The sequence below is a fragment of the Solanum verrucosum genome, unplaced genomic scaffold (genome assembly GCF_900185275.1).
Source record: "Solanum verrucosum unplaced genomic scaffold, falcon-dt-bn FXZP01000051.1, whole genome shotgun sequence".
NCBI lineage: Eukaryota > Viridiplantae > Streptophyta > Magnoliopsida > Solanales > Solanaceae > Solanum > Solanum verrucosum.
The window spans coordinates 3,418,659-3,490,747 of NW_026020110.1; the positions used below are offsets into that span (position 1 = coordinate 3,418,659).

The 72,089-nt window shown below is 34.8% G+C and overlaps 5 protein-coding genes across 6 annotated transcripts in view; 3 read left to right on the plus strand and 2 right to left on the minus strand.

Annotated features, from left to right (window-relative positions):
- LOC125825302 (uncharacterized) overlaps positions 1 to 3,266 on the plus strand; it is a 6,074-nt gene extending 2,808 nt beyond the window's left edge. The window contains exons 3-10 of the mRNA XM_049504645.1: positions 195 to 383; positions 1,209 to 1,346; positions 1,441 to 1,562; positions 1,657 to 1,789; positions 1,884 to 2,013; positions 2,101 to 2,180; positions 2,308 to 2,442; positions 2,672 to 3,266. Of these exons, the coding sequence (XP_049360602.1) occupies positions 195 to 383; positions 1,209 to 1,346; positions 1,441 to 1,562; positions 1,657 to 1,789; positions 1,884 to 2,013; positions 2,101 to 2,180; positions 2,308 to 2,442; positions 2,672 to 2,902 (1,158 nt within the window). The 3' untranslated portion in view covers positions 2,903 to 3,266. The remainder of the gene's footprint in view (positions 1 to 194; positions 384 to 1,208; positions 1,347 to 1,440; positions 1,563 to 1,656; positions 1,790 to 1,883; positions 2,014 to 2,100; positions 2,181 to 2,307; positions 2,443 to 2,671) is intronic.
- A 4,138-nt stretch (positions 3,267 to 7,404) lies between these two features.
- LOC125825304 (NAD(P)H-quinone oxidoreductase subunit L, chloroplastic) lies at positions 7,405 to 14,805 on the minus strand. The gene is given in 5 exon segments (XM_049504647.1): positions 7,405 to 7,713; positions 13,417 to 13,511; positions 14,374 to 14,487; positions 14,576 to 14,784; positions 14,787 to 14,805. Coding segments are annotated over 5 exon segments (591 nt in total). The 3' UTR covers positions 7,405 to 7,559.
- A 2,918-nt stretch (positions 14,806 to 17,723) lies between these two features.
- On the plus strand, positions 17,724 to 36,178 carry LOC125825300 (uncharacterized). Of its 2 annotated transcripts, none has more exons than XM_049504643.1 (9): positions 17,724 to 18,010; positions 18,098 to 18,433; positions 18,520 to 18,735; positions 22,770 to 23,416; positions 24,360 to 24,456; positions 24,541 to 24,594; positions 24,685 to 24,785; positions 27,135 to 27,343; positions 35,381 to 36,178. In XM_049504643.1, the coding sequence occupies exons 1-9, from the start codon at positions 17,795 to 17,797 to the stop codon at positions 36,010 to 36,012; spliced, it is 2,508 nt and encodes an 835-aa protein (XP_049360600.1). In that variant the 5' UTR covers positions 17,724 to 17,794; the 3' UTR covers positions 36,013 to 36,178. The 2 variants fall into 2 exon arrangements, with proteins under 2 accessions (XP_049360600.1, XP_049360599.1); XM_049504642.1 differs by having other exon boundaries at positions 17,725 to 18,010; positions 35,375 to 36,178.
- Positions 36,179 to 40,629: 4,451 nt separating this feature from the next.
- On the minus strand, positions 40,630 to 41,774 carry LOC125825306 (probable NAD(P)H dehydrogenase subunit CRR3, chloroplastic). Its single transcript, XM_049504648.1, has 3 exons — positions 41,548 to 41,774; positions 40,886 to 41,025; positions 40,630 to 40,794 (listed from the first exon to the last, which is right to left on the minus strand). Exons 1-3 carry the CDS (start codon positions 41,733 to 41,735, stop codon positions 40,682 to 40,684), a joined length of 441 nt encoding a protein of 146 aa, XP_049360605.1. The 5' UTR covers positions 41,736 to 41,774; the 3' UTR covers positions 40,630 to 40,681.
- Positions 41,775 to 48,725: 6,951 nt separating this feature from the next.
- LOC125825307 (pollen receptor-like kinase 3) lies at positions 48,726 to 51,038 on the plus strand. The gene is made up of 2 exons (XM_049504649.1): positions 48,726 to 50,039; positions 50,393 to 51,038. Exons 1-2 carry the CDS (start codon positions 48,767 to 48,769, stop codon positions 50,965 to 50,967), a joined length of 1,848 nt encoding a protein of 615 aa, XP_049360606.1. The 5' UTR covers positions 48,726 to 48,766; the 3' UTR covers positions 50,968 to 51,038.
- The last annotated feature ends 21,051 nt before the right edge of the window (positions 51,039 to 72,089 follow it).

The following is a 72,089-nucleotide window of genomic DNA, read 5'->3' on the forward strand; positions in this document are numbered from 1 at the left end:
TGTGTATGGTGTACATATGTGATGAATGGTTAACTATGTGTATCTTATTGTGTTTAGGTATGAAGTTTTAAGTTCTTGTGTACAGAGTGATAATTGCTTTCCATTCTAAAAAAAAGAGAGTGATAATTGCTTTCAAATATTTGGTTGGCACCATATGTGACTGAAAGAGTAATAACTTGATTTACAACAAACAGGTTCCTGTTTCACATCTTCCTGAACCAGTTTATAAAACATCAGTGGATTGGATCAACCAACGTTCTTTCGAGGCTCTTGGATCGTTTGTGCTGTGGGGACTAGACAGTATTCTTGTGGACTTAACAGCCCAACTCGCAGGTTCTAAGGGCTCCAAGAAAGGTGGCCAACAAACATCGTCAAAATCTCAGGTATCCCCAGAGATTTTCTTTCAATTATTTGGAATAACTTTGCAATTACGTATAGAGTCTTTAAGTGGATTGGTCCCTTGTATGTATATGTGTCCCTGTATAAAAGCAGAAGGCTTCAGGCATTTGGAAGGGATACATCTATTTTTATTTGCTTTCCTCTTCTGGGATTAGGTAGCAAAAGGTAAATCCTGAGAAGAAAGGGAAGAGAAAATGATTTAAATCAGTTTGGTGAGAGTAGTAGGAATGCCAAATCTAGTCTCCATTCACTATAAGTTGTAGTCTTGTAGAGTTAGGCAGAGCCAAACGGGGTAAAACAAAGAGGGAAGAGGGTTAAATTACTTTACCTTAGAAGGTGGATATGGCTCTCAAGGTCATACAAATTTAGTGTCACAATGAAGTCCTTTGCACTGTTATCTGATTATTATCTTTTTTGATCAAGTTAATTAATTTTTCCCTAGTAAATTTTCGAGCCGCCCACTTATGTGACATGATCACTTGTGTATAGTCTTTCTCAGTCGAGATTTTGTCTTATAAGGATGAAATTGATCAAACCAAGCACTCGGGCGGTAGATGAAAGAATCACTGCAGCTAGTTTTATATTGATCGCAGATGAATTATGTAGTGATGTCAAACCAAAAGAAGATTCCTGAATTAGTTGAACTTAAATAAGTTGTAGGTAAGATTAGCAACACCATCCACTTACAAAATAGAGTACAATTTCTTTGGCATGGTTGTCGTAATCAACTCAATTGTCATAACATTCTTGTTAGCAAAATATCTTGACATCCTGGGCTGATACTTGTGCAACAAATTACTAAATTGCAGGTTGCCATGTTTTTAGTTTTGGCAATGGTACTACGACGAAAGCCTGATGTTTTAATCACCATACTCCCGACGCTTCGGGAAAGTCCAAAGTATCAAGGGCAAGACAAACTTATAGTTATTGCATGGATGATAGTCCAGGTGATGTAGAGCTCTACTGTTTATTAGAACTACCCTTTATTTCTTCTCCACCTTATATTGGCTTCTTAACATCAAAACGGATACTCTGGTACAGGCCTGTCAGGGCGATCTCTGCGTTGGATTGTACTTGTGGGCACATCATACCTTGCCTTTAGTTGGAGGAAAATCAGGTTCCAATCCGCAGACGAGGGACTTGATTTTGCAGGTGGTAGAAAGGTCTGTAACTTTTGATTGCACCTCTTGGTTACATTTTTGTCTGCTTTGCCCCACTGTAAGAGCTAATTTTTATTTTTTTAAAATGTAATTTCAGGATCCTCTCTGCACCAAAAGCTCGTACAATTTTAGTAAATGGGGCTGTTAGGAAGGGAGAGCGTCTGATGCCGCCTTCATCCCTTGACCTGCTTCTACGAGTGACTTTCCCCGCTCCTTCTGCGCGAGTCAAGGTGTGATTGGGCGTTTGTCTGTCTTCTTCTCCTATTCGTAGTGGATCAGGTGAATTTTCATTGTATTCTAATTTCTTAATTATTTCAATTTCAGGCAACTGAAAGGTTTGAGGCAGTATATCCCACTCTTAAGGAGGTTGCGCTTGCTGGTCCCCCTGGAAGCAAAGCAATGAAGCAAGTTTCACAACAGATACTTCTACTAGCTGTAAAGGCCGTTGGAGGAGGTATATCTTTTACTTGAACTGATTTCCCTGAGATTTTTAGATTGTAGAGTGGCTGGTAAGCAAGAATTAACATTGGCTCTTCTGCAGGCAATCCAGAACTATCTCGAGAGGCAGCAAACATATTCAATTGGTGTTTGACCCAGAGTGCTGACTGTTACAAGCAGTGGGTATGAATTATACGCCCACTTGGCTTTTTGTCGAGTCTTATGCATTGCTTTTTTGCAAAATATATAGGAGTAAAGTTCTTCAGATTTTCATAATCCATTTTTCTTGTCTTCATTTTTTTCTGAACAGGACAAGATTTACCTGGATAACATAGAAGCAAGTGTTGCAGTGTTGAGAAAGCTCACTGAGGGGTGGAAGGAGTTATCGAGGAGACAGTCTTCTCCCGAGGCTTTGAAGGAGACTCTCAAGAGCTTCAGACAGAAGGTAGTTTTTGTATTTGGTTGTTTGATTTTTCGGTTTCTTTTCTTGGGCTTGGGGGTCTGAATCCTGACTTGGGGATTTTCTGTCCTACTTAGTCCCAGCACTAGCAGAACCATGGGCCATTTCGGGTTGGTGGTTAGGGGGGTTATATCTGCTTGCCACAGTAGTTACTTTACATTTGCTCCAAACTCATACAAGTCAAATGACTATTTTGTTTAATTTTTGCTTGTAGAATGAGAAATCATTAACTGGTGGAGTGGATGCTCACCAGTCACACTTCAGAGATGCAGACAAGTACTGTAAAATGTTGTTAGCAAAGCTGTCTCGTGGACATGGGTGTCTGAAAGGATTTGTTGTTGTTCTTTTGGCTATGGCGGTGGGAGGTGCTATTGTGTCACAGAACTTGGAGGATTGGGATTGGAATAAGTTTTCAGCTTTGCTTAATGTCCCACAGTCATCCTAAGTAATCTGCACCAGATGAGCAATGTTCTTTTTTAACAGTTGATGGTCTCAGCAGCGGTTCAGAAAACTTAAAATAACTTTTTGGAGAAACAGGTAGCTACTGAAAGCGGAACTTGGAGATATAGGGATACTTATATTTTCATGAAAGAATGAGTCATGTTTAATTTATCAAAGTCTTGTTTTGATCCGTCTGTTAGTTTAAGTGGTAGTAGGCATGTTAGATGTTACTCAGTTTTCAACATCTTTTTTCAGTTCAAGTAAATTGACCATTACCAGAATACAGATGTAATTTCAACGGGTATGAAAGAATCCAAAAAGGATTTAATAATTGGTAGGTTGAGTATTTCAATTTATTTGCAAGTCAATGTTTATTCTATTCTGCCTTTTCTAGATTAAAGTGCTTAATCGTGATTTCTTTGTATGCTCCTTTTATCTGTTTAGGCTGTTAAGCCATGATATCAATTTTTAATATCGACATTTATGTCTTTTAGAAATACAACATAAAATTAACTTATATAAAACATGTTATAGTAGATACAACCCATATTGAGGATTGTTTGCCTAACTGTGTTTTTTTAGTAAAAACAATAATGGATGTATATATCTCAAGTGCAATAATAGAAAAATCAAACGGACATGTAACAGAAGAGGAAAAGTAAGCAACTTTTAGGGTGTGTTTGGTATGAATTGTTTTCTAATTTTCTCATATTTGGGTGGTTTAAATGTTTTTATTACACTTAAATTTAAGGAAAATGACTTCCCTTCAAAAATTAAGAAAAACATTTTTCAAAATTCTCCTCCAACCTCAAATTACAATTTTTTTTCTTACCCCACCCTGTACCTCGACCCTCCTGATTAAAAAAAAAAATTAAATTTAAATTTTTTTGTTTCTTTTTTTTAAAAATAATAATTTATTTTGTCTCTATCCCCCCCCCCCCTACCCCCAACCAAAAAAAAAGATTAACAACTTAAACTTTTATTTTTAATTATTTTTTTAAATCTCGTCTAACCCCTGACTACCCCTACCCCAGCCCCCACAAAAAATATAAAAGTTTATTTTTGAAAAAAAATAATTCAAATTTTCATTTTCTTTAATCCACACCTACTTCAATCCCCCCCCCCTCCCCCAAAACCCACCCACCCACCTAAAAAAAATTTAAAAGTTTTTTCTTAAGAAAATATTTTCAATTTTTATTTTTTTTTACCCCTACCCCAGCCAGCCCCCTACAACCCCCACCCCCACCCCCACCCCCAAATAATAATTTAAAGTTTGGTTTTAAAATTTATTTTCAATGTCAATTTTTTATTTTTTAACCCCATCCCACCCCTACCCTGACCCCCCCAATCACCCCCCCCCCCAATAAATAAATAAATTTAAAATTTTGTTTTTTTTTTAAAAATAAAAATTTAAGTTTGAAAGTTAGGTCCCGAGTCGGGTGAGATTGGATCCGAATTTGAAAGTTGGGGTTGAAATTTTGATTTAAAAGTCGAATCTTGGGTCTCACATCGATTATTGGTTGTCGTAGTCAGATCCTGGTTCGAAAGTCGGATCCCGATTCAGGTGTCGAAGTTAAAATTGGAATTGATAGATCGTGTTCAAGTTCAGGTATTGGGGTCATGTTCTAGATCGTATATCGGGTCTCAATTCATGTCAGGTCTTGTGTCAATAGTTGGGGTCAAGTCCTGGTCAGATCTTAGGATCGTATTTCAAATCTATCGCAGAGTTGTGTTCTAGTTCATGTGTCGGAGGTCATGTCCTAGATCGATTATTGAGGTTGGTTTCCGGTCAAAAATTATTTTCTACTCTCTAGTAAAAAAAATTAAAGATATTTTCTTAAAAAATATTTTTCATTCATAAACCAAACACTAAAAAATACAAAAAAAAAAAAAAGGAACACTAAAAAATATATTCCAGAAAATATTTTTTAAAATATGAGAAATAAGTCAGAAATCCACTTGTTTTCGAGAAGAACATTTTTCATTCAAAACATTTTCATTCATACCAAACACACCCATGAATGAACAACAATTTCTTTGATATAATTCTCTTTATTTTCAGAATGTGTAGCTAAATCCTTTTATTCTAGGAGTGTGCAATGTAGTTTGATTATATATTGAATTTGGGTTTTTCTAATTGTTCAATTTTATGTTAATCTGAAATTTAATTAGTTGGTCATATTTTCATTTATGAATTCGGGTTGCAAACTCAGTTCTAGTCTATATATATATATGCTTGCTTGAGAGAGTTGCATTGAGTGGGTGAGCTAATTAATAAATGTTGATTAATTTCAATTGCTAGTCTTTCTTAAAAAGGGAAACTATGTTAAGGTTTTAGATTGGTCATGTGTAGTCCGCATGTTGAGGTTCGAGGAAATCACTTGAAAGTCGAGTGATGATTGAGAAAGGCTTATTGGGCTATTTGATGACCTAACCTACCCATTGATGATTAATTACATTGAACAATGCGATTATTCATGTTTGAAATTGACATTCAACTATGCACATTTCTAAGATTCATCTCTTGCTTGTTAAAATTCTTTGATCCTAATTGTGTTAATAATTTGTCAATCAAACTCTAAATTGGTATTTTGAAACGCCTCCAATTTGAATTTATGTTATCAATTAATTTTACAAACTTACAAGAAATTAGTGCATAATATTACCTCATAGTCTAGCCTATATTACTCCCTGTGAGATTCGACTTAACCTTTTGTTGGGTTTTTATTACTAGCGATCACGTGTATGTTGATTCGTAAAAAACACATTTGAGCGTTATCAAGCACATCTCTTAAAAAGCGGAAGACTATCTTTTCCTAATTCACTTGCCTTCAACTCAATTTCATAATTTTTAACTTAATTTGCGCACCCACACAATTATTTTAGTAAACATTGCAAAACTAGAATATTTTAAGGGAAAATGCATAAGTACCCCCCCAGCCTATGTCCGAAATCCCAGAGACACACATAACCTTTACTAAGGTCCTATTACCCCCACCTCACCCCCCCCCCACCCCCGAACTTATTTTATATGTAATATTCTATCCCTTTTTGGCCTACATGGCACTATCTTGTGGGCCCACCGCATGTTGATAAAATTTTCAAGGATAGTGCCACGTAGGCCGAAAAGGGTAGAATATTATAGATAAATTAAGTTCGGGGGGGGGGGGGGTAATAGGACCTTAGTAAAGATTAGGTGTGTCTCTGGGATTTCGGGTATAGGCTGGGGGAGTACTTATGCATTTTCCCATATTTTAAAACAAAGCTAGAGAGTTTGGAATCAAAAGGGGGAATAAAATTCAACTAAGAACCAAATGGTAACATTTTAACGCCGTCGAAATCAGGTCAAATTGGACAAGGCTCAAATTTTTATGCGCCTTGTAAGGCGCCAAGATGCACGGCGGCTGCGCCTTTTACAAGGCGCATACAATTTGAGCTTTCCCTTGTAATTAAAAAAAAGGTTGTTTTAATTGCTTTTTTTTTTTGGAAGTTAAGATTAAAAAAAAAGTTTTTTCATTGTTTTTTCTTTTTGGAAGTTAATTTTTTTAAAAAAAAAAGTTTTTTCATTGCTTTTTTTTTTGGAAGTTAAAATATTTTTTAAAAAAAAGTTTTTTCATTGCTTTTTTTTTTTGGAAGTTGCAATTGAAAAAAAACACGTTTTTTATTGCTTTTTTTTTATGGAAGTTAAGATTAATAAAAACGTGTTGAGAGCGTCATCTTTAAATAGGCTATGCACTATGTAATCTAAATTTAATTGGAACTCCAATACGAATTCTAAACAGCGAATGAGAAGTTTAAAAATAAAATTAAATGGAAGAACCTGACTTATAGTAAATAAAGTATATTTTACTATTGTTGTTCGTTTAATTTACTTTGTTAAAAGAACAATAACAATATTTTTTTTTAAAAAAAGAACAAACTCAGTTTTATTCAATGATTTGACATTTGAAGGTACATTCATCTATATATAAACACTTCTTATTTATTTCTGTAAATATTAGTTTTAGTATGATAAAAACAATGAAAAAAATGTATTTTTTTTTTAAAAAAAAAATTAACTTCCAAAAAAAAAGCAATGAAAAAACTTGTTTTTTTTTTTTTTAACTTCCAAAAAAAAAAGCAATGAAAAAAACCTTTTTTTTAATCTTAACTTCCAAAAAAAAAAAGAGCAATGAAAATAACTTTTTTTTCATTACGAGGGAAAGCTCAAATTGTATGCGCCTTGTAAGGCGCAACCACCGTGCGTCTTACAAGACGCTGATCGAGGTGCGCCTTACAAGGCGCATAGAAATTTGAGTCTTATTCAGTTTGACCTAATTTTAACGGCGTTAATTTAAGCATTAAAATGTTTCCCTTTTGATTCTTAATTAAATTTTGTTGCCCTTTTGGCTCCGGACTCCAAAGCTAGAGGTCATGTCATGTCCCTACTATGGAGATATAGAAGTGGGTTTTTTGACATTTAAATTGTTTATCCAATCATCTTATGCATGTATAATGCATGGAATATAGACAAGCTAACGAAAGTTAAATTAATCATTTCTTGTTGGATCACATCATCTTTTACATAAATATCTTTTTTCTTGAAAACTTGTTGCATGGATAGTACAATGAATTACAATGCAATAATAAATAAGCATATATCATACAAAGTAACTTGATATTTACAGTACTTCATAATCTTCTTCAGTAGCCCATGGATATCTTTTGTAGTTATTCTTAATCTGAGAAGGATTTTGTGGCGTAGACCATGGGTACTTCATTGATGGATCTCTTGGCAACTTTCTGAAGTTCAAAAATGGTGCCCATAGAAGAATCCTAGTTTTTCAAAACAATTGTCTTGCTCAATATATATGTCAATAAACTAATTATCAAATTCCAAATATGATTTATAACCACACAAATTTCTATAATTCATTTTATACTACAAGTTTTAAAAGTCTTCTTTTCTTCTTGAAACTTCGTGTCAAGTCAAACTACCTCACATAAAATGAGACGGAGGAAGTAGTATTTTTTTTCAAATAAGCTAACTTTGATTTATCATAGTCCAAGTATTACCAACAAGAAAGAATGAAAGATACAAATTCAATAATAATAAATGCATAGATGTTACAAAATACCTTTTGATCCTTCCTTTTGGTCATATAACTATGAGTTTGATTCAACAAATTTAACTACATTTTCTAACATAATTATTACAAAACACTATCCTTATTAACACAAAATTACATATCATGTTTGTATCGCGTAATTTAATAAAATATATACAAAAAGAGCATGCATATTATTATTCATGTACCCCGTATTATCGAATACACCAACTTAAAAAATTATATCAATATTATTGAGTTGTATATTGGAGGGTTATATATATATATATATATATATATATATATATATAAACTTTTAGTTTCTGGAAATAATCAATATTGATCTGATTTAGTTAACATAATTGATGACAAATACATGTAAACATCTTTTAACAATTATTTGTTCATGTTTATACGTTATTCTAAAAATATGCTAACTACTCTTGATCATTACTCGTTTTGATAATTTATTGCTAATAAAATGTGTTATAAGTGAAATGCTTAAAATTTGATGAAGTGTTGAACGACCAGAACAACCTCGCCACACGAGGCTCAGGGAGAGAGAGGATATGTGTGGCACGTGGTGTGGAACCAAAGAAAGCTAAAAAGCAAACAAGTGTGAAGAAAAGAGTCTTAGTGGAACCTCTTAGTTAATTTTTCTACTATAAAATTTGTTCTAATACGTTTATGAGTCAAAATCAACCTAGTGAAGAATGGAAAAGCTGCAAGAAGGATTTTTTTTCTTAGAGTTATCTTTTTAGGGTTGTTCTATGGTTGGGGTCAAAGTATGAATGTTTATGTCATAATCTAATTATTCTTGCATTGTTATTTAAGGAGTGTTTGATCCATTTACTTGCTTTTATGTGCATTTTTTTGTTTTGCCCCTTTATGTAGTTTCTGCGTAGTGTTTATGGTGTGTTGGAATGGAAAGCATGCTTTCTTTCTGAGGTTGTCATGAGAGTTTTGCAGAGTGAGTTTTTCTATATTGGAAGCTTTTAAGTTGAAAAAGTTTATTTTGATCAACATTCGAAAAATCTGATGTCATATGAGTTTTCCATCAGTTCTATCAGCTCTAGAAGGCCCATTTTGGGCTAGTGGAATAGTTGGTTTGGGTCCCAAGACCTTTGCTGTTAGGCGAGAAGTTTTTGAAAGTTTGGCAAATATTTGACTTCGGTCAAAATTCTTGGTAAATGTTCTCGAATGAGAATTCTGTTAGTGCGATTAGCTCCGAAATGTCAAATTTGGTGGAGAACAACCTTTGATTCAGATTCCAAGGTGATTGGGATAATTTTGTGGTGTTTTGTTGATTTTTGTGCAAGTGTAGACTTGGGCCAACATGTTATTGAGACGACCTATGGTGATTGTTTCATCAATTCCATTGTGTCTAGAATGCCATTTTTGGTAGGGTAGCATGACTCATTTGGATTCGCTGGGTTTCAAATAAATTCCGAGAATTCATTCGGAGAAGATTCCACCTTATCTTTTAACTGATGCCAAGGCTGCTAGTGCAACTGTTTTAGCAGCCTCCAGATCGCTTTAGCGGTGGTAGGACATCTAGTGTCTAACCAGCGACATCTGGACCGCTTTAGCGGTAGGCACTTAAGCGTCCCTGGACCGCTTTAGCGATAGAGGCAACATAAGGCCTACTGATCACTTTAAAGGCTAGTCGATCACTTTTGCGAGGTCTATTAAGTGGGCACTTGATTACTTTTGAAACCATGAGTGTTATAATATCTCTTATGTTCTTCTTCAATTCTTCAAAGAAGACATAAGTAAAATGAGCTCAGGATCAATTCTCGTCCTTTCAAGCTAATTTAAAGGTAAAATTCTTCCTCTTCACTTTTAAATCCTAATTATAGCCTCTTTTATGTATATCATCCACACATTATATTTCTTAGGGAACTCAAACTCACAACCTTAAGATTGGAAGTGAGGGATGCTTACCATCTGATCAACTATGTCTTGTCTCTCATTTTTACTTTATTTTTAACTTTATTCACTTTTTTCAAATTTAACTTCTATAAAAATACCCTTAAACTATCCGAAATAACTCAATGAGGGAGAAGGGGTGAAATCGTTTCTGGAAAATAATGAAATGAGGGGAAAAAAAGAGTAATTAGAATTTAGGGATTTAGTCTATGTGGCAGTGGAAAAAAAGAGTAATTAGTATTGGCATGCAATGTGGCATCCACATGGCATTTAACAACTTCCGTTAATAAGAAGGGTACTTTTGACCCAATAGTTTGACGGGAAGGGTAGTTTTGAGCCGAAATATAGTTTAAGGGTAAATATGAGCTATTTCGGATAGTTTAAGGGTATTTTTGACCCTTTTCCGTATATTATATGATCATTTATACACATACACAAATGTATGAAACTTATGCCCCACAATTCATTCAAATGTAGATTATATTTGATGTCTGCCAATATTTGGCAAGAGTATGCACGATAATTTTTTTCAATATAAACTCCATATTGTATTTATCCATATCCAAATAGCTGAAAATAAATCTCTCTTTTTATTCTACATTCACTGAATCAGAGATATACATATGTGTCTGGTATGAGGAAAAATATTTATATATATTTTTTTATTTTGATGGGTTTATAGTTTATATGTTCATGTATGTATATATTTAAGTTTAAACATTTAGTACAAATAATGGACCAAACACATTGGTAATAAAACTTTGAACTTATATCCAAAATCTTTATAAAAACATCAGAATTAGTGGAGACTACCAAGTTGCCACCAAATCCTCTTTATTGGTGATGAAGTCGCCGTCAAAAGACCTTTTATATATAGCGACAATTTCTTCATATATCTCAGCCAATTAATTTTCTAGGCATTTAGTAGGATTATTTGTGGCGACTGCGATTAAGTCACCACTAATATGTTATCTTTCGTGGCGATTTCAAGGATCGCCGCTAAAACTATACATTTTGGGGAAACATTTATTTGTCGCCACTGATTCATCTTATTTTGTGACGATAAGATAAGTTGCTACATAAAGTCGTCTCAAAAGCTCTGATTTCTTGTTGTGTAAATATGTGTTTTTTTACGATAAGATAAGTTGCTACAGAAAGTCGTCACAAAATCTCTGATTTCTTGTTGTGTAAATATGTGATTTTTTACGATAAGATAAGTTGCTACAGAAAATCGCACAAAAGCTCTAATTTCTTGTTGTGTAAATATGTGATTATTTAAATCTAAGTAAATTCATATTAATTTTTTCTGAACAATAAGAGTGTTAATTCAGTATTACATAGGAGTTCACAAAACTATTCTACCGTCCCAAATTATTATTTCTTAGTCTCTTAAAAATAAAAATGTTATATATTTAGAATGTAATACAGTACATTTATTTATAATAAATTTATTGTAATTTAATCTACACATTGGAAATGATCAAATTCATTATAGAACATAAAAAAAAATAGATATAAACTTTTAAAAGCCTATTTTTTCGAATGATTCATGACATATAAATAGACAAGAAATTGAGATTAAAAACTTTTTTGAATAGTTTTAATGTGTTTAAAATATGAAAGAAAAATTTGAAAAAAACTCAAGTTTATTGTGGTCGTAAATCTGAAAGCCAAATCGAATTTATCTTTAATAAATTTATAGAAACTGATTTGTAATTAATTGAAGAAAATAGCAATTTTTTTATAAAACAATTATAATTACAATTTTATCTAATATAGAAGGTACATTTTTATGTTTCCCGCCCGGTGTATAGTATTCGTATCGGAGTCCGATTAAATCATAATTTACGTCGGAAAATTTCACATTGGATAGTAAAACGCTCCCTAACAAAGGCGACTTCATACCCAGAGGTCTTGGAACCGAGACCTCTGATCAAGAATAGAGGACTGCTTACCATTATTAATTTATTATATTTATGCTTGTAGCAATTTTGTATGATTAAATTTGCTATCAAAGAATTACTTGGGAATTTTAATTGGACATGAACTAATTATTTTTGTAGATTAAAATAAAAAATTAAATGTTATTTAATCTTCCGCATTGAAATAATTTCATGTGATTCTTGTAGCTGAGTGGTGGTTTTCCTTCCAACAAAATATTGCTTCAAAATGATAAAATCAATTTGTGTTTAGATAATTCATTTGAAAAAAATATTTTTGATAATCAGATTGTGTTTGACTAATCTTTTTTAAAAAGTGTTTTTAAGAGTTAAATTATAAAAAAAAAAAGACAAATATCAATGTACTTTTAATATTAAAATTATTTTATAGAGAGAAACTATTTTATATATCTATTATAAAAAATTTAATCAAATTTTTATTTTTATTAAATTAAATTGTATATATTCAATTTTTCAATCAATATTATACATAGATAAATACAAAGATAAATTAAATATTGATATACTATTAACATAATGATTTAAATATAATTAAAATATCAAATATGAAAAAAATTATTTCCTGCTCTTACTTTTCTTAAAAAAATAGAAAATTTTAGTTTCTTTCCCACATCAGAAAAACTGTTGCTGCTCCATTTAAAAATATTTTTATTGATTTGTCAAACGCCTTATCTTTTTTAATTTTTTTTTCAAAATAAGTATTTTTGAACGGACTCTAATCAAGTGCAATTTTAAGATCTCTAATTGAAATTATAATAGCATAACTTTAATATTTTCAGATGAGGAAAAGATATAATTTTATACTTAGTGGCAACTGGCAAATATGATTGATGCAACATGCGATATTCCCTTTATATAGCAAAACTCTATAAACAAGAATAACATAATTATTTTCAGTATAATCATTTTTCGCATATGGATTTTGGTCGAATTAGATTGGATTGTTTCTTTATAATTATGATTTTTATTGATTCAACTAAAAATAAAAAGAGTAAAAAATTATTAACCATCAAATTAGGATTTTGGATTTACACGGATAGAGTCGATCTTTTTTTTTTTTTTTTTATAATTTACATAAATTTCATAGTGTTAAGAGCTAATTACATTGTTCCCTTACTCTTTTCAAATTACAAAAGTCCCTTAAAATTTGTAAATTTCGGATACATCGTTGGACTTTCAGATACGTAGGTCATAGATGTATCAAAGAGGGAATAGAACATCCGGATACATAGATGAGGGATGTATTCGAGAGGAGATAGGATCCGGATGCAGCGCGGAGGAATGTATCCGAGAGGGATATAAATGTATCAGTGAGAGGGAAGTGATGTAAAATTTTTGAATTTTTTTGAAATCGTAAGAAATTTTAGAAATTATGGTAAAATAAGATGTGTATATAAGAAAAAAAAATTAAATTTGTATTGATAGATCTAGAATTAAAATAGTAAAAAAGATTTATCATCGAATAATATAGATTATTAATTTTCTAGTTTACCTATGTACATTAAAAATAGTAAATGACAATTGATAGAAGTAGGACTTACCCGGGAAAGAAAATGAAGACAAACATGAACTGCAAATACATCTCCAATAGGTCCCTTTTGTACCACCTTTTCCTAAGCCAGCTCATTATGATGGGCTGCAATGGAACTCACATAAAATACTATCATACTTTTTGATTTTGAGAATTAAATCAATCTTTTTTTCAGTCATTATTTTTATAAAAATATCTTTTAAACATGTTGTATTATTAATTTTTCTGATTTATAGTATTTTTAGGTAGTTCAAATTATAAATTTTATTCCCAAAAGGTAAAATTCTATGCCCTAATATATTATGTAAGTTAAATTATTTACCTCTTCAGATATAAATTGTGGCACATAAAATGAGGTAAAGGGATGTAGGTTTTGGGTTGTGGATCGTTCATGTGAACCGATTCTATCTGACTTGACCCAAAGTTATTTTCCGATAAAAAAAAAAGATAAAAACAAGTTTTTTTAAAAAGGTGGGAACAATATCATAGTAACTGCCCCACCGTAAATAAACTTCTTTTTTATTTGAGTGTTTTTTTGGGATGCTCCTTAGAAGTAAGAAAAAGAACACAAAAGAAAAGAAAAATAATAGCAGTGAAATCTTTTTGAATTATTGACATCAAGACATCCAACAAAAGGACATTTAGTTTGTGAATTATTATCTCTGTTTTTTAGTGATACAAAGAAGGATTTGAAGCAAACTATTCGGTTTGTAAATTTCATTCTGCTGCAATAATAAAAAATACACAAATTCTACACCGAATGTTGTTTAAATCTATCAAAGTTATTAGTGCCACCGTTAATTGCTCGTTGATTATATAGTATTTCTTGAAATTATAAATACCGATTGTGTTATAAAATATCATGTGTCAAGAATATTTATATGAAGATCCGTATATACTTTTTCTTATAAATATATGAAATTGGAGTAATAACAAAAAACATAATAAAATGGATATATGGACTTACTGGGCAAACAAGGAAGTAGAAGAATGCAGAAATGGCCAATTGGATCAACACCGAAACTAGGTCTTCTTCATTATTTACTCCTGTCACTGCCAATACCGGTTCAGCACTACATACCTATACATATATTATAAAAAAATTCTTATATATACATTATAAGAAATTAAAGAGCAATATATGAAACTAATTACGCAGTAATTATTACAGTGGATAAAACTAGTGTTCCAATTTGAATAGCCAATGAGGATTTTGAATTGCTTTGAATTTGAATAGCCTTCAAATTGATGCCTAATTTTGATGCCTCTATCTTCTTAAAACAAGAGTAAATTCTGTTATGTGGTTTCTCAATTTTGCGAGGAAGACAAGGCAAAGCCTTAGGAACAAAGGAGCTGCTCATCTTATCTCCTACAGCGGAACTTCACAAATAAGGACCATACACGCCTTAAATTTTTATTTTTTTTTAAAATTTATAAATTCTATCTAACATTAATAATTCTTTTTTCTTAAATATATTCTATCAAATATTATAATAGATTCTATTAAAGTTTCAATTTTTTAATCATTTTTTACGGGAAAGGGTCAAAATTACCCTTGAACTATTCGAAATAGCTCATATATACCCTTTAATTATGTTTGGGATCAAAACTACCCTTACCGTCTATGTTTTGGACCACAAATACCCTTAAAAACGTTATCTTTGCCATTAGAGCTGAAATGACAGTCCACCTAGACAGTCCAACATGACAAAACTTTCCTCTCAATAATGTTGTTCTTCCTGTTCATCCTTATCACAAAAAGAAAATCAAATATAATTCTTTCTCATTGTTCTTGTTTGAGTTGTTGTTCAGACTTTGGAACTCCAATTTCAAAGTGTGCTGAAGTTTGTTTGAGGTTGTAATTGCATGTTGAAGGATCGATTTCATTGTTTGGGATCATAAATTCACAAAATCGATTTTTAAATTTTCAAGCTTCTAATAACTCTTTCATATATTTTTTTGAGATTTCAACTCAAATCTTCAAATATCAATCTTTAAACTAAAAAGGACAAATATACCCCAAAACTATTGTAAATGGTATGCAGATACCTTCCGTCATATTTTTGGGACATTGGTGCCCCTGTCGTCCAAAAACTATAGCATATATGCCCTTCACTTTAACAAGGAAGAACAACATAATAGAGAGGAAGTGATTTTTACCATGTTGGTCTGCCTAGGTGGACTGCCATGTCAGCACATATGACAAAGATAATGTTTTAAGGGTATTTGTGGTCCAAAACATAGACGACAAGAGTAGGATAGGTTAACACTAATTCTTCGTGTGACGCCTCACTGCCTCTGAGAAGGCCTATTAGATGGATTCATAGTTACAATATCATCCTATACCCCGACAAAGTATAGGATAACCCTTGCAATGTGGGCGAAACGTTGTATCATTGCTAGGCTCATAGTAATGGTTGTCGGTTAGAGAAACTCCCTACAAGTAAAGTATATTATTTTCATATTGTTTTTATTACATATCTTTATTGTATAACTCAAAGGGTTTTCACTTCATATTCATATATTGATTTAGTTGAGTTGCCTTCAGTCCTTTAGTTCGGTTTTTATTTTATTCAACCATATTACATACTCGTACATTCAAATGTAGTGATGTCTTTCGATGCATCTTTTTATGATGCAAATACATGTGTTCATGATCATCAATAGGTGTTTCGTTGAGATCACTTTGTTCTTCAGATATTTTTGGTGAGCCTTCGTGCTTTTCGGAGGACTCCCCATTTATTTTCCTGTTATTGTTGAGTTGTCATGGTTTTTGTCTCGACATCTACCCTAATATTAGAGGATTCATAGATGGTTAGAGTTGATGAGTCTCTCAGTATGTTTCTTTCTGTTTTAAGATCTTGAAAACGTTTACTTATACTTTATTAAGTATTTCTCGACATTTATTTGAGTTGAGTTTATTTGAGACTATTGAGTTTACTTATGCATTTAAAGTTTTCTATTTACTTGAGTAAATCTTCCGCTAAGTAGCCAGTCAAGCCAAGGGTTCACTTGGGGACCAACAATGGTTCTTGAGTGCCAGCCACATCTAGGGTATAGACTCGGGGTGTGACAATAATTTAGAGTTTTGGTACTTCAACTTTCAGTTTCTATGAGGTTGTTTCCGCATAGTTGTTTTAATGACAAAAGATTGAGTTTATGGGAGTTTGATTATTTATTGTTTTAAATTGTTTTTAGTGTTTTATATAATGAGTTTGCTTCTAAATAATGATTGATGGGTTAGACTGGTTAGTAATTGGTTCTCCCACCGGAGGGTTAGTATGAGTGTCACTCACGATGGTCTGGATAATGGAGGAAGTGATAATGGTGGTAGTGGAGAAAGTTATAGTGGTGGTAGTGGATAAATGAGTGGTGATGGTGGATAAAAAAGTGGTGGTAGTGGAGGATGACGAAGAAGCGGAAGTAGTGGTGATGGAGGAAAAAGTGACGGATGAATAACAAGAGAAGGTGATGGTGACGACGGTGATAGAAACAACAGAAGAGGGAGGGGATGATTTTGGTATGTTGGGGGATATCATTATTGCTGAACTGTTGAGAATTCCAAAAACGAAAAGGAGTTAAAAAAATTTCTGGTATGGAATCATAGTGCATCTAGCATTAGGTAGACCTCATACAATAACTGTCCTAGCTCTACCAGGCGACAAAAAATGGGGATGAGATGGGAAGATAGGTCTTTGTGAAAATAATAAAATTTGAGGATTTAAAAATGTGTTATTAGCACGAATGTTAAAATTGCTGTCTCTATTCAATAATTATAGGGAAAATTATGTAGAATACCAAACATTTAGCATATATTAGGTAATATAGCTATAATTTAAGAAAATTGTAATTCATGACTACAGTTTTCCCAATTCTTGCTATTCGCCTGATTTGTATAAATACAAAATTTGTATAATTTAGTTTCTGATTGTATAAATCAAGAGTTTTTATATGCTTACCATAGCTATTTGTATACGATTTATGAAAAAACCAAAATAAATTATCCTATTTGTATATTGACAAGCGAAATTACAAACAAAGTTATGAAATATTCCTAAATATATAAATATAAAATTTGTATATACTTACCTTATTTGTATATTCACAAGAGACATATACAAACGGGAAGAAATATACAAACCACAACCTCCCTAACAAACAGAAGTATAGCTATGGAGTACAATTATCAAAACTATAGCTATAGAACCTTATTATGTCTATTATATTTGATATTTCTGAAAATTTCTCATAATTAAATCACTTTTTCTTAATTTTGAAAGTGGTTTAAGTTTTTGTGACCTCTATTTTTTTTTTTGGGGCTATTTAGGTTTAGCCCTTTAAAGAGTTCCTAAATTTGGTGTACATTCCATTATCAGTTGCGGTTGAAGATGACAACATCAATTGGGGGAGAGTTGTTGCTGAAGCCACCGAATTATTTGGTTAAAGGAGTGTTACGAACTCCGGTAGGAATTAGTGTGACAGTTAGAAGAAGAAAAGCTTATAATCCCTCTTTCTTTTCAAACTCTACGTTTTTTGATAATCATGTCAACCCCAGGTTGTGTTCCAGTGATGGCATGGGTGAAGTTTATGTTAACCCTCACCAGGTGAGTCTGTAATCCGAGTTGCTCTTTGTTATTGTTGGTGTTAAAGCATATATTGACAATATGTGAATCTTACTTCTTCATTTCCAGGATGTTGATATGATAAATGATGCCTCATCTAATGTCGCATTGTTTGTTCGGATGCTTGGCTTGGACCATGACCCTCTAGATAGAGAACAAGCAGTAATTGCTCTCTGGAAATATTCACTTGGTGGAAAGCAGTGTGTTGATATGATACTGCAGTTTCGAGGTTCTGTTAATCTCACTGTGAACCTTTTAAGGTCTGAGTCTAATGCTGCTTGTGAAGCTGCTGCTGGTCTATTAAGGATGATATCCTCTGTGGATATGTATAGAGACCTTGTGGCAGATAGTGGTGCTATTGAAGAGATAAAAGCCGTCCTCAGACGTTCTTCTCTCTCCTCAGATGTGCAAAATCTACTTCATTTTTTTTTACTCTCCTAATGTCCTTTTGACACAAGGATTGAGCCTAAAGCTTTAGTTCATGTCTGCAGGTGATGGAGCAAGGGTTATGTACATTGTGGAATTTATCTGTGGATGAGAAACTAAGAAACAAAATTGCCAACTCTGATTTCCTGCCTTTACTAATAAAGTTCCTCGAGTACGAAGAAGTGCAAGTGAAGGAGGCAGCTGGAGGGATTCTGGCAAATTTGGCGTTGACTGCTTCTAATCACAATAATATGATTGAAGCAGGTGTCGTTCCAAAACTGGTGAGGCCAGTTGATTCTTGCACTTTTGTTTTTGCGAAGATATATATATTGATCTTGAATATATTTATGAGTGTTCCAGAATTGTGAAAATTTTATATGAAATCAATCAACTATCCCTCAATCCTACACTAGCTGTGAACAGCTATACAAAATTCCTTGAATCCATGCTGCTCTGTTCATGTGTTCCAGTACAAAAACAGAGATAAACAATTTGTTTTTCAATGCAACTTAGCGGGTCTCTATATCTCTATGTCTCATATTTATCTCTATATGGACATTTGCGTCTTCTGTTCTGTTGTGCTCTTAACTAAGTCTACATTTCTTGAAGAGATTTTAAGTCTTCAGAGACAACTTCCTTAAATATAATTTTAGGATTACCTCATCTCATTATACCACCTTCAAGTTACCTTGTCTCCTTCTGTCACCTTCAGACGTCATAGTGACTTATTCTTTCAGTAGAAGTTGACAGCCATTTCAGAAATTTCTGACTAAAATAACGCAGATGAGAGTTCGATAAGGCAAAAGAGGACTCAGTCTACTGGAAGTCTTAAATTGCTACCTTGGAACGTACTGGTCAGATGCATTGCGAATATGGGGGTTCTTTAGGAACCAATTAATTGGGTTTCCTTGCCCAATTCTTGCAGGTTCATGTGGGAACCTTTTTGTGCAAACTATTTTAGAACTTGATTTAGAAAATGTTGGTGGATGATGATAAAGTACTATTCTACGTCTGTGGGTTTCATCAATTATACCTTCAAGTGACTGTGAGTTCTAATGGAAGAACAATATATTGACCCTAAATAGTCCTTCTTAAGACATTGTAAAGGCTGATTCAGTGCTTGCTCAAACAGTGTGGTCAAGCTTGTAAGCTCTTTTTCCTAGTCACGTGTGTGCCAATCCATCCTACATGAGGAAAACCATTGTATGCCTTATATCCCTTTTTATGCCACCCTGTAAAAACTGTCTACCTTAAGGATTGTCTTAAGGAGTGGCAGTCTTGGGACAGTTAGAAATGTTGTCCTACTAAAGTGATAGTTGATATAGTTTTTTTTTCCCCTTCATTTCTTGGAAGCCATGCCCCCAAAAAATGGCCACCTATCACTGTCTCAGGATGTATAGGACATTACGCACATAGCTAGAATGATAGACTTACTGGAGTTGGGCAGTTAGGAAGAAATTTTCTGCTTACATCAATTCAAGTTCTCAAAAAAAACCTTTTTTTTGATGAAGTAATAAATTTTATCAGTGTTGAACAAAACGTGCTAGTATACCAAAAATTACTTAACCTACAAAACGAAATGGTCTTCTATGAACTACACTCAATCTTGAGTCCATTGCGTTTTGCACCCCTAACATATGTCCTCTTTTGTGATTTGCATCCTGTCCTTTTTTTTAATGATTCTCAACCTAATGTCTTTATTTTCTTGCAAAATAATGAAACCAATCTCTTTTTGAATTTTCTACGAGGCAAAACTGGAATACAATTAATAAAAAAAAATAAATGACACAAAATTAATGAAAAAAGGTCAATAGAAAAGGAAGTGAATACAGTCAAGTTCATTTTCCTCTCAGAATAATTGATGTCTCTTGGGGTCGATACACTAGACACTATTATGCTTTTCCACGTGTGAATTTTGGCACATCTCTGCATTAACTGTGGCTCCTGAATATCGGAGGCAGCAATTAGCCAAGAAATTGATGAACCTGCTGGAAGATGTCAGTGATAAGTTGTAAGCTTTTGTACAATGGACTGATAAAAGATAAAGCACCTATACAATGGAATAACTGGTCTTTGCTAAAATCCATTACCGAGAGATTAATGCCTGTGATAATTCCAGTCCTGGAAGCAAAAGCACATTGAGAAAACGACTCATGCTTTAGATTGTATGGAGTTTCCATACATTGTAAAATGTTATTCACAGATTTCATGAATCCTGGTTGCACTTTTTGAATTCATCTTTCCGAATTTATCATTTTTTCATTTCACAGTTCTCTTTTAGGTAGAGCAGACTTCCAGATCATTGCGAAGTTGTATTTAATTTTAACTTGGCATGCGTAGTTTGTTTACACCTTTTCCTCTTATTGGTTTTAATCTAGCTCGTGGTTTGTTTCACTTTCTTTTATTTGGGCTATTTCATCTGCAGTGTCTCATTTAATTTTAATCAATTTGTTTATTGGTTATCGCACTATTCTGTTGTTATCTTTGCTCCCTTTTGGTAGACTTTGCACCGTTTCTTTGTTACTCACTATCTTTTTTTTTCACTGTCTCCTTCTTCACTTGAGTTGAGGGTCTTTCGAAAATAGCCTCTCTATCTCCACAAGGTAGTCGTAAGGTCTGCGTTCATTCTACCCTCTCCAGACTGAGTCTTATGCGATTTCACTGGGTACACTTTTTAGCCTATGTATAACTAATGCTTGCATTACTAATACACTCTATTGTGTATTGACATATGTATTCCTAATATCATGGATTTCTATGCATTATTAATGCAATGAGTTCTAATGCATGCATTAGCACGGTTAAACACACAATTGTCCCACCAAACCTTTTCCACCATATTTGTGGAGGGTATTTTTTTAAACAAATATGTTTTTAAAAAAACTTGTGCAATGTATGTTATTTTTAATACACCACTAAGCACTACGTAAGAAAAATCTTAGCATAACTAATACACTATGTTCTGCATTATTCTTATACACTCTACCAAACGACCCGTAGTGACAAGATACTACTTCTTAACTGAACAAAGTTGACTTCTACACCTTCCAAAACCCCTTTATTTCGTTCTCTCCATACTAACCACATAAGAGCTAGTGGTGGCGCAAGCTTCAACACCCTACTTCTTCTCCTACTACGATATCCCGAATGGGCCATTACCTCTTTCACCTAGCATCACCCAAATATACCAAACCATATTGAAAATTTCCCACCATAGTCTTGATGCTACCATATAATAAATGATGAGATGGTTGACATCTTCACCCAAACCCTTGCACATATAACACCAGCTAACATAAGTAATTTCTTCTTCCACAGAATCCAAATCGACCTATACGAAAAAGTTCAACTCCTCCCTATACAAAAGTTTTCCATAATTGGATTTAACAGAGAAAGCTCCATTATCCTTCTCCCCTCCCTAAATACATAATGTCTATCTTGTGGGTAAATCAATAAAACTTTGGGATTCTGCCACCTTGCAATCCTGAAAATTCCTCCTGAGTTGAATCTCTAATTCGAAAAAACACTTATCCATTATGTAATCTTCGGACTCGTTGGACTTTCATCTCATTCTGACATGAAATTATGTAGATGATTGGAAAACTAATGCTCAAAATGTTGTCCTTGCACCACCTGTCCTCCCAAACTAACCCTCAAAAAAGAGAACCTATCGGGTGACTTTCCCTTCTGCATTCGGCTTGGATGTGTCATGTTGCTTTAACCCCTATTCTGATAGGAACACCCGGATTTTCCATGTAACATTAAGAAAAAGAGATCTAGAATATAATTAGTTGGTTCTTGAACAAGTATATGGAGAGAAAGAACCTATTAAAATAGATACAGAAATGGACTAAAATATAATTTGTTGGTTCTTGAACAATGATAGGTAGGGAAAGAACCTAATAGAACCAAATAGATTCAGAGTAGGATTGGAAAAGAAATGGAGATCATGGTGCATGATTTATATATTAATGCTGCAAATCATGCCAATGATCACACGAGTTGACAATGTAATTAACTAATAAGACATTCATGAAGAAATTGTTATAACAGTTGGTTTAAGCAAGAATGTCTAAAGCTTCACTAGTCTCATCTTCTGCTTATTACTTATAGGTGATTTGATCTGTCAAAACATTGCTAATTTGTTGGATCTCTTGTAAAAACTGCAACGTCCAGAAAGAAAGTTTACTTCTTTTTTCTAATAATAGTCTCTGTCACATTTTGGGCTGGATTTTTTAATCCAGTTTTTGGTGCTTAATGTCTTTGATGCTGCAAGTCTGAAGCTTACTGAATTTCATTGCCTTGGACTATGCAGGCAATATTCTTGAAAAATGAGGTGGAGGGATCTAAGGTCATTAAAAATGAAGCAACAAACGCATTGCTGGAACTTGCGAAAGATGAGTACAGCAAGATTCTTATCATGGAGGAAGGTCTTCTTCTTGTCCCTTTAGTTGGTGCAGCTTCCTACAAGTCCTTCAGACCACCTCTGTATTCATGGCCTTCTTTGCCTGATGGCACCAAAATTGAAAAAAACCCAAAACCTTCAAGATTTGGTGCCTCTGAATTACTTCTTGGATTAAATATTGAGGATAATAATGTAAACATTGAGGAAGGAAAGATGAATGCAATGGTAGGACGCACTCGACAACAATTTCTTGCACGTATTGGGGCAATTGAAACTGAAGAAGAGAACAAATCCAGGGGTGGACTTCCTTCGAATCCAAGGTTTACTCTTTTGCCGTGGATTGATGGTGTGGCTCGGTTGGTATTAATTCTTGGACTTGAAGATGAGTCAGCTATTGCTAGAGCTGCAGATGCCATTGCAGATGCGTCTATTAATGAACATATGCGAGTTTCATTTAAAGAAGCAGGTGCTATAAACCCTCTTGTTCAGCTAATTAGCCATCCTAGTGACACTGTTAAATTATCTGTTCTTCGGGCTATACAGAGGCTGTCTATCAGGTATCAAATTAACTCCTAACATGTTCTCCTCTCCCATGTAGTAATTATGACACATGATTTATCTGGTCAAGTCTTTATGTGATTATGGCTCTGTGGCAAGGTTCATCACTTTATGCAGTGAACTGTGAAGGTTCTCTCCGTTTTGTAATATTGATGTTAAGGCATTATCATCTGATAATTCACTCTAGAAAGGGTGAATTCTTCCTCCATTATGCGCTTACCTTGAAAAAAATACAATTCATGGCTCTGGGGTTGGGCTGAGTTCTTAAAAGAATCTTATTGTAAAGCAACTTGTTCAATCCTTGTGATTCAGTTAGGTCTGCTGTTATTTGACAAAACTTCACATGTAATTCTTGTATTCCCATTTCCATATAGTCATGAGGCATTGGTGACATGTTGCAGCGAAGTGTTCAATCTGTTTGACTCCCTGAAATGTTTCAAAACCTTCTGCTTAATACTTAGCAGAATGCTCTTTTCCTTCTTTGGACTTTACTTTTAAGAGCACCGTGATCCGGTCTATGCATTTTGGAGAGGGCGAAATTCTTCTGCCATTATGTGCAACTTTCTAAGTGAATATGATTCTTGCCGCTTTGATAATAAGCCAAACTCTTAAATAATGTAATTGCTAAATCTAAAGTTAGAAGGATTAAATAAAATTATGATGCTGCTGTCACACCCAGACTTCTACTTACTCCATCAGTTAGAGTACATTTTCAGCTCATCACAACTTTCACACTCTCATTCTTGTAGTTAAATACAATTTTTCCCTGTTGTATGTGATCGCTCACACTATAACTTCAAAGAGTTTGGAACAGAACTCTTTATACACTTCGGTTCCTGTTTTGTACTCTCCTTTGTTTAAAATTAAGTTTAACTGTTCTGTTCAACATGCACTGAACACCTTTGTTCTAATTTATATTGTTTCATATCTTTGTGGATGAAGTGATGACGTATGCCAAAGGTTGGAAGAACAAAATGCTTTGTATTCTTTGGTTGACTTGCTCAGTAACTCAGAGATCTCTAAGAGCTTGACAAGAATGGTACTGCAATTTTTTTCCCCACTAAAATGTTGATCAGTCAGATTCTTGTACCGCAGAGGTAAAATGAAATTATTTCCTATGCAGATATTGGACATTCTTACTCGGATCCTAGATCCTAGCAAAGAAATGAAATCAAAGGTCTGTATCTATCGCTCATTAGTTCTTAGGGGAGCTCAAGCTCTTTCCACAACCTCTCTGAGTGACTCTTTTCATTCTGTTGTTATTCAGTTTTATAATGGACCAGTTAATGGGTCAATAAAGGCAAGGGGTGCAGCAAGAAATGCTGGGTTGACTGGAAATGAAAATGTGAAAGTTGCATCAACTACCAGGTTTCATGTTTTGTTTTTGCATATTTTACCTCCTTCCCTTTGTATCTATGCGTTCCACCACGACCTTGAATTGCTTAGTTCATGAATACCTGTTCCAATGATATCAATTCTGCAGTGCTTTTTGATAAGCCTACAATATTTATTTGAAAGATTTTAGTTCTTAATGATAAGAGCAATCACTTGCTACATTTTTCTATGTGCATTATTAAGATTTCAGGGTTCATGATTAGAATGATGTGTTAAATTTATGCTCTTAGGTCCAAAGACTCATTCCTTCATCATCCTTCTATATTTTTACAAGATATACGGTAAAGGGCATATCTAGGGAAGTTTTGGTTCCTGCTCAATTTATGCTGAAAGTATTCTTCCAATGATCTTGTTGACATGGTAAATGCATATAATATGTATTTTAAGTTCCATAGTGTGAGAAATATTGAAAAAGAATATTATTGAATTGTTGTCGTGTCTACATTATTACTTTGAGACCCAATTTATAGACACTAGAATACAATCCTTTACCAAGTAAGATACTATTTTCTATTCTCATTTCTATTTCTATTCCTATTCCTATTCCTATTCCTATTCTAAATAAGATTGTATAAACTTATTCCTATTCTAATAAGATTGTATAAATTTGTTCCTATTCTAATAGGATAGTATAAACCAATTCATGTTCTAACACTCCCCCTCAAGCTAGTGCATACAATTCATGTACCTAGCTTGTTACAAATGTCATTAATACGAGAACCGATGAGGGACTTGGTGAGATATCTGCAAGTTGATCAGTATACTTCACAAAATTACAGTTAATCTCAATGTGCTCGTCTTCTCATTAAATACTGGATTTGATGCATAATGTCAGTCAATCTCAATATGCTTAATCTTCTCATGAAATACTGAATTTGATGCATAATGCCGATAAAACACAGAGTGATAAAATTACAGTGTTGAACGTCCCAAACCAAACTTGCAAAGACTGTTTACACCATAGAGTGACTTACATAATCGACATACAAGGCTACTAAACCCCCCCCCCCCCAGCAACAAAGTGCTCAAAATCTAGTATAAAGTATATGGATCATGTTGGAATCAATAGATGAGTTGATATTAAACAAAGAAAGTCATCGAAAAATTGGGCGGAACATGCTCATATGTTGGAATATTAGATTTGATGGCTAAAAATGGTCGTACTCTAAGAAATAAAATTATATGGGTAGGGTCGGAATGATGACACGACCCAACTGGAAAATGAGAAATAATATGAGTAGGGTGGGAATGATGGCACGACCCTACTGAAAATGAGAAATTATATGGGTAGGGTTAGAAGGATGGCATAACCCTATGCAAATCAGATTTGAGGAGTCACCGGAAAGACGAATGGAACTACGCAGATCAAATCTGAGGAGTCACCGAAAAGACATGGTGCTATGCAACTCAGATATGAGAAAGTAGTACGGAAAAATCCACGGTACTACGCAAATTAAATATGAAAAGTAGTCCGGAGAGATGCACGGTGTTACGCAAATCAGATATGCAAAAAAAGGTAGTCACCGGAAGGATGGTACGGTGCTACACAAATTAAATATGAAAAAGTAGTCACCGGAAAGATGGCATGGTGCTACACAAATCAGATATGAAAAAGTAGTCACCAGAAAGATAGCACGGTGCTACACAAATACCGACAGATATGGGGTCGACACAAAACAGTCCTAAAAAGTCATCGAAAATTGATGCACGATGACCTATCTAACTGAGTTTTCTTCCCCTGAAGATGAGGTTCATGCATATATCATTGATATCACTTTTGTTAACATAATTATTGGTTAGATGGGTGGCATATATGGGTAATAGCCACCTGCCGGCAACAAAAACTCTTTGATTTTCTACCTAGATCGTAGAGGCTCTGATACCATGTGAGAAATATTGAAAAAAAATATTATTGAATTGTTGTCGTGTCTACATAATTACATTGAGACCCAATTTATAGACACTACAATACAATCCTTCCTTAACCATGTAGGATACAATTTACTATTCCTATTTCTATTTCTATTCTAAATAGGATTGTACATATAATAAACCTATTCCTATTCTAATAGGATTGTATAAACCTATTCATGTTCTAACACATAATAACAACATTTGTTCATTTCCAATTATCCTTGCTTCATAAAAAAGACATTTTTCTTTACATTTTGCAAATGAACAGTTTGGTCAATCTGCAGCAGTTTTGAAATATTTGAAATGCAGGACTGTATTCAGTGCTTCACTAGTTGGTGTTACAGCAGATATAATACAAATCTATTAACTATTTCATGGTTGCAACAAACTCACGTTTCGTTTTTGCAGTTTGGAAACTGTCAATGTGGTGGATCTCTTAGATTCAACTGTTTTATCTCGCCTAGTTGATATCATGAGGACATCGTCTCCAGATTTGCAGAGGAAAGCTGCTTCTATCCTTGAGTTCGCTTCAGTTATTGAGCCATGCATGGAAAAGATCCTGTCCATTGACCTAGAAACTGGTCTAGATGCTGTTCTCCAGCAGAAAACTTTAAATGGTATGAGAGACTACTCGCCCTAATCCTCATCAAGACCAAATCTTTCAGAAAGTGTGCTTATTTCTCATTATTTTTCTGTCAGTATATCAGTTGGTCCCTCTTAAAAGTACGTAGTAGTTTGATGCTGGTTCTGTTCAATATAACATGGTAATCAAGAAGTCTTAGGAACTTTCTGGAGAATACCATCTCAAAGAAGGCAACCATGCTCTTTTGTTAGATTTTAAGTAGCATCAATGTGCGAATTTCAAAAGTAGTGCCTCACTACCAAAGTAGGAGGGTAGGACATTCTTTTCTGGCATTTAGGCCTCAAATTGTGCCCCAACTTACACTTAATAGTTTTTAGAGTTCACCTCAGGCATGTACTAGTTATATTTTTGGATACAGTTGTGATCCACAACATTTTACCTTCCATCTACACCAAATTATTATCATTTCTAAATCAATGAGGTTGTTCTCTCTCTTTCTCTCGGGTCTAGGTACAATTCCAATTTTCATCTTCCAGTTTTTTCACTTGTCCTATTGTCCATTCTTTAATTCCCTGAATATGCTCAACAAACTCACCAATATTACTGAGAGAAATATTGGAAAAGAATATTATGGATTGTGTATCTACATTATTTCACAGCGACCCTATTTATAGACACTGTAATACTTATTTTCCAAGTAGGATACTATTTACTATTCTTATTCCTATTCTAAGTAGGATTATATATACATATTCCTATGCTAACACTCCTCCTCAAGCTGGTGCATACAAGTCATATGTACCTAGCTTGTTACAAATGTAACTAATATGAGGACTGATGAGGAACTTGGTGAGATATCTGCAAGTTGAACATTCGACTTAACAAAATTGAAAATCAATCTCAATGTGCTTAGTCTTCTCATGAAATACTGGATTTGATGCATAATGTCAGTCAATCTCAATGTGCTTGGTCTTCTCGTGAAACACTAGATTCGCTGCATAATGTCGATAGAACACAGAGTGATAAATTCCTGGACTGTCGTGTTGAACTTCTCAAGCCAAGCTTGAGAAGATTGTTTCAGATCATAGAGTGAGTTACACAATCGACATACAAGGCTACCATACTCCCCTTGAACAACAAAACCAGGTGGTTGCTCCATATAAACTTCTTCCTCTTGATCACCTTTTTTTCCCTCCCAAAAGCAAATTTGAAACAGAAAGTGCTCGAAATCTGATATAAAATATATGGATCATCTCAAAATCAAGAGATAAGTAGATCTTAAACAAGAAAGTCACCATAAAACTAGCCGAACATGCTCATGCACCGGATTACTAGATTTGATGGGTGAAAGTGGTCAAAACCTGAGAAATAAAATTATATGGGTAGGATCAGAATGATGACTCGGCCCTAGTGAGAAACAAAATTATATGGGTAGGATCTAAATGATGGCACGACCCAACTAGAAAATAGAATTCATATAGGTAGGGTCGAATTGACGGCATGACCTTATTGAAAAAGAGAAATTATATGGTAAGGTCGGAATAATGGCACGACCCTACACAAATAAGAAAGTAGTCATCAGTGTTCTGAAAGGCGTTTGCCTCGTCACCTTTTACTGGTAAGGCGTGGCAAGTTCAGAAAGGCGACCAAAATGCGAATGGCGAGGCGACAAGGCGTCACCTTTTTTTTTAAAGATCTGATTGAATAATTAAAAGGCAATATTAGGGTTTATTTGGTGTTTTTGTAAACCTAGGAGTTCTTCTATCCATTGCGACTCTCCTCGCACCTTCGCAACCCTCTCTTCTCCAGTTCTCCTCCCTCACTACTTCGCGACTCTCTTCTCCAGTTCTCCTCCCTCACTACTTTGTGACTTTCTTCTTCTTCTCTTCTCCAGTTCCTGTCACTACTGACGACGAGACCTCAGTTGCTCAGCACTCAACAGGTACGATTTTAGATTTTTATTATTTTTCTTCTCTTCTTCTTCTTTTCTTCTTCTTTCATATGCAGAAGAAGAAGTGCAGACTCTGTTTTTTACTCTCTTTTTTTTTTTTTTTTTTTTTTTGGAAGCTACTGATAACTGACTGCATTACTGCAATCTGCCTACATATTTTAAAAAATAAAATTCAATCCTTTCTATATTTTTTTCTGCCCTACTCAATTTAGTTATACACTAATTAATATAATATTTGCTAATATATGTTATTGCTATTGAGATTTTGGATATTTATATATGGAGTTGAATATTTTAAGTTTTTGGTATTAATTGGCGCCTCAATTCAAAAAGGTGAGCGCGGTGAGGCGCACCGTTTTCACCTTTTGTCGCCTTCCAAACCACTACTAGTCACCGAAAAGGACGGTGCTACTCAAATCAGATATCAGAAAATAGTCATCGAAAGGATGGCACAGTGCTACACAAACTAAATATGAGAAAGTAGTCACCGGAAGGATGGCACGATGCTACACAAATTAGATATAAAAAAGTAGTCACCGGGAGGATGGGACGGTGCTACACAAATTAGATATAAGAAAGTAGTCATAGAAAGATGGCACAATGCTACATAAATTGGATAGATATGGGGTTGACACAAAATAGCCCTAGAAAGTCAATGGAAATTGACACACGGTGACCTGTCTGTCTAAGTTTTCTTCCCCTGAATATGGGGTGCATGCATATATTATTGTCCCTACTTTTGTTAACATAATCATTGGCCAGACGGGCGGCATATATAGGTAATAGCCACTGCCGGCGGTGGAAGCTCTTTGATTCTCTACCAAGATCGTAGAGGCTCTGATACCATGTGAGAAATATTGAAAAAAAATATTATTGAATTGTGTATCTACATTATTACACAGAGACCCTATTTTCTTTTATTTTATTTTTGATGACAAGGGAAACCCGCAGTCGCTACCCTTTGGGTGTGCACAAGGTAAAACCCCCGCTCCTATGCAATAGCTCGCAAACCACATAAGAGAGGTAACCCACACTAGGCAAGACCGATGTGACGAGCTCGACCCAGAATGCAAACCCCTTGCTCTTGCTGGCAAAGGGTTTTGAACTTGAGACCTCCAACATGAAAGTCCCAAGCCCAAACCACTGGGCCACCCGAAGGTACATAGACCCTATTTATAGATACTGCAATACAATTATTTCCCAAGTAGGATACTATTCACTATTCCTATTCCTATTCCTATTTCTATTCCTATTCTAAGTAGGATTGTATATACCTATTCCTATTCTAACAATTACTATTCATATTTCTTTTTTGTGAGTGTGAGAGAGGAGAAATTAAGAGGGAAAATTTCTTGAAGTAAGGGAAGACATTCTAATTAACTATATAATTGTGGTGCATGATTCAATCTAATTGATCCTAACAAATATGTACTATCTTTACAAGATTCCAACACTTCCCCTCAAGCCTGTGCATACAAATTGTATGTACCAAGCTTGCTACATATTTCGTTCTGGGGATGATTAGCAACAGTGAATATATTTTGTAGGTGATCATTTGACCTTACGGACTCTGAGTCAATGTCTCGTGAGAATATATTTTCTCCTACGAAATGATAAATTAATTTTCATGTGTTTGATCCTCTCAAGTCTCATGAAAGACATTCAACTTAATAGATCTCGCAAATGTTGTTTCTTTGTGCAGTTGTTTGACCCATATGAGTTCAGACGTAGGTACTGCCATAGCTTAATATTCAACTTTTGCACCCGGTCTTGCAATAGCATTTTGTTTCTTAGTTTACCCCAACTAGAACGTAGTATCCAGATTCTAGGGGTAGATCATTTTTGGAGAGTGACCCTGTCCAATATCTGTATTTCGAGCAATTTGCTCATGCTCTCTATCTTCATGTAATAGTCTTCTCCCTGGAGCAGTTTTTTTATATATTGAAGGATATGAATAATTTCAAGTAAATAAATAAATATTATTGAAGGATATGAATAACTGCATTTTGACTATCACAGGGAGAATCCAAGAAGCGAATAGCAATTATCAGGTGAGTCACAATTGTATAATTCAAATTGCCCACAAACCTCTATATCTTCTAGGATCACTAAGAGGCTCACCTGACCAGGTTAAGCTTACATTCAGGTTTATTGGAGTATTAACAGGCCTACAGTCGATCATTCCTGTCCCCTCAAGAATATCAAGAGCATACTTCCTATGTGAGATGGTAATATGTGATTAGGATAGAGTAACCTCAAAACCTAGGAAGTACCTTAATCAACCAAGGTCCTTGGTTTGAAAGTGTCGGATAGGGTGATGTTTCAATTTAGTGATCCACTCTTTTATGATTAAATAGTCTTAATCATATTGCATTAATTATTTTATCACCTTCCTATTTATTAGTTAACAATTAAATTCTGATCAGTGAGGCGAGTACATGCAATTGTCTTTCATTTAAAAAAGAAACATTAATTTCATGATCATCTTATGACAATCATGCAATTGGCACTGGAACAATATTTAAGACAACAATAACAGTTGCTACTTTCTATGTCAACATTTGGGAACCCCTGGTGACCTCTACCAGTTAATCTGGGCATATACTCAAGTCTCTGTGCGAAAGAAACAAAATTATCTGTTTGAGCAACTGAAGCTACCTGTGAAGATGTCTAGGTACTTGCAAGTACCTGATACAAAAGCAAGTCATTATACTCCCCCTCATATAAGTAGAACATTGGATTGGTTAGGTTACCAGTGGACTCAGTCTGAGCAACATGAGCAGTTTTAGGAGGTTGGTCATGTAAAGAGAAGTACTTCTCACGAATATGACCAATTTTGTGACAAAAGTTACATTTCCGTCTATTTTTTCCAAACGATTCTCATTTTTTATTTCTAGTCTTAGATTCTAGGACAGAAGAGTCTGCTGATATCAGTGTGTTGTGATTGTGTGACTGGGAGGAATGGCAACTGGTGCAGTCGATGGTGCGGCAAGCCTTGGTAACTGACGGAACAAATCAACCACTGTAGGATCAGTAGGACAAACCAAGATTTGGTCATGCATTGAGGATCACATGGAGGCTCAACAGGTGCTAAGAACCCAAAAAGTCTCCGGACATTGCTCCAATTGTTCATTAATACTTGCAGTAGCAGACATCGACTGATTATACTATTCTACAACTGTCTGGTCCTGTCCAAGATAGTTAGACAAATATATATCCTACTTTTAAAGTATGTCAATCAGAAAATCACATTATATAAGCAAGAAATGTCGTTTATGTGTAAAGCACTAGCCTTCTCCCAAATTAAAAGACAAGTTTAGAATGGTCGAACAAAGAGATACCTTGAGTTAATAGACTTTCATAAAAGACTACACTATTGAGCATCGATCTTTTCAATTCTCCCTAAACTTTCTCATCGATATCCTTAGCTTGTTAACCAAGTAAATCCTAAACTCACTTACCTTTGCACCATAATCTAATAGAAGACCAAGATAAAGTAGTTTGCGCTACCTGCCAAAGGTTCTGTGGTTATCACTTGTTCGAATTGCAATCAATGGTTTTTGAGCCAAAAGCATCCACTCCAAGTGAATTTTTTAAAATGAAAGTCAAGTAAATGGAGAAATATACTATAGAAAGGGATAAATATGAAGATATGATGCTGGAAATGCTGAAGTAGCTAGCTCGCCCGAAAAAGTCACCGGAAAAGTTGTTTGAATAAACTTCTCAAATCACTTGAGGGTCTGAAATGGTAGGTTGATTCACAAGATTTCAAGAATTTAGTCAAAGCTTCTTGGATCTTTGTTGGAGAGCTGTTGCTATGCAAGAAATAGTGGGACCTTGATGGGTGAGGTCGAATCAATAAGTGACCCAGGTAGTGGTGGGCATAAAACTGAAAAAATAAATAAGTGGGCCAAACCAAACCGAATTGATTTGGTTCTTAGGTCAGTTTTCGGTTTTGATTTTATTAAGTTTGGTTTTCAGTCTTAAGCTATCGGTATTTCGGTTAACTGGAAAACCAAGCTTTTCTAAGTATATATGTTAAGTTAGCCCAATTTAATTAGATAAATACTTGGGCATTGTAGCACAAAGTAGTGTGATGGTTGCGACTTAAATCGACCTGAACAAACTATGGTTCAGTATTTGGTAATACAATCCGAAAATTGAAAAGCAAAGAACCAAACTAAAGTTCTAAAAATTTGAACTGAAGAACTGAATGTCCACCCTTGGACTCAGGTGGGTTAAGAAGGTGACTAGACAACACTGAATGCGCCAGCGCAGAATGCAGAGGTAGGTACAACTGGTGGCGCGTCAAGGCTCGTGGACGACCCTACGAAAACAAAATTTCTGGGTAGGGTCACAGGAATTCAATGCTACTTGTGGCACTGGTATATGCACCGTGCTCCTAGTTAGTGACAAACCTCAAAATAGTGTACATAGTGGCCACGGAAGTCCCCGACAATGAGTTTCTCATGATAAGTGTATATAGTGGCCACGTAAGTCTCCGATGTGAGTATTTTCTCACGATATGCTCTGATACACGTGAGAAGAAATTGAGAGGGAACACTGCTTGATTATTCCGTCAAGCTAGGGGGTTAGATAGTAGAATCTACATGCTCTAAAGAAGGTAAGACAATCAATCTAATTACATAATTACAAGGAACGAGTCAATCTAATTGATCTTTACTGATATATAACAAATTTATGTGGCATACTTTGCTTTTTAGTTAGTCCAAAATAGAACGTCACCTTTCGTTAATTAGAAACAATCTGACTTTAAAATTTCCCTTTTTCCACTAATGAAATAATTTGTTGCCACACAAATGCATAAGGTTTGTTTTAGACTACAGATTTTAAAATCTTCCTTTTTTCTTAAACTTTCTAGGACAACTTTCTATCAAGTCAAACGGTGTCATACAAATTAGGATGGAGAGAGTACTATATTTGCAAGATTCTAACAGTGAGAAAATGTCCAACCACCCAGATCTTTTTTTTTTTGAAACTGGTAATGTTGTATTCCTCAGCATTAAGGTATGCTGGAGACCTCCAAAAAGGTAGTAACAAGCTAGAACAAGAGACTAATTACAGTAATCCTAAAAGATCTACTAATTGTTCAGCATTTTCTATACAATGTTCTTTACACCAAAAGTAGAAAGTTGCTATCCAACCATCCAGAATTGCTTAACATGTACCGAGTTTTTGATAATAATGGTGCACCTTTTGTATTCATTGCTTTAGTGTTCTATAGAATATTTCTCTTCAGTTCAGTGGAAAAGTTAAATCTTAACCACCACAAGTTAATTTTTGTAATTGAGTAGATCTGTTGACTTACAGATGATTTGAAAATTCTTACGTATGTTACAAGCTCATTCTTTTGCTCAGGTCGTTAAAATCGTTCAAGCTGAACTAGAAGATAAATTCACTAGCCAGTGATCTGCATTAATCTGTTTGTCTGAGACATGGCATTTGTGGGCCAGGGTGTTCCATTAAGGGGCTGCAGAAACTTACACGTGTCTTTACTTTTGTCTTTAGGTTTATACAAGCATATACGGTCAGATCCACAATAGGATATATAGGTTTATGGGACCCAATAGCTTATGTCTAGACCCTATATATGTATCATGTAGGTTTATGGCACCCAGTAGCTTTTGTCTAGACCCTATATATATGTATTATGAAATTTACTAAATATCTATAAATATTTGATTGTGAACCCACCTATTATTATATATTAACTTAAGGTTGTTGTAGGAACCCATAAATTTCAAAACCTGGATCCGTCTTTGATAGCATAGCCATCATTATGGAGTTTAGTTAAGGTAGTTATAATTATGCAAATTTTGACACGTGTAAAATTAATAGCATTTTGTTGGGTGGGTGGTGTGTGTTGGGGGGGGGGGGGGATTCCATCTTTTGTTCTTTTGTCAAAGGAAGAAAACTTGAAGCATGGTGGATGACATGATGAAATTTTGTCATTTGTTCTTATTTACATTTGTGGTATGAAGATCTTATGCTAAAATAATAGTCTCTATCATGACCAGAGAATATTTACATTAAATTCTGTTGCTTCCTCCTGTTGTTGGACATAACTAACTGGATTCAACAATTATATTGTAGATACAGAATCTGAAATAGATATGCAGAAACCGGAACTATATGCCCTTGAGGTAGAAGAGGCAGGTCATGCGATATCTGCAGCATCTCGATTACTTACAAGACTGCTGGACTTTGAGCAATTCTGTCATAAAGTAAATGCATCTCATTTCACAAAATTACTGCGGAAGGTTCTGAAATCTGACATCCCTCTATACCACAAAGACTGGGTTGCTGCCTGTCTTGTGAAGCTCAGCTATCTCTCTGGTCCAAATTTTGACAATGATAATCCGATCAACTTAGAAGTAACTCTTTATGAGACGATCCCAAGGCTGATAGAACAGATGAAGACCTCATATTCACGGGAAGTAGAAGAGGCTTCTGTTGTAGAACTGAACAGAATAATCTCTGAAGAGGTGGTGAATTCCACCAGAGCCGTGGCTGCAGAAGGAGGGATATTTCCGTTAGTGAAGGTGCTTGAAAATGGGAGCGAGCGAGCTGTTGAAGCAGCTCTAGCAATACTATATAATTTGAGTATGGAGAGTGAGAATCATGCTGCAATTATAGCTGCAGGAAGTGTGCCAATTTTGAGAAGACTTGTATTAGCTCAAGGGTCACATTGGATGCGAGCTCTGAGACTGCTTAGGACATTACCTACATAACCAACTCAGCTATATGCTTTTTACCAGTTGTAAAATAAACGATATATGAAATCCTGTATTATTAGTCTTCAACCTATTTTTTTTCTAGCCAAAAACGAGTAATTAATATACAGAGATAAATGTACTTTGGTCCTGTGGACATTATAATTTCTTTCCAACTGCACAACTAGTTTTGACATTGTAAGAATTGCTGTTAGTTGTTGATTATGTTTTATAAAAGAAGGTAGTAAGAATTAAGTTAATTATATCTCAATTTCATCTTTGACCAAATGAAGAAAAAGAAAAGAGAGATTATTATTCTTTTTAGAGAAAAAAAGACAAATATACCCTTAAACTATCGTAAACGGTACACTTATAATATTGAGACATTAGTGTCTTTACGCATTTCTATCATTTATACTAATGGACATACATGTGTCCTAATCCTGTGCATCTATCCGAAATTCTCAAAGAAAAAAGAAACATTTCTAAAAGAAGCACTTTTGATAGATAAAGAGGTTACATGATTTTTATCACTTTCAAATAAAATTATAAATGAAAAGAGTAAAATAAATTAAATCTTTAGAACTCTAATCTCACTTATTGAAGATGAAAAACCACCTCTTCAAAGTAGCGAATCTTTAACCAACCCTTTTGTCAAAGTTTTCACATCACTACGACTGGGAATGTTGTCGCGGTACCCATGTTCGGGTTCACGGGAGCATTAGTCTCCCTATTAGCTTGGGTCGTCATAGCTTGAGCCAATACTTGAAAAAGGGCTGGAAAATCAACATGAGTCACTTGTTCGGCCAAAGATTCAACTGAAACTTGAGGAACCTCAGGCTCCACATTGTCATTGACCGCATTCCTTCTCACATAAGATCTTTGAGGGGCCATTTCCTGAAAAGGATCGAATACTATTTAGGAGAAGGATCTTTATAGGGATAGACTCTATGGGATGACTTTAGAGTAATGAAAGAAGTGAAGTTTTCAAAATGCTTTGTAGCCTCTGATTCATATATGTGATGCGCTTCACATTCATGAACAAGACTCTACTCAACACAGCTTGTCAGATATTCTAGGACCTTTTCTAAAACATTGTGCTCTGATTACCAAGTTTGTCACAACCCAAAGTACACCTTAGATGTGACATGGTGTATAAGAACTATGAGAGGCCCTACACAAGCCATTTGACATACATATAAACAATATAATAGATAAAAGCAAAGAGTTTCATCAATGAATAAAAGAGTTTGACTTTGTAAAGCAGAAATTTCATAGTCATGACAAGCCATCTAGTACATCAAAGAAAGTGGTCGGGACGTAACGTGTACACCACGTACAATATTCGAAAACTAAAATATAAGGAAACCAGAGTAAAGATGTTTTTGTCCTTAGAACATGAGGAGTCACCAACTCTACGAACTCCAAAAGATCACCAACTAGCCACAAGTGGAGGGAGAGGAAGCGACACACCCTACATTAGTGAAGTAATGTAGGCACAAGTATGCATTAGTGAAATAATGTAGGCACAAGTATGCATTAAAACATGGAATGTACTTCCATGTACTAAGTATGATGGATATACATAAAAATATAAAATAATAATAAGGGGACATAATTGAAAACATGAATTGCATTACCAAGCTAATCATCATAAAAGCCTTTAATGAAACATCATAAAACTTGAACATAGTCAATGCATCATAAATATAAGGAAAACTTCATAAAATATTTGAAATTAACTTAGTTCGTCTTGTGGGATATGCATTTCAATCGATATAGACCATGTGAGCTATAACATAGAATCTGGTGTCTTGCTCCCACATCAAAAAAATATGTCCTCACTTGCCAAGGCAAGGACCTTAACTTTTAGCTTAGGTGGATCCACTAGCTATGTCACTTAAGACAACCTATGGGGGTACGTAGTTAGGATAAAAAGATTGCTACTAGAGACCCGTTCTCTACTAACGGGAGATCCTCCATCTCAATATCCTCTCGGTACTAAGTAAAAATCTCAATGGAATAGTCATAACCATACGCATATGATCATACATGGAAAAACACAATTAAGTTACCAACCCAAGCTTAAAACATCATAGAATAGCTCATTAAACCGTGAATCATGCATAGGTGAGAAAACCTTTCACCATACCATGATCCCTTAATGTGAGAAAACCTTTGTCTTAAAGCAACCTAGATAATAATACAATTCTTTTCATAAACCATGCATATCTTTCATGAAAACATCAATCATAGTTTCATAATTTCTTTATAAATTCATACCCTTCTAGGGTTCATAGTCAATATCATGTATCATGCATGGGTTCATATGAAATTGATTGTAAAGCATGTAATTATGTCAAAACTATCATGATATGATCAAAAACAAATAATTGAATCCATACAAACAAAATTCATGAGGAATTGAATGAACATCTAGCCAATTTAGAGAAATTAAATTGGAGAATAAGAGGAATCTTTGGGACTCAATGGGTGAATGAAACCCATTGATAAACTCTCTACATATCTTGATCTTATAGACCAAAACAATGGTGAAAAAGGGATGATTGAATTGGAAACCCTAGCTCCTTCTTCCTTGCTCTTGAGAGGATTTTGGGGGAATGAAATGGAATCGGTAGATTTAGGAGTAAATTCAGTTAAATGGTCTCTTTTTATAGGTTAAAACGATGTGGTACATGTATTAGGTGCTTAGGAAAAGACCCAAATACCCTTATGAATTAACTGCCGGACCGAACTACAGGTTCAACCTACTCTGTAGAAAGTTCACTGGACCATATTGGTAAACCAGAGACTAAGTACTGGAACCTTAAAATTCATCCAACTTTGACGAGGCCTTTCTACGGCCCGTAAAACATCCTATGGTCTGTAGACCCAAACCATAGAACTCAACTTTATCTCCAAAATTTCCACTAAACCTGAAGTTCTTCTATGAAACCCATCAACGGTCTGTAGAACAACCCACGACCTGTCTTGGTTAATGGTAGATTAAGTTAGTGGGACTTGAAATTTACCATAACTTGACCCACTTTCTACGGATGCACTCTACTAGATTAAGTTACTGGGACTTAAAATTTCCCATAACTTGAAAGCATATTGATGTTCTTCGTTCAAGAAACTAGATAGAGAAAAACCTAAGAACTTGTTCTAAACTGAGTGACAAACTAAAACTAACTAAAATTGTCGACTCTTTATAAAAACTACCTAACATGTCTATTTGTAATGGTCCATGAAGTTGAAATCTTAAATATCAAATTTACACACAACTTTAGGTAAAACATGCATAACCCATAACTTTTTTGCCCCAAACTTCAATTGTTGAGAGGTTATGTTGTTGGAAACTTGACCTAGAGATCTTTAAGCTGATAGGTAGTAGGACCTCTAAATCCTTATATATTGAGAGATATACTCGTTTCAAGTTAGACATATACCAAATTATTGAAATGTATTGTCGTAATGAAATCTTCAACTTGAATTTTTATTTCAAGACTCCCTTTGGCTTCTAACTTTGGTCCAATGCTTCGAACACCTTCATACATCACTCCTTTGATACAACCAACCATTTACATCCTCACTCTCCCAATATCTCAGCGACAGGTGATGTATAACGATAAGATTAAACTCGTAAGTATTTGGCGTTCTAATTTAAACACTCTGAACGTGAGAGGTGTTACAAATTTGGTGGGTTTAATACCTAACTCTTTGTATCTTGAGATATACTCATTCAAAGTTAAACCTTTTATACAGCTCATTAAGATAAATTGTTCGTATAGTCTCTTACAAGTTAACTTGTACCAAAACTTATGTAACTCCTTAAACCTTGGCTTAACTTCATTGTAATTTGTGAATATCATACAAAATAGTGCAAAAGGATCGAATATGTGTGTAGAAAATCACAATTCTCAACGCATTCTCTTCAAAACTCTATTAGAATTGATAATTTTACTAGAGGTACAAGTTTAATATATGTTACATATTACAATTCTGCTTCTCCTTTTTTCCCCCCAGTATTAGATGCTAGTAATTGAGTTTTTGAATTTATTATTCAGTTGGTAAGCAGTTTATGATAATATTTGTGCAAAACAAATCTGTCCACTTTTAATTGTGATGGTTTCCTCAGAGTCAAACTATAAGAACTTTGACAAACATTTTTAGGATATGTTTTTTCATTATATTGATATACAAAAAATTGCAATTTATAGTACTTTATTCATATAGTTTTGAATATCTATTTTTTCTGTTTAAAATATGAATTAATGTGATCTAATTTAATTTTAAAAATTAGTCAAATTGACTTTCAAAAACTGCAACATGCAGTTTTTAAAATGAGAAAATAAATAATATAAACCATATTTACAAAAAAATACAAAAAAAACACAATTTATGTATATTATTATATTTTTTCTAAAAAATAAAACAAAAAACAACTAAGCTACACACTTCTTTTGTTCAAGTAGTGTCACTTATAATATATAGAGACCCTCTAAGTTTGCTTTCGTTTCTTAACCGTATGTACCTATTTAGCAATTTTTTCAGACAAAACAATGTCACGCGTGACACCCCTTCCCCCTTCCTAATTGCACCCCTAGCAACATGCAAAATAAAAATGTACCGAGGGAGTATGAAAGAAAGTAATATAAGTTGAATATGTAAGGGGATATATAATTATTTACAAAAGCAAGTCATCAAGAAATGGTAGGTTGAGGATCCCAGAAGCAAGAAGAAATGCAATAATCCACATTGGTAGAATCCATTGAAAGACAGCAACTAAAATCTGTTTTCCTGTGACAAATTAAAATATTTATTAAAATATATTAGTATATACTACAAGGAAGTAAATAAAAGAAAAGTAATTAAATAATTAAATAATTACCAGTAGAGGCAGATGTGTTTTCAGTTTTATGAATAAGCCATTCACCAGTTTGTCTTAGCTTCTTCTCAACATCCCCTTCATTCTCCCCAACAGAATTGGACAAAATTGAATCAAACAATGTTTTATTCTCCTTTGCACTCCTTAATAAATTAAACCAAAAAAGAAAAAGTTGAGACGGTAATATCAGATAGGCCTGGCAAAATCAAACTCAACCCGTACAATCCGATCCAATCCATTTAAGTTTGAGTTGGTTATTGATCCGTCCATTTGTTAGTTCAACGTATCTCAACCTAACACATTTCAACCCATTAAAATTGGGTTGATATGTAATCCAAATTGTTTTTTGATAAAATCTTGTCAAAATATTTTTTAATTTTCTTTTTTGATTTTATATGTTATATATAGTTAATAATGATTTTTTTTTATTAGATACTAAAAACTTATAAAATAACAAATAAAACTATTAAAACCTAGGAAAAATTGAGTGAATTGGGTTATGACCCGTTATTAACTTGTCACCTAATCTGTTTTAACCCAACCCATTTTGGTCACAACAGATTTGGGTTGGATTGAGTCTTGACTCGTTTATTGCCTTAACTCATTTTGACCTGCCCAAATTTTACTCAACCCGCCCAATTGCCAGTAAAAGAAGGGATACGTACCTGCTGGTATCTCTATCTTTAAAAATGCCAGCACCAATGGCTCTTTCAATCTCTGCAACTGACAGTTTCCTTTCAACTCTTGTTTGGCTTTTGAGAAATGGAGGTTTTAACTTAGGGTCAGTAGGTGGTAGAGATGAAGATGCAAAAATTGTGGACATGGACATACACATACACTTTACTCCAACCATTTTAGATTATGGCTTAACCTTATCTTCTTACAGATATAACTTCCTTTTTTGGGATGACACACCTTTTGTTTTTTCAAATAACTTATATATCATCGTATATTATTAAAAACTAGGAAAATTATATATCATCATATTTAAAGTGAACTTTTTATAATTAAGTAAAAATAAAAAGACAAATTTTATTTTGATTAGAGTCCAGATTTGTGTTTCCTCTTAAATAAAATAACTAAGGGAAAAAATAAATCTTCACATTAAGTTGACATCAGAGAAAACAATCAATTTTTTTTTTGAAAAAATAAATATTGACATTATAATGTTATGACTTTTTTAAAAGTCAAAAATCGAATTACTAGATTTATAGTTTTAATACAATATCATGTCTACTCCCTATTAAAGTTAATTCAAACACTATATCATTCATTTATTAAAGTAATAAATTATTATTAAAAATTAGTCGAAGAACTAATAAATAGGCAATCTATAAGTGTTCACGAATTTTAATCAATTTCATGCGGATAAAGAAATCGTGAATACCTTAATTATGATAATTTCCTTGATAATTTATTGAAAATTCTACTTCTAATCATTTCAAATTGTTATATTTCATTTTTTTTTAAAAAAAACACTAAAATTCGTAACCTAATGTAATCTAAAAAGAGAAAATAGATCTTATTTTCCATTTCAAAAATAAAATAAAATGAATTCATCTAATTAATCATTTCCTTTAAATTGGACGCCATTCAAAATTTTATTTATTTTATAGAAGTACAAAAAAATACTCAAAAAGTAAGGAATAAAGAAAAAGGAAAAAGTGTAAAAAAAAAATAGAGGAGAAAGAAGAAGCAAGTTACTTCTCCAAAAGGTAACAATCAACCTAACAAATATTAATTTTTGTAAAGATAGTTTAGATTAAATCTAGGGGTGTGGAGGTTTGCATTGATGTTAACTAGGCATACAATTGCTTGCTCAATAAAGCCTAAGAACCATAGATAAGTTGAGTAATTATTAGTAACACTAATCTTCTTTCGATCTCATAACATTAGTTCATAGAATATTCTTTATGTCTCATCTATGTAATTCACAAATCAACCCATTTCCTTGATTTTGCAACTAGAATCAACTAAGTTTCACACATTGAGTTAATTATCCATTCCTATTGGTCTCTTTCAAGCACCAATTTGAGATCTAGAGTAGGATTAATTTGGCCACCTTAAATTAAGTTCATGCTAAACAATTCAAATTCATGATTGAAAAAAAATAAAATAGAGAAGGGAAAAGACCCACTAATTTAAATCAACACCCAACCCCATAATCACACCCCTAGAACTTGGGATTTTAGCTACACATCATAAAAGACAGAGAAATTATACCTATGAAGTTAGTAGCTATCACTGTATTGAAATTGAACAACAATCTTAAGCACTCACTTCGTTTTCAACCCTTAAATGTCGATTATAAGGTTAACCAAAACCTCAAAACTAAGAACAAAACTGAATATTCTCTATTTCAGTGTCTAATGAGTAAAAATTGATCAAAAATTCACTTTCTCTCTCTTCCAATTTATTTATACTTTCTCCAAAATTTCTTTCGCACCCCATTTGCCAAACTCATTCGGCGAATCGTCATCCTTATCTTTTAGTTCACCCTTTACTGGCTTAAGGCTTTAGGTGTTTGAACTTCAATGGGAGGACTCGATGGAATACGCCTTTTATGATTGGCGAGTAGCTTAATTTCACCTCGTTCGCCTAATTTAACTAAGGCTGGCAAGGGGACGGGACGGGGATGGGGACTGGGGGACGGGACAGGACGGGGGACGGTTTTAGGGGGATTTTGCCGGGACCGGGATTGGGGGGACAAAAATAAGTCCCGTCCCGTCCCACTATAGATACGGGATGGGACGGGTTTTGGGGGGACGGGACGGGACGGGGGATTTTTTATTTTTTATATACTTATTTATTTGTATTGAAATTATATGTTATTGAATAACATTTTTAGTTTATTTGATTTTTTTTTCAATAACATTTTTAGCTAATAAATAATGCTTAAGTTTTCAAATTTCAAAATTCAAAATTCAAATTTCAATTTCAAACTTCAAATTTCAAACTTCAAACTTCAAATTTCAAATATCAAATTCAACTTTCAAATTTCAAACTTCAATTTTCAATTTTCAAATTTCAAATTTGAGAAGTTCAAATTTGTTTTTTAAATATTTTAAAGTAATTTAAACTTGAAATTTTGATTTTTAAATTAAGTATTTTAAAGTTAGTTTAGTATATATGTAAATATGTATGAATATATTAAAATTAAAATTAAAATGCAAGACAATAGTTATATAAAAAAGACTTAATAAAGCCTTCAAATTTATTCAATAAAATCTAATTGCAACTTAGAACTTAGAAGTTACAATTTACAAATATTAGTGGAGTAACTAATCTACGCAGCCACCTTCTAGGAAGGGTTCTATTTCAATAAGTTCTCATATGTAAAACTAATATTTGTTACAAATATTAGATGAGTAACTAATTTACGCAGCCACCTTCTAGGAAGGGTTCTGTTTCAATTAGTTCTTGGATGTAATCTAATATTTGTATTTTCCTTTAAAATCCAATTCTAATTGTCGCATCATATCGACGGTAACATCCTCCGGTGTTGGCAAACTTGCTAGAAACTCTTGTGACTCTAATTCATCATCACTAGATCCACATGGTATTGAAAGTTTCAAATCCTATACTTTTAAAACTTTATTTCCATAAAATATGTCTAAATGACAAAATCGTGTTTTTAAATTTATTGTTAATTGTTTTTTCATTATTATATATTTTTTTAAAAAATTCAAACCAAAGTTACTATAAAATAATCAACAAAAGAAGTACAGTTGAAGGACAAACCTAGAGCCGTCAATATGGGCTAGGCCTGTTGGGCCGGCCTGGCCTAACCCGAGATTTAATAGGGCTGGACTAAAATTTTTGGAGCCCATTTTTAAAAAGGACTTTTTTCCCTGCCTGAATAAGCTTGCTGATTTGTGGGGCTTGAGAAATATAGGTAGGGCCGGCTTGTGGGCCAATAAAAATTAATTAAAAAATATAATATAATATAATATTAAAATTTAAAATTAAAGAGATCCAAACTCAAAATCTATTTAAAGGATTTTAGGAAATCACTAAGTATAGAAGTTGAATCCACCATGAAAATGTTCAAACACTTGTTGCTACTCGAAACTGGTTATATGGTTTTTCTCAAACTGGTAATATATTTTTTTGTACATTTAAATATTATAAATATTTTAATATTTAACTAATTGAAACCGCATATAAATTGCAGATGAAAATGAAGATGTTAAGACAACCTTCCCACAAGTTGATTCAGATATGCTTGATGAAGGTTTCATGAAGTGTTAAATACGCCATAGGTTTCATGAAGTGTTAGATACGCCATAAGTTTCATGATTTTTTAAGGAGTTTATTTTTTACTTTTTTATGGTTGGAATATTGTCATATTTTTTGTGTTTTACTGTGATCATTGCAAAACAATTAGGTTAATATTTCTATTTAGATATTTATACTTTTACTTGAAAAAAACTTAATAAATATTATAAAGATAATTTTATTTGTGGATTTGATTAACAAGTACTAACATTAACACCATGTAACATTGTTTTGTCTATATTTATGATAATATTTTTAAATTATAATTTATAATTTAACTTAATAATTATAAAAAGATATATAACTTTTTAAAAAGTGGGCTGGCCCGGCAAGTCTGTAGCCCATGTACTTGTGGGTTGGGTCGACCGTTTTTTGGCCCACACAAAAAATGGGCTAGTCTGGCCTGACCCATAAAATATCAAAGCTTGTATGAATTAGCCCGGATGGGGTGGGCTTGCCCATATTGACAGCTCTAGACAAATCACCAAAATTTGTGTTTGAAAAAATAGAAGTGTTTAAATAAAAATTGAGGACCAAAACTTTTTTTTACGACAAAAAAACTATTGGCATTGACAAACTAGTTTTTATTTCTTTTAAACAATCTTAATTTTCTTAAGAGAGAGATTCTTTAATTAGTTTTATAATCTATAAAAAAAATCATTATGATTTTTATGGTGTTATTACAATCACACGTGTCTGATAACGTGTGCTTCAACTGCTCTTTGAATTTGATGATCTTATTATGATCTTTTGAGTTTCAATTCACTAATTATTATAAGGTTATGACAATTTAACAAATAGAAAAAACTCACACAATAAATTATTTTTAAAAATTGTAGCAGCGTAAGAAAAACAAGATTTGGAGTCTTTGAAATGATTTCTTAAAAAAATCTGAAACAAAGAATAACATAAAAAACTAATCTAAATAAATGGACATTTCTCCAACAATAAAGAAACTGATTTTTGTTAATTCAAAATATTGATATCCTGTATTTTCTTAAAAAGAATAAGTTACAAAAAAATTCAAATTAATTTATTTGAAAGAAACACGAGGAATCATTACAATTATGTCCGTTGATCATATATTGATGAAATTATTATTTTAAAATAAATTTATAAAAATATCATTCAATTGTAAGAATTATATAGTACTAAAATATCGAATTTTTAAAAAATTAAAAGATAAAATTTAAATTTTTTGAATAGCATGTCACAATTTGACATTCAAGTGATTATAACTTCTTAGTTTTATATTTGACATTATCATAATACTAGGACTTTTTAAATTACATTTTATTTTAATATAATGGTTAAATTTTCTTATATCTTTATCGTGCTAATTATAAGAATATAATAAGAATTGTGTGATTTATTTATGATTTTGAATATGTATAATTTTAAAAATAATTAAATTAAATAATACTATAAATTATGATTATCAAATTCAAACAATGAACTAAATTTATATATTGATTTATTTTCATAAGTATTCTATTTTAACATGTGAGGATGTTAAATGCTAACAATCTCTAATGTAAGCTTTACACTATCATTTTATAGTAAGTCGAATTTAGAAGTTGTCATTAAATTAATATTTACAATTATAATTATAAACTAACAACGCAACACACAGACATAAATACTAATATCTTTAAACGTCCATGTAATTACTATTTATTTCATAACACTAGCAGTGTCCAACTATGTATACTTTCATGATTCTAGTAATGTGCAAGCTAGTACACAATTCATACTCTCTCTGTCTCAATTTATATGACTCACTTTTCTTTTTAATCACTCTAAAAAAGAACGACACATTTTTCTATTAAGTAATAATTTAACATTAAAATATCTATTTTACCCTTAATACAATGATTTATAATCAGACAAATATCTAAACATATTTTAGACCACAAATTTTAAAAATCTTTCTTTCTTAAACTCTGTCCCAAGTTAAACTAATTAATATAAAATAGAACGGAGAGGGCAATTAAGTGCTCCAAAAGAGCTAGTAATTGTTTATATGCAAGTTTCATAACACTATCAATATCCAAATAATATTTAATTATGGTAAATAAATTAAAGTCTCTCAAAAGAGCTTATATATGAAAAATGATAACCCCATTTATGGTAAGATGGTAATTTACAAAATTGTCACCATTGAAACTCATGTAGTAAAACTGAAGTTTACTGACAAAAATAATGATCATCACTGGCTTACATAGCAACAACCCCTATTAGAGATCACCTAGGGAACTGGGTGATTGGTTTGATGTAGTACTGGCAAAATAAGCTTATATTTTGATAATTCATTCAATTTATTCATATTTTAATGAATTGGGTGAGTGACTTTTTATATAGGTAAAATATGGATAAACTATGGGTAAAATATGAATTAGCCAAATGAATTAAACTTTCAACTTTTATTCACTCAAAATTCATGATATCACTAAAAATATTGTAATTTCTCTTCATTTTTATAAAAAAAACTAATTATTCTTCTCTATAATTGAAAGGGTGAAGTCTTTGGCTCTCCAAAAGTATATATTAAATGTGCATTTCTTTTGTCAATTATAATTATATTTTTATTTGTCTAATTTTATATCGGATAACAAATAGTTGCGTAAAATAACCAAATCCTGCATTAGCATTGGCATTGCTTAAAGTGCTTTAAGCATGTTTTTCTCCTAAAATGCAAATATTTTCAACATTTTCTTAATGTTGAATTCTTAAGAAGAGTACTATTTACTCATGAAAATATGAATAAATATGAGTAAACTTGTATTTTATCGAATCCATTTTTACTTGTATCAAATATGAACGGGTTTAAATATTATCATTTTATGTTGATCTATTTTCAATCCGCCCAAATTTGACCCACCTGCCCATTTGCCACCACTAGTTTTATGGAACATACTCCCAAACAACCCCTATTATAGCTGAATTACAAGCAATGCAGAGAGGTCTACCACTGGCCGTAGAGAAGAATCTTAAACCACTTGAGATTAGCTCTGACTCTAACGAGGCTATTAACATGATTAATAATAACAATCTGCTCTATGATGATATAATTGCTAAGTGCAGGTACTTGATGAGGAAGCTGGGAGCAACAAAGCTGACGCACATATTCCGAGAGCAGAATAGGGTGACAGATATATATACTATCCAAACAAGGCGCGAAGGAACAAGTTTTTGGCATGCCCACCATTTTGACAGTTATTCCGATATTTGCCCAACAAGAAGTGGATGCAGATAGATTAGGAACTAGTTATGCTAGGAGTAGTAGCAATAGAAACACTTTTCTTAGTTTTGAGTTATTCTACCTATTTAGAATGCCTTAAAAAGATTAGATATAAAGAATTGACTAATAATATTGTGAGTTTTTTTTTGTCTATTTAGCGAGAATGGCTCTTGATCATTGACAAGGTCAACTTCTCTTTCTAAATCTGTTTTCAGACAACATTGTGTCTGGCACAAATGTTTGTCAAATTACACCATCTACCTTAATCCTAACAAAAAACACATGAACATGACACACCTTCCAAGAAAAATATCAGGGAAATTCTGTCTCTCTCTGGAGAGCGGCTCATTGTTTCTCCACAAAAAATGGCCGCTGTCCTCTTCCAGCTCCACCACCTTATTTTCTTATTTGTTTTTTTCCTATCTCATCCAACTCCTTGTGTTTCCATTGGAGATGATCAAGTCCTTCTTGAATTTAAAGAATTGTTATTAAATACCTCACTTCTTGATTCTTCTTGGAAAAAAGGAACAAATCCTTGTGATAATAATAACAAATGGTTTGGTGTACAATGTGATAATAAAAATGTTATTCAAGCCCTACTTCTTGGTGGGGTTGGCCTTTCAGGGAATCTTGATGTTGATGTACTAATTAGCCTTCAAGGCCTTAGAGTTGTTAATCTAGCAAACAACTCTTTCTCAGGAACAATTCCTGATTTTTTTAGGCTTGGTGCTCTCAAGTCTTTATTCATTGATGGAAACCAGTTTTCCGGAGACATCCCTGGAGATTTCTTCTCCAAAATGGGATCTCTCAGGAAAATATGGTTTTCGCGAAACAAGTTTTCAGGGAAAATACCTGATTCTTTAGCAGGTTTAAAATATCTTTTAGAACTCCATTTGGAGAATAATGAATTCACAGGACCTATTCCATCTTTGTCACAGGCTAATCTAGCAACTATAAACTTCTCAAACAATAAATTACAAGGTTTAATTCCACAAAGTTTGTCTAAGTTTGGTTCGAACCCCTTTCAAGGAAATCCTGATTTGTGTGGAAATCAAATAGGGAGGGAGTGTAAGACTGTAGCCTCTGGTGAAAAGTCTGAAGGTTCTGGAAGTACAAAATGGATAATTATAGGCTTAGTGGTTGTTTTGTTATTGGTGGCTATATTATTTAAGTCAAAGCGTAAGGATGATCAATTTGAAAAGCTTGAAAAAGAGAGCCTTGATGAGGCTGTGAAGGTGCACCTTAACAAGAGAAGCATGAGCACGCGCACCTCTATGCGTTCATCAAGGAAAGGACGCTCAAGAAGTGGCAGCGATATGGGTGATCTAGTTGTGGTAAATGATGAAAAGGGTATATTTGGGATGCCTGATTTGATGAAGGCAGCAGCTGAAGTCCTTGGTAATGGAGGATTGGGGTCAGCTTACAAGGCGGTAATGGGGAATGGAGTGTCCGTCGTGGTGAAGAGGTTGAGGGAAACCAATAAATTTAACAAGGAAAGTTTTGATGCAGAGATCAGACGACTCACTAGGATAAGGCACAGGAACATATTGCAACCATTAGCATACCATTACAGGAAAGAGGAGAAGTTGGTGGTGTCTGAATACATTCCCAAAGGCAGCCTGTTATACCTATTACATGGTATCGATATTTCTTCTTTGCCTCTCATGTCTCATCTTCAATGGTAAAAGAGTCCATGAAAACAGCCTATATATTATTGTGTACAACTTAATGCTAGCTTCTATTTCAAGTGCATAAGTAGAGACTATCTCATTATGGGATATCATTTACGTTTATCAAATGATCTGTTAATCGTTCCCTTGAAATGATTCTTTTTAAAGTTTTGGGATTACATAATTCATAAAAATGATCTTAGATAGCCCGAAACATTTCCATTCTTGTAATTGAGGTAATATTCACATTATGTATTTAGCATGCCAATTTGGGATCTGCTTCTATCAATATTATAAACTCTTTTTATCCAAAATTTTCAGGTGATCGGGGGATAGCACATGCTCAGCTAAATTGGACTATTCGCGTTAAAATCATCCTGGGAGTTGCCAGTGGAATGAAATTTCTTCATTCAGAGTTTGCATCATATGATGTACCTCATGGGAACCTTAAGTCTAGCAACATTCTTCTTTCTGCAAATAATGAACCACTTCTCACAGATTATGCGTTTTATCCACTACTCAATGATTCACAAGCTGTCCAATCTCTTTTTGCTTATAAATCCCCAGAAGCCATACTAAACCAACAAGTCACTCCAAAAAGTGATGTATATTGTCTTGGAATCATAATTCTTGAAATCCTAACTGGGAAATTCCCATCACAATATCTCAGCAACCAAAAGTGTGGAACTGACGTTGCACAATGGGCGCGGTCAGCAATTGAAGAGAATAGAGTATCAGAATTGATTGCTCCAGAGATAGAAACAGAAAAGGATTCCCTTGAAATGATGGAGAAGTTCCTTCATATAGGAGCTGCATGCACTGAGAGTGATCATGATAATAGAATCGACATGAAGGAAGCCATAAGGAGGATAGAAGAGATAACAAATTTAATGTAGTAATTGGTTAGATGATCAGGAGGTTTCAATTTATTTTAGGGAGGAGGGAAAAAAGGTACATAAACCTGTTTGAGTTCTCCAACTAATGATCCACGCACGAGCTCTTCCCAGTAGAATGTGGGCATTTTACGTTCCCTGAGATGAATGCTGTTTTCATTTGATTTGACTTGCCTGTATCGAACTGGTGTGACATGGGCGTGGATACTTTGTGAGGATTCTTCAACATGCACTTAATGTTAGTAGGAAACTTAAAGTACCCATATGAAGAATTACACAAACTTGTATATTGGATACATTAACATTATGCATTTTCAATTTTTTCTCTCTATAGTTCATTGTTTTCAGATAACCAATGCAGATACTCGATCTCTATCTACAGCTTCTGTCTTATGCTTCCATATAATGAATACATTCATATAATGCTTTCATTAGGGTAGGATGTTTACATCACTATCCTTAGGGTGCGGTCCTTCCCTGGACCTTGCTAACATGAGATGCTTTGTGCACCGGACTGTCCTTTTTGAATGCACGAGAGGTTCTTACAAGTTCTTGTCATGTTAATGAAAAGAGTAGACGAAAAGTTAGGTCCAAGTACTTCTTTTTCAAGTGCTAGCTCTTGGACTTGATGGTTATGGATAGAGGTGTCAAATGGGCATGTTGGGTTGAACTTGAAACTATCAGTTTTTGCAGTATAGCTCTCAGAATCTGCAGACGACATTCACAGGTTAAAATCACATTTTGTGTCCGTCAATAACCCCACAATCTATGCAGTTTCCAAAACCTCTCTGATGACTTATATGCGTCCACAACAATTCAATAAATCAGGTCCCTTGAAAGAGAACGAACAGTGCGAAAATTAAAGCTTAAAATAATACGTGGAAATTTCCTTGCTCAAAGGAGGAGAAAACCACGACCTGTTTCACAAGATTTCAATAACAACTCCATTACTTCAAAGAGCCAATGTTCAGATTACAAAGTCTTGTAACCTAGGAATTAAACTCTTAATCCCTTCCCCTTTCGTAACAACACTGGTACCCACAAACAAAGCAATACCTTTATTGCCTACTAGACCAACACACCCAGTTAATGTAGACTTCAAGAACACGGCATAGCTAACTCTAGGTGCAGCTCAAATTTAATCAATGATTACAACTGAAATGATATATTTCCTTTATAACATAGCAATATATCTTACATTGTATGGAAACAAGACAATTATATATATATATACATACACCTCAAGCCAAAAGTTGGATTTACCATTTTACCCTTTTATAAAAATACTTTACGCTTTATTTAAAATAATACTAATAAATCAACTATATATACTACATTAATGCTCACAATTATTATTAAACCTATAGACTTTTCTTTGCTGGCACATTGCTGCTTCAAGCCTTCAATTATAACTGATGAAGACCAAGGATACTCCCAACAATTAAGTACGGATTTGATGAGTCTTTTTTATTTTTGACTAAAATATCTTACATGATTTGATTCTCTTCAACTTCTTAGCTTTAATAATTTGATTCTCTTCAACTTTCCTTCCTTAGGCCCCTTATTTAAAGTCACATCGAAGAGCACTGAATTTACAAATCTCATTTTAACATTTTGCTCCAATATGCCAATTTCTCTCTGATTAAGAACCATTTTATCATTTCTCTTTCTTTATTTTTGCTTTTTTGGTTCCCTTTTCAGTAGATCTTGTAGGTACAGAAAAAAAATATCATTGGTTTTTTTAGAATTGTTAGGGATAGTAGCATTAGTGTTGCATTTGGATCGAAGACGTCATAATATGTGGTAATATTGCTATTGATAAATAAAGAATGAATGTTTGGAATGAAATAAATTTTTATCACTATGTGTGGATTAAAATATATATATATATTACTAAATGTGGAAACAACTCGAGCCAAAAGTTTGTTTTTACCCTCCCTAGGAGCTCCCACCCCTTTTGCTCCCTTGGTGAGTCGAACTTGCAACCTTCGGTTGGAAGTGAGGGTGCTTACCATTCGAGCAACTCGCTCTCGTCACTCAAGCCAAAAGTTGGATTACCATTTGACCCTTTTTTAAAAAATACTTTACACTTTATTTAAAACAACAACAACAACAACAACAACAACAACAACAACAATAATAATAATAAGTATGATTTGATGAGTCTCTTTTTATCTTTGACTAAAATATCTTACATAATTTGATTCTCTTCAACTTCTTAGCTTTAATAATTTGATTCTCTTCAACTTCTTAGCTTTAATAATTTGATTCTCTTCAACTTTCCTTTCCTAAGGCCCCTTATTTAAAGTCACATCGAAGAGCACTAAATTTAAAAATCTCATTTGAACATTTGCTCAAATATGCTAATTTCTCTCTGATTAAGAACCATTTTATCATCTCTTTCTTTACTTTTTTCTTTTTTGGTTCCCTTTTAAGTGGATCTTGTAGGTACAGAAGAAAAAATACCATTGGTTATTTTAGAATTGTTAGGGATAGTAGCATTAATGTTGCTTTTGGATCGAAGACGTCATAATATGTGATAATATTGATATTGATAGATAGAGAATGAATGTTTGGAGGGAATTTTTTTTTTATTACTATGTATGGATTAAAATGAAATAACAAATATATATATAATAATTTTTTATCACTATGTATGGATTAAAGGTGCGGATGAATGGTTTAAAGAGAGGCCAAAAATATTGAAAGAAGTGTAAACTCCACACAGGGAGTCGCCTAATCAAAAGGGTGGATTGCTCAAATAACATGATCTCGCCCAAAGTGATAGTGTTCATAATTGAAAAATAATCAAGGCAGGTCAGCGAACCAAAAGTGAATCAACAATTCACCAAATATGAAAGGCGAATGCGATAACTTGGATGAAAAATTAAGTCATAAAAGTCAAACAAAGATGGTAATCAGTGATCCGCCAAATGTGAAAGGTAGACTCGAACAAGTTTGCCAACTGAGGTTCAAACACCTGAAGCTTGAAGTAAATGAAAGGCGAGCTGAGGAACAGACGATGATTCACCAATCAAGCTCGGCGAGTTCGACTAATGTCGCCGAGTTGGTCATGTAGTGGATTTTGGGCCAAATTTTGAAAAACTATAAATATCCCAAAGAAAAGAGCTTTAAGAGAGTTTTGTTAGACAGGGTTGGAATATAGTACTTTTTGAGAGTTTTTTGTATGAGATATTTCACCTTGTGAAGAACATCTATAGTTTGAGATTTTCAGTTTCACTATTGCAATTGACAATTGAAAGTTGAAATCAAAGTGGATGTTGATTACAATTGCTTAATTTTATCACATCCATGGCTTCTATCATGATAGATGTAAATTCTTTACTTTTTGTTATGGATGGCTAAAACTCCAAGTTCAGTGGTGCACTTATGAGATTGAGTGTTGATTTACTGTAGTGGGTATTATGTTTTGCTCTGTTTTATTCATGAATTTAGGCTAATTAACATGAGGTTAAATTATCGATTAAGGTTGCAAATTTAATCCTATTTTCGATCTCCGATTGATGCTAAAAAAAGATCAATTGGAGTGGGTAATTAGTTTGATGCATGCAATTTAGGTCTGATCTCTATTGTTTGCTTGAAAGAGGGATTATGGTTCAGATCTATTTGCCTCAAATCTACTCGAAAGAGAGATATTGCAAGGTAGTGAGTTGTTTTTTTCTTCACATAGATGAGACCAAAAGGAGATTCTATGAACTGATATTATAAGATCAAAAGAAGACTAGTGTCATTGAAGATGACCCAACCTATCTATGATTGTTTAGCAATAGTGTCATTGAAGATGACCCAACCTATCTATGATTGTTTAGCACTATTGAGCAATACAATTACTCCTATGTGACATTGATTCCAATCTCCGCACTCCTAGATCACTTGTTAATTACATAAATTTCTGAAGTTTAGTTTAATTGTGGCATTTGATACTGTAAACTCTTTTAGTAAATTTGATGGAATCTTCCACCCATTTTACTTAACCTACTACAATGACCAAGTCCACATTCTTAATTTCTTAGCTGAATTCATCAATATACCATTCCTTGTGGGATTTGATCCTGACTCTTAGTTGAGTATTTTTGTTGACAACAACCACTTACTCTTCGAATTTATTTTTCAGAGTAGTTTTGAGTGTTATCACCTTAGGCCATAATTTCATCACTTTAAGCATGTTTTTTTTTCAATACAATGCCCATCATGACAAAATAACCTTCCACATGCGAAAAATACCAAAAATAAAAATAAATCTCAATTGTAATATAAATTTCAGATCATAAGCATCTATAAGCTAAAACCAAATCTTTATTTTACCTAATGCAATATGAATTTCAAATCATAAGTCATTTATCAACTAAAGTCCAATCTCGACTTCCACAATACGATATGAAATTACAAGTCATAAGTGATTTACCAAGTTAATGCCCCATTGAGTCTTCACAACATTAATTTAATTTAATCAATACTTCTTAATTCATAATTTCATCCAATCCACAACATGCTTTATACAATAAGATATCATCAAAGCTAAGTTTGAGAAAATTAATCCTTGACTACCTCTAATACCGAGAAAATGCACCACATTTTATCATAAATACATATTTCTTTTCAAACAGTTTCAGAATACTCCCAAACTATTAAGAATATGATCTATGAATGAATACGAGTCTATGAATAGTCATATTGCTATACTTTTATTTCGACCCCAAAAGTTGATCCAAAAGTCAATCCCAAACCTATAAGGGAAAAACTTGGATTTTATTTGATAATAATGTTTCACATTATGTAAGGAACCAAATCTAAAATTTCATCAAAATCAAAATTTAATTCGACCCTCAATTTATAAAATTTGATTTCTTAACTATAGGCCCAAAATCCCCAATGTTTATATTGATACACCGTTCAAAATGATAAATAATCGACAAATCAGAGAATTGATTTATCCATAAGATAAGGACCTTAAGTTCCCAAGACCCATCAAAAATCGACTTTCAAACCAATAAGTTTCAAATTCTATCATCTTTGAGATTTTAAATCTTCACTTTGTGAATGAAAATACTGGAAAAAACCTAATGGGTATTCTTGGAAAATGAACAAAACAAACAGCAAACATATCCAATGTTTATAAAGGAAGAATTCATCGAAAATCGCCTCAACTAGAGTTTCCTAGCTTACAAAATGTTCAAAATATGAAATCCAAAAAATTGTCCTTTCTTTTAAAAATAAAATCACGTACACAAAAGGCTCTTTAGCAATAACTTTGTTGGGTTTTAGCAAGGTGTGAATGAGAAATAAGAAGAGAATGAAAAATGTGGGGGAACCAATTTGGAGGAACATTAAAAGTCATTCTTTGAAGATGAAAAGTCATTTATCCCATATTGGTAGAAGAAAGGAAAATTGTTGTCCTTATATTAGGAAACACTTCCTTTAATTTTTAAAGGGTTAAGAAGAAGGTGCCCCTCGCACCGCCGTCGTCGCTCGCTCGGCTTTGACTTTGGCAATTGATTTCCTTTCTCTTATAAATTAATTCAGAATGTTGGTTAATTAACAAAATTAATTTAGTGTAACAAAATTATTTGAAATTCGCGCATAACGGTATATTCATTTGAAGGGATTTGTTCCTTTCGAAAGGACGTTATTTTTCTCAAAAAGACACAACGTTCTAAAAAGACATGTCTGAACAGATGCGTTCCTTGCTGCAAATGGCTATAAATAGAGAGTCTTTTTCCGTTTTTGAACACTGAATTTTTTTTTTGTGCTCTCGTTGCTGTTCGTGCGTTCGCTAAATTTAGTGAAGTTTGATGTACCACTACTTCTCTAATAGTTAATCTATTTTATCTTGGGAGGAATTAATCTATAACTTTGGATACTTGAGGGGATTAAATTTCTTAAGAAAACACAGTGGGTTCTGTGGTCTCTGATTATTTTTTTCTGTTTGTCTGTTTCATCTTTTTTCTGTTTATGTTTTTGACTAACCTGAATACAGGAGATAACAATCTTAAGAAATTTATATAGTTTCTGTATTTGAGGTTTCTGGAGATTAAAACCTTTATGGTTTTCTACGCTGTTTGAATTTTTAAAATCCATTCGATTAACAATTAAAAGAACATAAAAACTTTATCGTTAAATCAGAAACATGCTATGTAAGGATTTATTCTTTACCGTTAGTATTTCATATACTAAAATTGTCAGCCATTTGTGACAGAAAAATGACAAATTCAAGTCAAGTAAATATTGGAACAGTGAGTGTTGCAACAACATTGGTTGCACACAATCGTTCAACTGCTGCCCTTGCACCGGCTGAGAAAACTGCAAAGTTTTCTGGAGTCGATTTCAAGAGATGGAAGCAGAAGATGTTCTTCTATCTGACTACGTTGAGTCTGCAAATGTTCATTAATGAGAACGTTCTTGTAATGTCGGATGAAGCTCCGACCGAAGAACGATTCTTGGTAACAAAAGCATGGATACATTTAGATTTTTTGTGTTAAAACTATATTTTGAGAGGCCTGCAAGATGATCTGTACAATGTGTACAGTAATGTCAAGACCTCAAAAGAATTCTTGGATGCGTTAGAAAAGAAGTACAAAACAGAGGATGCCGGAATGAAGAAGTTCATTGTGGCAAATTTTTTGGACTATAAGATGATAGACAGTAAGACCATCGTCACCCAAGTTCAAGTTGAGTTGGTTATTGCATTTCTTTAACAAATTGAGTTGTTATTTACTATTTATAATGCTTTGTATAAATTGCTCTATTTTTGTTGTTTTAAACTGCTTTTGAGTTGAGTTATTCATAAGTTGAGTAAAGCCAAGGTAAGTGTTTCTTTCAAAATTCTTTCAAGCTTATGTTATGTTTAGTATTCCCCACCCATACTCGTACATTCAATGTACAGATGCCATTTGGCCCGCATCATTTAATGATGCAGACACAGGTAACTAGGATCAGTATCCAGCACCTCGTTGATCCAGTTGAGCATTCAGAGTTAGTTGGTGAGCCTCCTTGATATCCGGAGGTCTCCTTTTTTTCATATGATTTTAACATTTCATTTATTAGGATGATCGGGTGTCTCGCTCGACATCTCTCCTTGTTTTAGAGGCTTCATAAACAATCAGTAGTTCAGTTGTCTTTACATTGATTTTTCTTATGTTAATATTTGAGTTGCCACTTTGGCCAAGTTGAATGTTTGACCTTTAAATGTTCTAAGTTATTTTATTAAATAGTTGAGTAGAAATGCATTTGATCATTGTAATAATGCGTAGAGTCTTCCGCTGAGTAAGTATTCTAGGACAAGGGTTCGTTTGGGGCCAACAATGGTTCTCTAGTGCCAGTGCCACCCAGGGTGTAGGCTCAGGGCGTGATAAACTTGGTATTACATACTAGAGTTCAAGAGTCCTATGGAGTCTATGAAGTCGTGTCTGTAGATATTTAGTTATTGGTGTGAAGTGCGCCACATCTATAATTAGGAGGCTGCAACACTTAGAAAATTACCTCACTTCCTTCACACTCATTTCATGCGTTAGAGTTTGATCTCTAAAATGTTTCTTCTAATTCGTGCTTGCGCATATTTTTTAGTTAATCATGCCTCAACAAAGAGCTATCTGAGGTCGTCCTGCTAGGCGTAATATTGAGGAGCAAAGGGTACCCAATGCACCAGAAGATCAACCCCAAGGAGAGGTCACCAATGGTGATTCCGTGAGGCTATCCAGATGTTGAGCCAAGTTGTGACCAACCAAGATGGCAACAAAGTGGAGCTAGATAGGAAGTGATTGATACTTCGAGGATCCGGGAATTCTCCAAGTTTCACTAGTTCAAGCATTACTGAGGATCTAAAGAGCTTTGTTGAGGAACTGAAGAAGGTATTTGAGGTTATGCACGCTGCCGATGTTGAGCGAGTAGAAATAACTGGTTATCAACTGAAGAGTGTTTCTATGACTTGGTTTGACCAGTGGAAGGAGGGTAGAGCTGAGAGAGCACCACCTGCGAGTTGGGCTTATTTTTAGGAGGCCTTCTTGGGGTGTTTCTTTCCCTGAGAATTGAGAGAGCCCAAGGTATGAGAGTTTCTCATTCTTAAGCAGGATACACTAAGTGTTCATGAGTATGGGTTGAAGTTCACCCAACTTTCCCGTTATGCTTCGGTGATGGTTACAGATATGAAGAGTAGAATGAGTTTGTTTGTTGCTGGACAGTCTCGTCTGTCGAGTAAGGAAAGTAAGGCTGCATTGCTAATAGGCGACATGAATATAGCAAGGTTAATGGTATATGTGTAGAAGGTTGAGGAAGAGAAGCTTAGGGATACAGAGGAGTTTACAAAGAAGGCTAATACATGGAGTACATCCAGGTGGCGAAGAAGTAATGTGAACCGTTCGTCCTTTCAGCAAAAGCAAAAGGGAACTGCTCTATCATTTGCTAGTGCACCTGCACCCAGAAACAAAGTTAAGTATAATAGCAAGAATTGCCAACACTTCAGAGCCAGACCTGTACAGTCTCAAGGTAGTGTGGCACAAGGAGGTAACTGGCTCCTGCATGTGCTAAGTGTGGTTGAACCCACCCAGGTAAGTTTCGCAATGGCTCCACAGGGTGTTTCAAGTGTGGAAAAGAGGATCACTTCATGAAAGAGTTCCCTAAGAACCAGCAAGGTAGTGGAAATCAGGGCAATAGATCCCAATCTTCATGAGTTTCTCCACCAGACAAGGCTGCAACTAGAGGAGCAACTTCCGGTACTGGAGGAGGAGCAAACCGCCTTTATGCGATCACCAGTCTCCAAGAGTAAGAGAATTCTCCCGATGTTGTCACTCGTATGATCAAAATCTTTACTCTTAATGTTTATGCTTTGATAGATCTAGGAGCAAGTTTATCTTTTGTGACTCCTTATGTTGCAAATAAGTTTGATGTTCTTCCTGAGAAACTTTGTGAACCGTTTTGTTTTTCCACACTTGTTGGGGAGTCTATTCGAGCTGAATGAGTTTATCATAATTGTGTCATTTTCATCAATCACAAGGACCCCATGAATGATTTAATTGAGTTAGACATGGTAGATTTCGATGTCATTCTAGGTAAGGACTGACTTCATGCCTGTTATGCCTTAATTGATTGTAGGACTTGAGTTGTTAAGTTCCAAATTCCTAATGAGCTAGTCTTATAGTGGAGAAGTAGTTTAGTAGTCCTAAGGGTCATTTTATTTCATACCTTAAGGCAATAAAGTTAGTTTCAAAGGGGTGTGTCTATCACTTAGTCCGACTTAATGACTCTAGTGTTGAGATACCTTCTATTAAATCAGTTTTAGTAGTAAAAGAGTTTCCAAAAGTCTTTCTAGATGATCTATCCAGAGTCCCTCCTGAGAGAGAAATAGACTTCGGTATAAACATTCTTCCAGACACTCGTCCTATATCTATTCTGCCTTATAGAATGGCACCAGCAGAGTTGAAAGAGCAGTTGAAAGATCTCCTTGATAAGGATTTTATTTGACCAAGTGTCTCACCTTGGGGCTTTCTGGTTTTTTCTGTGAGGAAGAATGATGGTTCCCTTAGGATGTGTATAGATTACCATCAGTTAAACAAGGTTACCATCAAGAACAAATATCCTCTTCCAAGAGTTGATGATCTTTCGAATCAACTTCAGGGTGCTACTAGTTTCTCTAAGATAAATCTCACTATCAGTTGAGGGTAAGGTAATGTGACATTCCAAAGACAACATTCAGGACATGTTATGGTCATTATGAGTTCTTAGTTATGTCCTTTGGTTTGACCAATGCGCTTGCAACATTCATGGACCTTATGAATAGAGTATTCAAGCCCTTATTATATGTGTTTGTTATTGTCTTCTTTGATGATATACTAATCTATTCAAGGAATGAAGAAAATCATGCTAGTCATCTCATAATAGTTCTCCAAACTCTAAGGATAGAGAGTTGTATGCTAAGTTCTCAAAATGTGAGTTTTGGCTTGAGTGTGTCGCATTCATAGGCCACATTGTGTCTGGAGAGGGAATAAAAGTTAATACTAAAAAAATAGAGGCAGTGCAGAATTGGCCTAGACCCACATCTCCAACCGGTATTTGGAGTTTCTTGGGTTTGGATGACTATTATAGAAGGTTCGTAGAGGTGTTCTCATCTATTTCATCCCCTTTGACCAAGTTAACTCAGAAAACAGTAAAATTTCAATGGTCTGAAGCTTGTGAGAAAAGATTTCAGGAATTGAAAAAGAGGTTGACTATTTTCCCAGTTTTGACCTTACCAGAAGGTACGCAAGGCTTTGTTGTTTATTGTGATTCCTCTAGAGTTTGTTTGGGTGGTGTGTTAATGCAGAATGATAAAGTTATATCTTATGCCTCCAGACATTTGAAAGTTCATGAGAGGAACTACCCAACCCACGATCTAGAGTTGCTGCCGTAGTATTTGCTTTGATAATATGGCGCCATTATCTTTATGGTATTCATGTGGATGTGTTCACCGATCAGAAGAGTCTTCAGTATGTGTTTACTCAGAAAGAGCTTAATCTCAGACAAATGAGATGGTTAGAATTACTCAAGGATTATGACATGAGTATTCTTTTTCACCCAGGTAAGGCTAATGTTGTTGCTGATACCTTGAGCAGGTTGTCTATGGGTAGTACCACCCATTTTGAGGAAGATAAGAAAGAACTAGCAAAAAATGTGCATTGACTTGCACGCCTGGGAGTTCGTCTAATGGATTCCACAGAAGGAGGGCTAGTGGTGATGAATGGGGCTGAATTGTCTTTAGTGTTTGAAGTTAAAGAGAAACAAGATCAAGACCCAATTTTGCTTGAATTTAAGGCAAATGTTCATAAGCAAAAAGTAATGGCTTTTGAATAAGGGGGAGATGATGTATTGAGATATCAAGGTAGATTGTGTGTACCAAGAGTGGATGAACTCCAAGAGAGGATCATGGAGGAGGCTCATAGATCTAGATATTCCATTCATCCAGGTTCCACAAAGATGTATTGCGATGTGAGAGAGGTTTATTAGTGGAGTAGTATGAAGAAGGGCATTGCAGAGCTTGTTGCTAAGTGTCTGAATTGCCAATAAGTTAAAGTAGAGCATCAAAGGCCCAGGGGTTTGGCTCAGAACATAGAACTTCCAGAATGGAAGTGGGAGATGATCAGTATTGGCTTCATCATAGGTTTACCGAGGTCTCGCAGGCAGCATGATTCTATTTAGGTGATTGTTGATAGAATGACAAAATCAACCCACTTTTTGCCGGTAAAGACTACCTATTCAGTAGAAGATTATGCTAAGTTGTATATTCAAGAGGTGGTCAAACTCCATGGGGTTCCAGTCTCCATTATTTAAGACAGAGGTGTGCAATTTAGTGCACAGTTTTGGAAGTCATTCCAAAAAGGCTTGGGTTTAAAGGTGAACTTAAGTACTGCATTTCATCCTTAGACCGATGAGAAAGCAGAGCATACTATTCATACCTTAGAGGATATATTGAGGGTTGTGTGATTGATTTTAAAGGTAATTGGGATGATCACCTACCTCTTATTGAATTTTCTTACAACAATAGTTACCACTCTAGCATCCAAATTGCTCCTTATGAAGCTTTTTATGGGAGAAGATGCAGATCTCCTATTGGATGGTTTGAAGTTGGTGAAGATGGGTTAATAGGACCATATTTAGTTCATCAACATATGGAGAAGGTGAAAGTGATTCAAGAGATATTGAAAACAACGCAGAGTTGTCAGAAATCCTACACTGATGTTAGGAGAAGGGAGTCAGAGTTTGAAGTAGATAATTGGGTATATCTAAAAGTTTCACAAATGAAGGGTGTTATGAGATTTGTTAAGAAGCGGAAACTTAGTCCCTAGTATATTGGCCCTTACAGAATATCAAAAAGGGTTGGTAATGTAGCTTATGAGTTGGAGCTACCACAAGAGTTAACATCGATTCATCCGGTATTTCACATCTCCATGTTGAAGAAGTGCATGTGTGATCCTTCATTGATAATACAAAGTGAAGATATTGGGATCAAGAATAACTTATCTTATGAAGAGATTCTGGTTCAGATTTTAGATTGCCAAGTTCACAAGTTGAGGACAAAAGAGGTAGCATCAGTCAAAGTTCTTTGGAGGAACCAATTTGGTGAGAAAGCTACTTGGGAAGTTGAGGAAGATATGTAGAAAAGATATCCAAATCTCTTTGAAATCGGTGAAGTTTCAGAACATGGTACTAATTCTCTTCTTAGTACTCTTTAATTTATGAGTAGGCATGTTGTATTTGCATTGCTTGTTGGGTGTTTGAGTTGAATTTTAGATGTTACACCCTTAGCCTACTAAGAGTAATTTCATTTGAGGACGAATGTTCCCAAGAGGGAGATATTGTAACATCTCTCTAATTGAAAGAACTAGGAAGAAGTTAAGAATTGGACATAGTCATTTTTTGAAAGAATTGAAATCTGGAATTTTTTAAAAATATGTTGAGTTGAGTTTTTGGTCAACTTCAAAGGACCATAACTCCAAGCTCGGGATGAGTTACGTGTGTTTCAGATATTGTAAAAAATATCTTGAAATAATCTTCCCAACGGCACCGAGTTTGCATGATTTCGAGTTCGTATTAGTGAGATATGCCTATTTGAAATTGTAACTCATCATAGTCTATTGCCTTTCATACTCTGTACATTATTTTGTACTGACGCCCCATTGGGGGCGCTGCATTCATGCATGCAGGTCCTGACAGACGGCCGAGTAGACCTCCTTAGCAGCAGGATTGATTTTTATCCGGTTGGCTAACCCTTTTCCTCCGGAGCTGCCACAAGTTGGGAGGTTTGTTACCTTTTGTTGTATATATCTTTATGGGTAGGCTGGGACCCTGTCCCGCTAACCTTTACTACTCTTAGAGGCTAGCAGAGTAGTGTGTGGGATGTATACGTTATGGCCATATTGTCTATGTTGTTGGTTTGCTGAAACTTGTGAGTTGTTTGATGTATTGTATGTATATATACCTACTTTTAGTTTTGGTATAGATATCATGGTGGCCTCGATGGCTCAATCAGGACTTTTGTGCTAGTTGGCTACTTATTTATATGATCTCCTGGGAGTTGTTGTTTCTTTTATAGATCAGTTGACAGGGGCTTGCTGGCCGAGGGCTTAGTTTTAAGCCGAGATATACCTATTTGTTTTCTTGATTGCGTGTGGCTGCCATGCGCTAGTAGCAAATGATTCAGCAGGGTCGGCTCGGCCTGAGTTTTGGCATATGGAGCCAGTTACGCCCCTCTATTTTAGGGCGTGACAACAAAGCTCCAAACCTTCGTAACTTAAGTGGGCCTAGCTGAATCACGAATAACCTCAATAATTGCTAGATTTATCCTGATTCCATCCTTAGACACAACATGCCCCAAAAATTCTACAGCCTTAGAAAGAACTCATACTTTTAGAATTTGGCATAAAGCCGCTAACCTGTAAAAGTCTAGAGCACAATCCTCGGATACTATTAAAGATCAGTCATGCTCCGTGAGTATACCACAATGTCATTCATAAACACAATGATGAACATATCATTATACAGTTGGAACACACATGTCATCAAGTCCATAAAAGCAGCAGACGCATTAGTCAACCCAAAAGATATCATTACAAATTCATAATGGTTATATGGAGTCATAAATGTGGTCTTAAGGATGTCGGTTTCCCTAACACATAGATAATGTTAATCAGACCTCAAATCAATCTTTGAAAACAATGCAAAATCGTAAATTGTGTCAAATAGATCATCAATCCTAAGAAGTTTCCTTGGTCATGTCGGGTACTATAGGTTGTTCATTAAAGACTTTTGAAGATTGTTATACCATTGCGCAAGCTTCATGAAAAAGAAAGCACATTTATTTTTTATAATGCATGTTTGGAAGCTATAAAGATTTTGAAGGAGAAACTCATCTCTACTGTTATCATAATACAACCGAACTGGAATCTCCCTTTTGAAATGATGTGCGACGCTAGTGGCTTGGCACTTTGAGGTGTTCTTCGGAAATACAAAAATAAGTTATTTAATTCTATTTACTAAGCTAGAAAAACATTGAATAGTACTCAAAAGAAATATACCGTGACTGAGAAGGAGTTGTTGGATCTTGTGTATGTGTTTTAGCAGTTTAAAGCCTACTTACTGGGTACAAAAGTTATCGTGCATACTGATCATGTGGCTCTACTTTACTTAATGGCAAAGAAAGAGGCAAAACTAAGACTAGCTAATCTTTGAAGTGAATGATAGAAATGGGTATGAAAACCAAGTGCTTTACTACTTATTAAGGCTCTAAAGGGGATGCTAGAGTGAATGAAGACAAGGATATTGATGATGCTTCCCCTGATGAATCGATAAATTTAATTTCTACACCCTCAGTTCCTCAGTATGTTGATTTTGCAAATTTTATTGTCTGTGTGTTGATACCTGATGATTCAAGTGGCCATCAAAAGAAAAAAATTGTATTTGATGTGAAAAGGTATTTACGGGATGAACCATTCCTCTTTAGGGAGTGTGCTGATAATATAATTCAAACGTTCTGTGCTAGAAATGGAGGGGCAAGAAATATTAGAAACATATAAATCTTCACCTACAGGTGGACGTCATGGGGAATTTGTACAGCCTCTAAGGTGTTACAATATGACTATTATTGTCCCACTATGTTAAGGGATGCTCATAAAATTTGCAATTATTGTGTTCAATGTCAAATGCAAAGGAGCGACTCTAAAAGAAAAGAACTACCACTGTCAAAAAACTTGAAATTGAGTTATTTCATATATGGGAGATCGATTTCATTATTCCTTTTCTTATCTCATTCGGTAATAAATACATTCTTGTGGATGTTTACTATGCATTTAAATGGGTGGAGGCAACAGCATTACCAAATAACGAGACCACCTACTCAGGCCCCCATAAGCCCGGAAGGTGCCAATCATCCTATATACCCCTATAGGTAGTCCCCTAGCCCCGTAGGAAGTCACATAGCCCACTTAGTCATTAATATAGCCTCGTAGGCAGCACATAGCTCTCTTAGGCATCAACATAGCTTATAGACAACTCATAGCCCACTTAGGCAACAACATGGCCCTGTAGGAAGCACATAGCCTTCTTAGGTTCCAATATAGCACTTTAGGCAACTCATAGCCCTTCTAGGCATCAATATAACCCCGTAGGCAACTCATAGCTCTTTTAGGGATCCATATAGCCCTGTAGGCAGAACATAGCCCTTCTAGGCATAGATCACATTCCTGTAGCTAAACACAATAGCCCCAAGGGTAACAATAACAATCCAATCGCTAAAAAAGAGTAATTTAGTTATAAGCAACATATACAAATAGCCTCTAAGTCGTGTCCAACATAGGGACGCTACTAACTGAATAATAATATCGACAAGGGAGGATTGTATCAACTCGGGCAGCCAACAATCAACAATCACAGCTACAAGTATATTAATGATAACAACCCAAATACATTGCTTCTAAGCTTTAAGTAAACATGCCGTAAGTAGGGAATAGCCTTAACATACCTTTTTCGCTAAATTGACGTTTCCTAATAACTTTAATCACAACGCCTCTTGATACTACAACAAGGCAGGATCATAATCATCACAAAAGAATAGAAGATACAATGAAAATCCGATAAAAGATATGTATTTCCATCGCAAATTGCTATTTGCGACTAATCAAAGCTACAGTCGATGAAAGAAGGGTCTTACCTTGATTATAAGTTTGTAAACACCTCAAAACATTAAAATATGCCCAAACCTCTGCTGTCCACACACCAAAGTACGATATGCTATGATATCGATAAAAAAAATTATACCATGTTGACGAGCTCAACGCGTAGACTAACTTTTGTCAAGGACTTAACTGACGAAAATCAGTAACTTGGCTTGTCCTAGAAGTGGGTTTTGTAGGTTTTGTGAGTTTTCTGGTTCTTCACTAAGGAAAATGAAGGAAAAATGAAGAAAAGTCGAAGAATATAATATATATAAACTTCCACCAACCTAGGGGACCCATCTTACTTGCCTGCTTGCGCAATCTTGCGAAAATGCAAATATCCCTCCATTCGGAAGTTGTATGAACGAACGGGTTGATGCGTCGAAAACTAGACTCGTAGAACTTCGATTTCATAGGTTGTGGGGACCATAACCCTTAATATATTGGGAGAAAACGTCTGAGACATTTGACCCAAATTTCAGAAAAATCTTTAAAAAGGAATTTACATTAACTTTTGCCAACTTTTATTTTACCACTTACCTAACTTCAAAACTTGAGATACAACACTTGAACACTTAAAATATCACATGACACATCATTCTTAATTTATGACCAACCCTGCTGGTCTTTCAACGAAGATACGAGTCAATTTATACGTTTTAAAAAGTCAGGGTGTTACATCCATCCCCCTTTCGAAACATTCGTCCTTGAATGAAAAATCTGAGTCACACGGTTCAGTCCTTAGGATTTGCCAAAATTTAGGTAGTGTATCCTTCGTAGATGTCACTATCCAAGAACCTGAAATGCAAAATTTCTAACCTAGGCGTCTCACATGATGACATAAATAGCTAAGCACTATAGCTCCACCATAACAGTGTGAGCAGATATACAACGACAACCACAATAATAATGAGCAGTAGTATATATATATATATATATATATATATATAATTAAATTGGCATCTTACATTACTGCCCTAATATAAGCTGATATGCCATTACTCTAGGGTATGAAACAGGTGACCATATTTGGACCTCATGCCATCCTCAGCTTTCCAAGTCACCTCTTCTCTATTCTTGTTTCTCCACAATACTTTAACCGAAGCCACCTCTTTGGTCCTCAATTTACGGACCTGCCGATCTAAAATGGCAACTGGAGTTTCCTTGTTGGACAACTCCTTTGTGATCTGAACATTCTCAACTGGGACAACCCGAGAAGGGTCTCCTATGCACTTCCGTAGCATCGATACATGGAAAATTGGATGAACAAATTTTAGCCCCGAAGGTAATTCTAACTCATAAGCCACTCGTCCTACCCTTCGAAGGATCCGATATGGCCCAATGAATCTTGGACTAAGCTTTCATAGGCGAGACTTTTATGAATACCCAGTCATCAACAAAAAACTCTAAGTCCCTTCATTGCACATCTTAGTATGACTTCTATTGGTTTTGAGCTGTTAGCAACCTCTCCCGAATGAGCTTAATTAGCTCCACTCTCTGCTGTACTAAGTTGGGTCCAATCAACCCTGAATCACCTACCTCGAACCATCCAATCGGGGATCTACATTTTTAGCCCATATAAAGCCTCATAAGGTGCCATCCCGATGCTGGAATGATAATTATTATTGTATGCGAACTCTATAAGAGGCAGATGGTCATCCCAACTTCCATTGAAGTCTAGCGCGCACGCCCGTAATAAATCTTTGAGTGTCAAAATTATGCGCTCATCCTAGCCATTAGTCTGAGGGTGAAAGGTTGTACTAAGATTAACCTGTGTCTCCAGTCCTTTCTGGAAGGACTTCGAGAAGTTGGCGGTGAATTGTGCTCATCTATCAAAGATAATAGATATTGGGACACCATGTAGCTTAACAGTCTCCCTAATATAGAGCCCTGTATAGTCTTCAGCTGTAAAAGTAGTCCTGACTGGTAAGAAGTGGGCTGATTTTGTTAGTCTATCAACATTTACCCAAATAGATTCAAACTTGCGACGCGATTGAGGTAACCCAGTAATAAAATCCATATTAATTGCTTCCGCCTTCCACAAAGGAATGACTATCTCCTGAACTAGCCCAACGGGCTTTTGGTGCTCAACCTCACCTATTGGCAGTTAGGACACTATGCCACAAACTCAGCAATGCCCTTTTTCATCCTGTGCCACCAATAAATCTCCTTATTATCATGGTACATTTTTTGTCGAACCAGCGTGAATAGAATAATGGGAATGATGTGCCTCTTCCATAATCCGATGCGGAAGCCCTGCAACATTCAGAACAAATAATCGACAACTATATCTAAGGACTCCATCTCCTGCTATATCAAATGCTAAAGTTTGTTGATTCTGAGCCTTGGCTCTGAGCTACTCTAGCTAGGATCCTCTTATTGCCGTGATATTACTTCTACAACTAGAGATGATACGGCTGTGTCCTGAATTGTTACCCTACTATATTCTGCCTCTAACAATCTGACTCCCAAGCTAGCTAACTGATGAAGCTCTCGCGCTAGCTCACGCTTCTCAACATCTAAATATGATAAACTACCCATAGATCTTCGACTAAGGGCATTAGCTACCATGTTCTCCTTTCCTGGATGATATAAAATGTCCACGTCGTAGTCTTTTAGTAACTGCAGCCATCGACGTTGTCGCAGATTTAACTCCTTTCGTCTAAAGATATATTGAAGGCTTTTATGATATGTGAAGATGTGAACATGAACCCTATACAAATAGTGTCTCCAGATCTTTAGCGCATGCACAACTGCAACCAACTTTTAATCGTGGGTCGGATAGTTCTTCTCATGCTTTCTCAACTGCCTTGAAGCATATGTGATAACCTTGCCATGTTGCATTAGAACACATCCCAACCCAACACCAGAAACATCACAATACACCGTATAACCTTCTGAACAGTCTGGTAATGCAAGAACTGGTGCAGATGTCAACTTGTCCTTCAACTCCTGGAAACTATGTTCGCAAGCCTCAATCCACTGGAAATTAGCTGATTTTTGAGTCAACTTCATTAATGGGGCTGAAATTGAAGAAAAACCCTCTACAAACCTTCTGTAGTACCAAGCTAACCCTATGAAACTACGAACCTCAGTCGGCGGCATGGGTCTGAGCCAAGTCTTTATGGTCTCAATCTTTTGTGTATCAACCGCAATGCCTGCATCTCATACAATATGGCCTAAGAAAGTTATAGAGTCCAAGCAGAACTCCCACTTAGAAAACTTTGCATAAAGTTCTCAGTCTCGAAGAACCTGAAGGACTGCTCGCAGATGATTTGCATGCTCATCTTTAGAACGTGAATACACCAAAATATCATCAATAAATACAATCAGAAATAACTCTAGATACGGCCTGAATATACTATTCATCAGGTCTATGAACACTGCTAGGGCATTAGTTAATCCAAAAGACATTACCAAGAACTCAAAGTGTCCAAATCTAGTTCTAAATGCTGTCTTTGGAATGTCTTTTTCCCGAACTCGTATTTGGTGGTACCCTGATCTTAAATCAATCTTTGAGAAACACTTAGCACCTTGTAACTGATCAAACAAGTCATCTATCGTCGGAAGAGGATACTTATTCTTTATAGATGCCTTATTCAGCTGTCGGTAATCGATACACATTCTTAGTGAGCCATCTTTCTTCCTTACGAACAACACTGGTGCACCCCATGATGAAGCACTAGGCCTAATAAAGACTTTATCCAATAAGTCTTTCAACTGACCCTTCAACTCCTTTAGCTCAGCAGTAGCCATTCTATAAGGAGAGGTACATATGGGTTGTGTACTTGGTAGCATATCCATAGCAAAATTAATTTCCCATTCTGGAGGGATACTAGGGAGTTCATCTCGAAATACATCTAGAAACTCATTAACTACCAGAATATATTGAAGAATCGGTTGTTCTGCATCTATATCGTGAACGTGAACAAGATGATAAATACAACCCTTGGTAATCATCCTCCTTACCTTAAGATAGGAAATAAACATACCTTTCGACATTGCTGTATCACCTTTCCATTCCCGAACTGCCTCTCATGGAAAGTGGAATCTAACAATCTTTGTCAGGAACTCAACCTTAGCATAACAAGACACTAACCAGTCCATACCCATAATGACGTCGAAATCGACTATCTCTTACTCTACAGATCTACTGAGGTTTGATGGTCGATAATTCTTATCGTGCAACCTCGATAGACTCTCCTAGCAACAATAGACTCACCAACTGGTGTAGATACAATAAAGGGTCGATCTAATGACTCTGCTTCTGTACATAACCTCCCCACAATAAATGGAGTAACAGAAGACAAAGTAGATCCAGGATCTATCAAAGCATAAACACAATGGGAGCAAATAATCAATGTACCTGTCACAACATTTGGTGATGACTCTGAGTCCTGTCGGCTGGTAAATGAATATGTACGGTTCTGTCCACTACCATAGCTGGATGCCCCCTCTCTGCCTCCGCCTATACCTCTACATGCTGAAGTCTAGGGTCCACGCCTAGTAGACTGTGCTGATGAGGAGGAATCTATTACTGATCAAGTCAACTGACCTATACCACCCTGAACTATGGTAGGGCAGTTTCTCCACCCATCCCCCTCCTGTCCACAAGAATAACAACTTATGGAACCCTGTCTGCACCTCCCAAAATCCATCCTACCACAAGTGGTGCAATGCGGCAGAGATGTCCTAGCCTGGCCTGAACCCCTCTGCTGTTGCGAGCTTGATGCACGTAAATCCTCACCTGGGACTGACTGTTCCTGACGATCAAATCTACTACCCAGGAACTGTTGTGGTGGAGGTCTAGGTGGCCTAATAGAATATCAGTGTCTGGGACCACCCTGATAATATCCATGCGAACCAGCAGGCCTAGACCTCTTCAGTCTCTCTTTCTCGTCCCTCTCACTCGTATATTGTAGATGTCGGTGATCCTCTACGCCCTGTGCAAAGGCCTGAATCCATGAGATATTCATATTATCATTCAGCGCAGCGGTAGAACAAGCCTCGATATAGTCTGAGTCAAGCCCTCCCACAAATCTACACACCCTGTCATGCATCGTATCAACAAATGCTGGTGCATATCTAGCCAATGAATCAAATCTCAGCCCGTACTCTCGGACACTCATGCCACCCTGTCGGAGTTTTAGAACCTGGTCCACCTAGCCATCCCTAATCTCTCGAGGCAAATAGTGATTTATGAAAGCTTTTGTAGAGCTATACCAAGTGGGTAGAGGTGTATCTTTTCCTCCAGATCTCTCCTAACTTTCATACCACAATACTGCATCATCACGCAATCGAAATGCTGCTAACTCAACTGACTCAGTCGCTGAGGCATACATGACTCTGAAGATCCTATGAAACTGATCAACAAAGTGCTGAGGGTCTTCTCTGTGATTTGTCCATGTAAACTGTGGAGGATTCAAT

Coding starts and splice junctions, on each gene's coding strand:
- LOC125825300 (XM_049504642.1), top strand. CDS start 17,795: ATGACAACATCAATTGGGGGAGAGTTGTTGCTGAAGCCACCGAATTAT. Junction 18,736..22,769: donor CAGGTGTCGTTCCAAAACTG/GTGAGGCCAGTT, acceptor TGGACTATGCAG/GCAATATTCTTGAAAAATGA. Junction 24,786..27,134: donor AAAGTTGCATCAACTACCAG/GTTTCATGTTTT, acceptor TCGTTTTTGCAG/TTTGGAAACTGTCAATGTGG.
- LOC125825306 (XM_049504648.1), bottom strand. CDS start 41,735: ATGGTTGGAGTAAAGTGTATGTGTATGTCCATGTCCACAATTTTTGCA. Junction 41,026..41,547: donor AAAGATAGAGATACCAGCAG/GTACGTATCCCT, acceptor TAATTTATTAAG/GAGTGCAAAGGAGAATAAAA. Junction 40,795..40,885: donor AAACACATCTGCCTCTACTG/GTAATTATTTAA, acceptor AATTTGTCACAG/GAAAACAGATTTTAGTTGCT.
- LOC125825307 (XM_049504649.1), top strand. CDS start 48,767: ATGGCCGCTGTCCTCTTCCAGCTCCACCACCTTATTTTCTTATTTGTT. Junction 50,040..50,392: donor CCTGTTATACCTATTACATG/GTATCGATATTT, acceptor CAAAATTTTCAG/GTGATCGGGGGATAGCACAT.